Source organism: Salarias fasciatus, chromosome 17 (genome assembly GCF_902148845.1).
Source record: "Salarias fasciatus chromosome 17, fSalaFa1.1, whole genome shotgun sequence".
In the NCBI taxonomy this organism is placed as follows: domain Eukaryota; kingdom Metazoa; phylum Chordata; class Actinopteri; order Blenniiformes; family Blenniidae; genus Salarias; species Salarias fasciatus.
In genome coordinates, this window is record NC_043761.1 from 14,825,130 (window position 1) to 14,896,517 (window position 71,388).

General features: G+C 44.8%; 3 protein-coding genes across 3 annotated transcripts in view; 1 reads left to right on the forward strand and 2 right to left on the reverse strand.

Moving 5' to 3' along the window:
• The first annotated feature begins 760 nt into the window (after positions 1-760).
• On the forward strand, positions 761-37,075 carry ano2b (anoctamin 2b). The gene is made up of 26 exons (XM_030114073.1): positions 761-952; positions 2,756-2,797; positions 4,841-5,227; positions 13,088-13,186; positions 13,753-13,904; positions 13,998-14,052; positions 14,129-14,180; positions 16,107-16,162; positions 16,242-16,289; positions 17,063-17,127; positions 17,390-17,524; positions 18,106-18,266; positions 18,685-18,767; positions 18,978-19,064; positions 19,716-19,799; positions 23,868-23,942; positions 24,095-24,296; positions 24,651-24,762; positions 24,840-24,897; positions 25,014-25,114; positions 25,562-25,704; positions 28,407-28,559; positions 29,304-29,356; positions 29,880-30,058; positions 35,669-35,774; positions 36,663-37,075. The coding sequence occupies exons 1-26, from the start codon at positions 761-763 to the stop codon at positions 37,047-37,049; spliced, it is 3,267 nt and encodes a 1,088-aa protein (XP_029969933.1). The 3' UTR covers positions 37,050-37,075.
• A 9,325-nt stretch (positions 37,076-46,400) lies between these two features.
• On the reverse strand, positions 46,401-51,183 carry LOC115404134 (stress response protein nst1). Its single transcript, XM_030113340.1, has 5 exons — positions 51,142-51,183; positions 49,904-50,029; positions 49,746-49,814; positions 46,608-46,703; positions 46,401-46,525 (listed from the first exon to the last, which is right to left on the reverse strand). Exons 1-5 carry the CDS (start codon positions 51,181-51,183, stop codon positions 46,436-46,438), a joined length of 423 nt encoding a protein of 140 aa, XP_029969200.1. The 3' UTR covers positions 46,401-46,435.
• Positions 51,184-69,326: 18,143 nt separating this feature from the next.
• The window catches only part of ntf3 (neurotrophin 3), a 29,617-nt gene continuing 27,555 nt past the window's right edge, over positions 69,327-71,388 (reverse strand). Inside the window, exon 2 of the mRNA XM_030113337.1 lies at positions 69,327-71,026. Within this exon, the coding sequence (XP_029969197.1) occupies positions 70,142-71,026 (885 nt within the window). The 3' untranslated portion in view covers positions 69,327-70,141. The remainder of the gene's footprint in view (positions 71,027-71,388) is intronic.

Genomic DNA, 71,388 nt, shown 5'->3' on the forward strand with positions numbered 1-71,388 from the left:
AGAGCATCATTTGGGCGTCTTAGCAAGGCTGTTAGTGGTATACTTGCTCAATTACTAGTTTAAGACATTTGACAGGCTGTTTACCCTACAATATAGAAAAAAGTCTGATCTGCATGTATTTTATGCTGTCCATGCTAGTCTGATATTGATCTATGTTTATCTCCGCTGGCCTGGTATTGGTCTGTCCTGATCTAATATTGGCATAAGTTGGTCTGTGCTGGTCTGATTTTGGTATTTGCTGGGCGGATACTGTTGAATCAGTTCAGGTCACCACCGCCTGCTATAACCCGATGCTGCTGTGACAGCTTTTCATCGTAACCCATAACAATCGCCCGTTGCTTTAGTCGTGCTGTTGCTTCACACGCTGAACGCTAAACGTCTTTTTACATGGTCTTAAACTCCTCCGATGCGAATCAGTCTCTGCCAGTTGAAACTGCCTGACTTGGTCTGGATCAGCAAACCAAAGCAGCACAGGAGACGATGTGAAAATACACCTGAATCGATAGGGCTGAGTCATTCGAGGAGCTCAAACTTCTCCATGTTTCAGTTCTCATTTTGCTGTCTGGAGGGAGTTTCTCAAAGTAAACTGGGCTCCCTGCTGGTGGATGAATCAGTTTACTCCCTCCAACACCGAGAAGGAGACTCACACTTTCTAAGCAAGATTTACAGTGAAGCAAGAAATCTGCTGTAATATAATGTAATTTCAATATATATCTGACATGAATGTCTTCCAGAGCCATGGACCAACGGCGCAGGCTTCATGCGAGTGGCCACGGCCCTCAGCGAGTCGTCCTCCATCCACAGCGACAACCTGTACCACCTGACCAGGGACATGTCCGGGATGGGCCTGGACCCCATGTCCTACAGCATCCTGCAGCCCGAACCCTTCAGAGAGGAGCCGTGGGCGGAGGAGTGTGAGAGTCTGCTGCAGGTGCCTCCAGAACCGCAGAAAGTAGGTTTCAAAAAAAAAAAAAAAGAAAAGAAAAACCATCCCCACATCCCCCTCGTGTGCCGGTTTGCTCGTAACTAGTTTCCACTTGCAGACGTTTGTACTATTCTGGTGACTGCTAATGCAAAAATGAGCGACTTGTTGAAGCTAAGTTAATTGTGTAATATTTCCAGTGCGCGTGCAACGTGTTTCATGGCGTTGCGTCACCTTATGAGTTTGCAGAAAGTCTCATTAAAAAAAAAGCTGTGAATGTGAGTCTGTGAATAACAATGAGGAGAAGGACAGATGTTTATCGTGAATGTTTTTCAAAATAAAAGCCTTGAGCTTGTCTAAAAAAAACACTAGTTTCAAAATGTGAAGCAGAGCTTATCTGAGACGAAAACACAAAAGCTTTGCATTTTCTCTTGAAACACTGTTGTGAAAATGGAGCCTCGATGTTCACCTCCGAACTCTCATCAAGCACATAATTCTTCTCACACCAAAGTTTAAATGTCACATGTTTGTTTCTACTATTGCTCTTAGATATACAGTATATTTTTTAATATTTGGTCCTGCCATTAATCTGCAGTTATCGTTTCTGATCATTTTTACTGGTCTTAATCACATTAATGCATTTAAAGTCATGAATTCGTGCTGGGAAAAGGCAGCCCCCTGACCCTGCTGCAGCTCCGCCCACTTCTGAAGCTGGTGTTTGACATGGTGATAAATGTATATTTGAATCATATATGTTGGAATGTAGGTTAATATTTTTGTATGTATATTGGCAAATACAGTAGTGGTAATTCATTGCATTTGTACGTTCTTGTTTAATATGTATGTACAGGCAAATATGATGGTGCTGTTCTCAGTAAATACAGTATGTTGGTGCATATATTGATACATTTGTTAATGTTTTTGTCTATTTATCTATTTATCAATCTAAATTTTGTGATGTGGATCTTTTTCCATTTCCAAATTGTTTCTCTATGAAACGAAAAATTGACCTTTGCTCAAAAACTCACCAGCATTTACAGAAGAAAAGGACAGAGATGGATGTGATGGACGGAATCTATTCCTTCCAATAGATTTTTTTTTATATTAGTATTAGCTTCAATTATGTTTTGTGTGTGTGTGTGTGTGTGTGTGTGTGTGTGTGTGGAAGCACTCTGTGCAGGCTGCACCAGTGGACTGCTCCACACTGTAAAAAATAAACACACCTTGCCTGAATCCTACTGGAAATGATCAAATGAGCATCTATTGAAGTATTGCTGATGGATTTACATATTTATTTCTTTTTTTTTTTTTACAGGAAATTTATGTTTTTGCTTTAGCTTCTCAAATCAAACTTGACTTCTCATCACTTGATCAACCTGGTGCTGCTTTTATTTATTTATTATTACTACATTTGTTGGAGGTAGAAATCGAGCAGCATATTGCGCGCGGTCATTTTTTACAGCGTGGCAGCAGCCTCCACACTGAGAGAGAGAGGGAGAGAGAGGGAGAGAGAGAGAGGAGAGAGAGAGAGAGAGAGAGAGAGAGAGAGAGAGAGAGAGAGAGAGAGAGAAGGGGGATCTCCAGCATGTGATCGGGCTCCTCCATCACTCCCGACATCCACAGACATGCAACCTGCCGCTGAGCCCTCCCCGGACCGAGCGGACTGACCTCAGGGCTCCGTTATATATTTTTTAATTTTTAATTTTTTATTTTTATTTTTTTCTGGATGATGGGGATCAATGCCGCGATGCTGATCACTCCGGCTCCCCGCATAAAGCGCCAACTTTCACTCCTGCTCTCTGTCTTTCTCTCCCTCCGCGCGGGTCTGTGAAGCGCACCAGCATGCAGCTCTCCCCCAGCGAGGACAAGATCCCGGTGAGTACCGGCCCCGGTGGCCCCGGCGGTCCCGCTCCGCTCCATCACTCAGCCACACGCTCACGCTGCCGGGAACTTTCAGACTGACTGCCTCACAAGTGATTTCATAATAGCAATAGATCCATTTTTAGCACGCTCCTCCTGAAGCTTCCAAGGAATTATAAATAAACATGATTACCAACATCTTTCATCTTTAATCTGATCTGATGACTTTATAAATGCACCACTTGGTGATATAGATGTGGCTACAGCCAAATAAAGAAAATCCTCACAAGGAAATTGAGATTAATTCATTTTATCTGATTCCTTATGTTTCTATATGTGTGTCAAAACTAAATTACATCTTTGAGAAGGACTTAAGATGAAACTGCCAAAAAAAACAAAACAAAACAGGATATGCATCCACAGAAACTTGTATTAACTATTCTCAGTTATCCAAACTGTATTCTACCAGGAACCCTCCTCTTTGAAACTCAGAAAAAGCTCCAGGAAACACAAACCCCTCAGAGAAAGCTCCAGTTCCTTCTCGGCAGCAGCCACAGAGCTCGGCACTGTGGGACATATTCGTCTCAGCTGGAGAATTTCACAGCACAAGACTCCAACTTTTACTTCCAAAAATCTTAGGAGGACTTCAGCTTTTCTGATAACTTTGCTTCAGTTATCAAACTGTGTGTGCAAATTCTTTTAATGATGTTATATTTGCACGTGTGCACATATCAGAAACCAGTTCTTTTCTCCAAATAAGTCCCAAAACAGCAGTTTAACCCAAACATCAGTGGATAAATTAATTAGCAGAGCTAATCTGGCCTGCTGATCAACACGCTGTGAGATGTTGATTTAGACTGAACTGACTGCCAGAACCTTTAGTTAAGACGCCTGATTTACATTTTCCAACACTTTCAGTCAGTCTCATCATCCAAACGGCAGGAGATCAGTCTTTAACATTTAGATTTAGAGAAGCAAAGGTCGAGTGTGGAGATTCATTTCACGAACAGATGAATAATCTGCTGACTGAATGTTTCTGTTTACTAATGGAATATCGTCTTTTAATAACTACAGAGAATAATTATTCACACACAGCTGAAACACGCAAGCTTCCATCGATGGAGCTAAAACTATGGACGATTTCACGACGTTTCCAGTTAAAACACTCAGTTTCTGCTTCAGCAAAGTTTCACATTTCAAAATGATGTCTGTTTACACGGAAACAGAAGAAATGTTGAAAACTGTAGTTTTCATCTTGGGCCACTAGTAGGTGCTGTTGGTGGATTTCATAATTAAGCCATTTACACATCTTTACTCCGAGTGTCGTTTCCGTGTAGATGAACGCCCGATATGAAAGCTTTCTTTTTTCTCTGGAGAAAGTTGTCGTGTGAACAGGTTTGTAAAGGCTAGCACTGTTATTCTCTGAAGCTAAAAACGGAGGCTAATATGACTTCTGGAAACATTAAACAACACAGCACCAGTCCCCAAAGATAACAGTTAAAATATCTGCCTTTATGTTAGCATCTGAGAGAAAAGAGAATGTTTTATTTTGAATTTTCAGACTAGAATTCAATATTATATTTTACATAGAGTAGTGACCAGCTAGCTTGTTAGCATGCAGGATTCTGTGTTAAGCTGTGTTTTCATCAATCGGTGACAGCAGTAACAGATATATCAGAGTTGATTTAATACGGAGACACATTGCTGTGTTGTAGAAACCTGCAGTCTTGCCTGGAAAAGTCTCCCATCATGCACCGGGCCTGTAGCTCTCCCTCTTGTGTCCTCTCTGTTTAGTCTCCCGCTCTACTCCGGCTCTGTCTAAATAAAGACTGAAACAGCCAAAGGTGAGCCGACTGCCCACTCTGCTGCTGAAGGTTCTCACTTCGGTGTTTTTTTTGAGAACCTGCCAAAAGCCACTTGTGTTTGCTGACACCGCAGCGGAAGTTTAGGTTCATTCAAACACTGGTTGCGTAACTCCTGCTGCTCTAAGGCGTCGTGGACGGTTTATGTTTCGATGCTGTGGAGAAAGTGTTGATGACGGGAGTGATCTCCCTGCAGGTGGTCGGCCCGGCCTCCAGTCCCCAGACCGGCGGCGAGGGCCTCTACTTCAACGACGGCCGCCGGAAAGTGGACTACGTCCTGGTGTTCCATCAGCGGCGCCACGGCTCCATCCGGTCCCCCGCCAGCACCTCGGCGTCCCACGACCGGCTGTCCATCGTGTCCAACGGCAACTTCCCTCCAACGACGGCCCCGGACGCGGCGGCCGGGAGGGGAGGCGGCAGCGGCGGCGGCGACGCGGCGAGCGTGGGCGAGGTCTTCATGGAGCTGGGGAGCGCCGCCGGGAGCGAGTCCATGGAGCCCGCCGACCACGAGATGCGCCTGATCCGGCAGGAGTTCGAGGCCAGCCTGATGGAGGCCGGTCTGGAGATAGAGCGAGATCTGGAGGTGAGCGTTCGGTTTCCGCTTCCTCTTCTTCAGGTTTGAGGAATTCTTCAAACGTCAAGCGGGCCAACTCCTTCACAAGCATGAGTTTACTCTACTCGGCTCCAGTCTCCATCCCATTTATTGAAACAGACACTTCACTCCCGGTTCACCTGTTTCATCCCTTCACGCGTGCGGTTCAGGAGAAACTGTAGCACTGCCGACTTTCTGAAGACGAACCGTGACACAGGATCTGACGCAACGAGCGGCCGTGTGCAGCTATTTATGGCGAGCGCCTACATAGGAGAAGGCTCAGATGTTAGAGGAAGGAGGTGGGACAGACTGTGGTGCAGAAGATTTCTTTCCCAACAGCAAAAAAAATAACACGTTACAGAGGTTTGTGATGAATCCTGAACTGAATCTTTTCCCTTTTCGATGTACTTTGCCTGAGTGGCAAGATATCAGTGTCAGGCTTCATTCCGTTAAACGTAGTTCTTATTTTTTGGCAATTTGATTCTGGCGTCATCTCAGATTGATGTCTTGAAGGAAGGGTCAGACAAGACGTGACCCCCAGACGTTTGGATGTGAAGGTGGAGCGGAGACGTTTATGGGAATGGATGATGATTTAAGAATTGTTCGGCAGAATGAGCAGTTTAGCTTCAGCTTGAAGAGCAGGACGTCTGGATGTGGAAGGAAGGAAGTAAAATGGACCAAATCAGATCAGAAACCAGAAGTCATGAAAATAAATGAGCAGTCTTATTTATTTTATTTTGTAGATAAATGGATTTTTAATTTGTAGAGATTTGTCTTCCTTTCTGAACTTAGGCATTATTCTATAATAAAGCGTTTCATCAAATGATCTTGATTTTTTTTTCTACCATGAATTAAAGTAAAATGAATCCAGTACTGTTCAGAAAGATGCTTCACTGACAAGAAATCTAAAACGTGAACACACAGCGTCACTGAAACCAGAAATGAAAGTGTTAGAAAATAAAAAAATACTGAACAACTCAACCAAAAAAGACGATTCAAGCCTCTTTAAACGGAAAATTCTTCTAAAAGCGCTATTCAAATGGCACCGTTGTGTGCCAGAAACGGCTTGTATCCAAGGGCAACACACACACACACACACACACACACACACACGCACACACTCAAAATGCACAACTTGGTGGAAGCTGCACCAAACCTGCAAACCTGAACAATGAGGGGAAAAAAAGTCAAGTCTGATGAGTCATTGAGCCTCGTTCCTTCATCCAGAGACGCCTGCAGGAAGGAAACCTTCCACTGACAGAGTTTACTGCCAATATGGACGGATCTGCCTTGGACTGGAAAAACACAAACACTGGGGATTTTTTGGCACAGTCAGACAATTGTTCAGGACTAGGATCAATGTTTTTTAAGGTGCGTGGGGACATTTTAGGCAAATCGCACTCCTGTAAGTTTTAAGAAAGGGCTTTGAGAAGCGGTGGAACTTGTGCAATGCTTCCTCCGTCACCATCGACTGCAGACTCTCCATCTTAATGACTTAAAAGCTCAGGGTATGTGAATTAAACTCAGAATAGCTCATAAATTCATCTTCTCACTTATTATAATTACTTTTCTTCCCTTCTTCCTCCCTCCTGTTCTTCTTACTTTGGAAAATGTAGAGCTCAGTCTGTTAAATAAGACTCACTTTGGCTCCCGGTTCTGAACAACAGTTCATTTATCTGCAACTGAAACTTCATTTTGTTTAGTAAATCTAAAAAAAAAAAAGCACATTTTGCTTGAAGCTTTTCGAAACACCGCAGAAGTCTTTATTCCATCCTCTGATTCACCCGCTGCCTGCCAATGCACCTGACTGATGCATTCAATATTTATTGTGACACCCTGCTCCATCACACTGTGAAGATAATCCAAGTGCACAGCGGTCCTCAGTCTTCCTGTGTGAGCAGTTCATTCAGTCGGCGACTGTTTTATGGTTATGGCAGTAAAACTCAGAGACGTAACGGCGGTTCTGAGAACTTGATCTGATTTTGAAGGGTCTTGAATCAATACTTTCAACATTTATGTAGCTCACTGGCCGTGTGATGGTGCAGTGGTTGGTGCTCCCACCTCACAGTGAGAAGATCAGGGTTCAGGTACCAGGCGGGCCTTTCTGTTTGGAGTTTGCATGTTCTCCCTGTGTGTGCATGTGTTTCCACCTACAGTCTAAAAACAGACAGGTGATGCTAAGTGGCTTTCAGTTTCAGGTATTTAAATTCAGTTCTTTAACTTTATTTTAATCCCAAATTGAAAAACAGCTGTTTTTCATCAACCTTTATACAGAAAGGCTGTTTCTTCCTGAAGTTAGTTTCCCATTGGCTGTGATGCCATGCTTTCACAGCACACCTTACATATGAATGACAAACTAGCTTCAAAGCCTAGGTTACATAATGTAAATGATGTGCTTCACAATTTTTGACTCACATTTATTTTGTGCATGTATTAATATGCACTTTATTGGACAAATGCTGCAGCGAAATTCCACTTCAAGCCATAATTCTTATCAGAATGTGGATAGTGTAAGATTGTGTGGATTCTGGAGTGTGTGAATATCTTCTCCTGCCATTTATTTCAACTGCCTTTAAAAAAAAAAAAATCACTGAGTTAAAACTCAAAATAACACTGGGTTGAAAAATCCACTTTTTTTTTTAAAGCATTTCAGTGATCCCGCAGATAAAAGAGTAAATTCTATTGGCCGCAGCCGGCACAGCTGCTGGGCTGACCTCTGTATCGATTTACTGATTTAGCCTGAAACGGGTAATTTTGTTTTGACATGTACAAATTGCATTCCCTCTGATTGTGTGTTACATAGCAACCAGTTTGTGCCTTTGTGTGTCTGTGTGTGTGTGTGTGTGTGAAGCACTTGGCAGAACACACAGTCTGTGTTCTCCGTGTTGTTTCAGTGACGCTGCAGGCTCGCCGCCACGGAGTCCGACCCATTGTGGTTATTGTTAAAGTTGTCACAGAAGAAGAGGACGGTTTGGGCGAATTCAGTTGCTCACCTCAGCTGGTGCGGCTTTTTGTGAATCGTGTGTGTGTGTGTGTGTGTGTGTGTGTGTGCCAAAACAACACACAGCAGTGTGTGGTCTCATATGTTGAGAGAATAGTCTCCAGCTCATATGCAATGATGAGAATTATAGAGTAAATACTAAAAATAAATAAATAAATAATGATATATGTGCGTGTGTGTGTGTGTGTGTGTGTACGCGCCGTGGCTGGCAGCCAGCTGGCAGTACGTTCAGTCTGCAGGCCAGTATTAATCAGATTGTTGACAGTGTGGCCATGGAGCCTAAGCCAGGATGAGATTAGCTGACTGACTGATCGCTCCTTATCTCATGCGGCGGATCGAGGGGCGGATCGAGTCGTCCGCTCCCCGGCGGAGGAATACCTACATTCCAATATCCTCCGTTTGAATATGGTGGCAGGTACTGTTGCAAAATGACTGACAAGCGTAATTACACTCTGGATGCGGCTGTGGGAGGTGGGAACGCTGCTGATAATATCTGCAGGTTTTGCCGCTCACTTAATCGCTCACGTAAAACCCCACAACTAAAACTGATCTGTTTTCTGAAGTGGTTTCAGTGCAGGTGACAAAAGCAGGTGGAAATGTCTGCATGTTTGGCGATGAATGAAGTGCTGTACAAACCCTCGCGAGTGACCCAGCAAGCGGCTGATCCTCTAATTTGAAATAGATGCAATTCCATCACGGGGATGGAGCTTTAATTCGTGGGATTAAAACAAGCACCAGAAGGTGCTTTTTATACAATTAGGTGGAGAACGAACGCTTCTGACATGATGCGTCTCTTTAAATTCTGAAATATTTAACACATCGGAGTGAGATTTATCCTCTTTACTGCACGTTCACCCTAAATACTGGCTTTTAAATAGCCGTAAACATCCTTCCATCACGTAGTATTTGCATATGAACGTATTGATTCATGTGGCTGAGCGTCACCTCTCATCATTTGCATCACTGCTGCTTTAAATCTTCACATATTTCACTTGCATTCACGTGTAAAACTGTCAAATCATAACGGCGCCGGGATAAAAGCACCTGTTGGAGGAACGTAAGAGTGCTGCAACTCTTACACGCCGGCTCCAGTCGGCGTTTCTTGTGAAAGCGGGGCAGGACGGCCTCGGCTGCCCCGCGCTAACCCAACCTGTTTGCCTTCGCTTTAATTGGATGCCGGAGCGAGGCAGCGGCTTCGATGTCGTACTTGTTGACGGCGTCTGAGGATTACGCAGCTGACCTCTGATCTCTGAGGGACATCCTCTTACCGAGCACTTTTAATTAAATCAGAGCACAAGATGGTAATTCAAAAAAAAAAAAAAAAAGAAAGAAGTGGAGCTGGGACTTGAGAGGACGTCTCTCGGAGGGGACTTTAAAAACAGAATGAGTGGGATTAAGTGTTTGATTAGGTGGAGAGCGACTCTCTCTCTTAATGACTTTTAATCAGCGACGGCCAGAGGAGGCTCGCTGTTACTGCGCCTGCTTTAGAGAGTCGAACCAACACAATACTGTACCTTACAGAAAAGTGAGAAATGCCTGCGAGGCAGAAGTGTGAAGTTAAATGTCAGAGTGATTGAACATATGACCCTCGGTGCCTCATCCCTCACATTCCTTTTATTCTCAGCCCCTTTTCTTAAATACCTACTTTAGCCTCTAAGCGGAGGAAGATCCTGAATGTTCTGTAAGTATCACCGGAGGAACACGATTAAAGCTCAGTCTGCGTCCCGCCATCCATCTCCTCACACCGTGGAGTCCGGTCTGAACTGCACCGGGGTCTCTCCGCTCCTCTCGTCTGATGAAACGGCGGCGCTTCTTTTGCAATCGATCGATCTCGCCTGCGCAGGCCAAAAGCACTAAGTGAGGCGTTTCACAAATCCGCCGCCGTCATACCGCCGCTGCCATGTCACCCTGCCGATCGCCCTCTCGTGCTCGATAAGCGCCCCACCCTCCCACCCGAAGACGCCCCCGGCGGCGGCCTAGTTACCCCCCCCTACTGAGATAAAGAGCTAATTGGAAATCCCTCTACTAATTAACCTTCTCCAGGCAAAAAAGGTATTTATATCCTCGGCGTTTTGATGGAGGAATGAGGGGAGGAAGAGAGGGAGGCAGGAAGAGGGCGGGGGAGCTGATTAATGGTGATGAAGCAGGTGAAATTGGGGATGGGGGTGCAGAAAATGGGTACAGAAAAAGCATGCGAGGAGACAAAGGTGCTGTACAACGTTGATCCATGGCTCCTTTAAATTTTTAATCCAGTAGGAGATGATTTAGAGTCACAAATGAGCCTGTTGAAGAATTAAGAACGAAGTTTTTCATCTTAAAAGTTCTCGTTTTGATTGATCAGGTCCCGTCAGGACTGAGACCTGCTGGTGTGGTGAATGTGTTGAATGCATGACAGCTTCTGCTTCTTGGTGAAAAAAAACTTCATCGGTTTCCAACGTTTCTTTTCGTGTTTCAGATTGGGCAAAGCGGCTGACTGTAGTCAAATTGTATCTTGCGATGCACGGACATGCATGTCAGGCTGGATTTGTATATAAGAGCAGGATTGACAGACTCTCTGAGTCCGATCTGCGACAGATTACAGGCCTGTCCGCGGTGTAATGTGCGTGTCGGCCGGGAAACGTCCCGACTCGTCACCGTGAAGCTGATGGAAAACGACCCGGTGTGAAATGAACTGACGCCTTCATGAAAACATCTGTTTCCATTGTTCTTCAACGATGACCGTTAAAGCAAGTATTTGGATTGATTAGTTTAATGTGAGGTGACCCCCGAGTGTGTCGGCTCCATTAATCACCAAGAGAACAGAATATAATCTCAATTTACTGGCTGGATTGGGGGAAACGCACCATGTGTAAAACTTGCATTTTATTGAATTTTATTGTTTTTCCATTTCCTCTGTAGAAAGATTATTCTGATAGTTAATTCAGTGAGATTATAAAGCATGTTGAGTAATCTCTGAGCTTTTCTGAATTCGTTTTATATTTTAACTAACTCAACCAATTGTCTATACATGGGAGATATTTTGAATATAAGTAAGTAAGTAGGTATGTAGGTAAGTATACGGAAGTAAGTAGATTACAGATCTGATTGTAAAATTTCCCAACGAGTGCATTTCTAGAATTATAAACCGGCTTGAGTCTCTAGAACTAATAAACAACCAAGACAAACAGAACTAGTCACAGTTTAATTTTAGATATATTGTTCCAGTTTCCCTCTGTTGTCCCATTTCTTTTTTTTTCCTTTTTAAATCTGGTTCCGTTGAAAGCGTTTCAAGGTGACTTCCACACACTTTAAGAGAGGTGAGGAGCAGTTTACACTCCGGGTCTCTGCGGGACAAAAGGGCCGTGTTGGACGCGAGCGAGGGAGACGAGAGTGAAATCCAAGAGGAGTAAGACTGACAGTGGGTGAGTCAGCCAGTCAGTCAATCAGTCAGTGAGACAGTGTATCGCCGGCAGCAGAAGGTACAGTAATATATGGGCGGCGAGGGGGAGTGAAAGATCTCAGGAGAGTAGGAGTCGAGAGAGGAGAAAGGGAACGGTTTCAGGTTTCCGCCATTTGCCGTGCCACCTTTCTCTCCTGGCTCCCCCTCCGCTCCTCCCCGGGCCGATGGGGGTCTGAGGAGGCTAAGGTTACCTGGCTGTCGTCCCCCGCTGCCTCGGCTGTCTTTCACTTCTGCTTACACTCCGGCTCACAGCGGCGTCGTGGATTTTTTTCTTTTTTTAAATTTTTTTTTTGGAAGGACAGCTTTCACTGCGGTTAAATTTTTATTTCTCTTCCATTTTTTATTCATTTTCTGCCACAGAACGGAGTTTCAGCGCTCAGATTCCAATCACGAACCCGCGAAATGCTATTAAAGCCAGCAATCATCAAAAACCGCTAATGCACCTTAATATTAATGTAATAATTACAGTGTGGGCACCGGACCGTGATTCATTAGCAGGACAAGCTCCATGAGTCAGACTCTCTTCTTACATATGATAAATACATTAAGTCTGATTGGTGAAATTGTTGAACCAAAAAAAAAAAAAAAAAAAAAAAAAAAAAGGAAAACAACCCAACACTCGGTTTGACAGGAACAGGCTGCACCAGCAGCAACACAGCGAGGAGAAAACAGCTCCAGGCTTCGCTTCAGGAACAGAGGACACATTCATCTTTTATAAACACCAGATTCCTGCTTCGCCAAAGTGTTTCAGTGGGCCACAGTCAAGGCAGGGATCGGCTGCACCTGGATCGCATTCACACACAAATATCCAGTTTTCAGGTCTGAGTTGAGGTCAAGAGGCCAAAGACAGTTGAAGAGAAGCAGCTAAATGTTCTGGAAAGGGATTTTTAAACAGCGGGTAGTTTCAGCCAACTGATCTGGATTTAGATTTCTTTAAAGATGAACGTTTAAGGCATGAAGCAGAAAACAAACACAACTAAAAACATGGTTCACAAAATACTGGGAGGAGTTTATGTGAGTAGATTAAAGTATTTCTGTGGATCTGAAAAACTGAAACAAAGCAGCTCTGCTAAAACAGAGGTGCTGCTGTTATTTTGGTGAGCTGCGTTTCCTCAGCTGGCCCACCGCGACTTTTGCTTGTGGACTTTATTTTAAGATATTTTCTGTATTTTACCTCCGGTTTTATTTAGGCCGTATTTCCCTGACATGGAAGCTAAAGTACTGATATAGCTACTGTTGCTTCTGTTTATTTTACTCATGTTGTTATTCTTAATACATTTTACCTGTGAAACACAAACAAAAAAAGCACAATCTGAGAAGTGAATCTTTATGAATCGTACACTCAATTCTTTTTTTTTTTTTAAACGGATCTTACCATTTAACATAACTCTACCTCCTGTTTTGTTTTCAGTTAAAGACCCACGGGCCCAGCTTCACCCGGCTCCACGCGCCCTGGCCGGTTCTGTGCCGAGAGGCCGAGTTCCTCAAGATCAAAGTCCCGACGAAGACGGTGAGACCTCAGGAACCTTTTATGATCAAATAATCCAGATCCAGCAGCGTTTGGTAACATCAGCTAATTGTAGAAATATTTCTAGATTAAATTCATAATTTTGACCTGTTTAGATCATTTTTAAGGAGGAAATAATTGTTTATTTCTCAGTTTAGTGCAGTGTAACTTACCTTATTCCAAAAGATGTTTTTTTTTAATACTTTATTTAAAAGAATTTCAGTTTCTGCGTTTCTTCCATTGAAACTCTTAAGACTCATTAATTCATTGTTCTGTCAGTCATTTGGAAAGGTGCTGCTGCTGATTTCCTCTAACAAAGCCTCTTTCCTTCCAGTCAGCTCACCTGATTGATGAATTAATTAAAGCAAATCCGACTCAGGTTTAATTTTTAGGATGTAATTATCACAGCTTTTACAGAAATGCAATGTAGTTTTGACAATTTTCATATGACGTGTAAATGGTACTTAAGGGGTTTTAAACTGACTCTAAAGTGCTGAAGCATCTTTAAAGGGTTAATGCGTCAACACTGAGATGCACTGTGTGTATTGCTGCTGTTTTGGTTGTTCCAGAGTTACGAGCTGAAGGAGGAGCGTGGTTTCGGGTCCAGTATGAGCACCGTGTGGAGGAAACTGAACCAGCCGTTCCAGCCGAAAGTCTCGAACCAGGACCACGGGAGCACCAAGCTGCTCTCACACTGCTTCTCCAGGGACAAACTCCACCTGTGAGACACTCACACACACTCTCTCTGGATTACCCATAATGCACATGTTCTCCTTCTGCAGCCAACCTGCTTGCTCAATTCTGTGTCTTTCAGGTACAACATCACATCTAAAGACACTTTCTTTGACAACGCAACACGAGGAAGAATTGTAAGGCCTGTTTTTTTTCTCTCTTCCAGTCTGTTTTTAGTTTATTTTCAGCCTCACACGTCTGAATCTCTCACAGGTGTACGAGATCCTGAGGCGGACGGTGTGTGTGCGGACCTGTCAGACCATAGGTGAGCGACGTAACAAGGAGCTTGACTCAGTCAGTGGTTAAAGGAATCAAAGTGAGCGAACTAAATCACGATCTAACACTCTGGCTGACGGAAGTCGATGGTTTTTCTCTAAGAATGTTGCGCGAGATAGATGATGGCGGGCAGCCGAAACTGCGGCAGCACTTCTTCTCCGCTTCCCACCGTCTTAAAATATGATCGGCTTTGTCATCGATTTTCAGAACACACTTCAAATTACTAAAAAAAAAAGTATTGACAGGACGTCCGCAGTGTGATGCATGCTGGGATAAACACCCTCAGCCGTTGCCCGTATTGGCTTCTTGTCACGGCTTTACGGCTTCTTGTCGTGGATGAACTGTGATATTGATCACGTGGCTCGGCTGCAGTTGGTCACAAACAGACGTTTTCCTAAAGAAACAATTGATGAAAAGGCTGTTTTATAGCTACAAGTTACTGTTTAATTTCCTTGAGGACTGCATCCAAATAGAAAGTAGAAATATGTGAGACAGTAAAGTAATATAAACTGTAAATCCACATGCGAAGTGAGGTGTGATGTGGTGTGTTGTCTGCTAGGTTTCATGCTTCATGTTGCTCCAACCAGCTTACAGAGTTCTTACTTTCACTCTCTTCATTTGGAAACTTTTTACACTCACGTTTCCAGTGAAAACGCATCGTTTTTGCATTCTAATTTGGGAAAAGTTTCACATGGCAGAATGAAAGCTTTGAGTTTTCACTTGGAAACATCCCGAAAAACCACAAATATCTAGACTTTCTCCTCCTTGCATCCATCTAGTTCTTTGTTTTATCCTCCATGGCAGCAGTGGATCGAACAGAAACTGAGTGAAATCAAAGTGGTTGAAAATGGTAAATATATCTTTTTAATTAATTTTAAGGATGGCAGCTTCGTTTTCCTCACGTCTGAGTGCTGTTAGGCGTCTTTCCTGCGTAGGAGAAAATGTAGGATAAGAACTGGCGGTGGCGTCCCGTGTTCTCAGGTTAATGGAGCTGTTTGCCGGTGAGGGTTTATCGATATGCAGACGACACCCGCCTCTCGGTTCGGGATCGCCCGGTAGAAATGCTCTGACGCTGGTTTGGTTTCCAGTGTCCGCCATATGTCTGCTTGGCTGCGAGCTGACAGCAGAAGGTCTCAGCCAGCGGGTTCTGACGGAGCTGCAGGGGAGGAAGGAGAGCGGGAAGACAGAGCTTTACCCTCTATTCCTTATTTTCTCTTTATTCTTAGTGAACACACACACACACACACACACACACACACACGTTCCTCCGCTCTGTTGCTCTCCTCTACAAGTGGGTCATTCATCCTGGGTCAGGCTGAGATGGAAGCAGGGGCCTCTGGGAGATGGGGTTGTTCCGAGCTGGTTGAGCGAGCGTTTGGTGTGTGTGTGTCTGCGTGTGTGTGTGTTGGTGCGTTCATTAATAGCACTGCCAATCAAAGCACAGCCCACTTTGAGTCACTGATATTTCATTGATTGATGACTCTGACGGAGGATCCACTTATCTCCCCACACTGGAAAACTGCAAACCAGTTTTTTTTTCAGAAAGAAGGACAAACTTCTCAGTCAGGATCAAATCAGAGCTCCGAAGTGGCGTGCTCGTGGCGAGATAAATACCAGAAGGTGCTCTTTCACAACAGTGAGCACTTTACTTCACACCACATCCTGGAAGCGCTGGCTGTGAACTCGGCTCTGACTTGCCTCGGTGCGTTCGCAGTTGTCTGTAAATGCCAGTCTCCCCGAACACCACCAGCTGTTTGCGCCTTTGGTTTCAAACTCACTTTCAGACAAAAAAGAAAAAAAAAAAAAAAAAAAAGACCAACTCTGTGTGTGCTGTCTAATCAAAAACGCTCGGCGAGGATTCGGCTGAATTCTGCCTCGCGCCCTGACTGCTCTGCTCTCTCCCTCCCACCTGCAGGCATCAGCACCCTGATCGCCAAAGGCGTGTACGACGCCGCCTTCCCGCTGCATGACGTGAGTGTCTTCACTGTCGGTGTGTGTCTCTCCAGAAGAGTGTGTGTCCTTGTGAACTCGCTCTGCTCTCGCTCCTCAGGGCGACTACAGGGTCATCGGACACCTCGAGGAGAGGAACGACAGACAGGTACGGCCGCTCCTCTCCGTCTGTCAGCCTCCCGAGAAACGTTACAGTTCAGACCCGATGCTGCAGACGGTGACCTTTAATGACACCGAGACGCGAACGCCTCCCGGCCGACCCCGACGGTTTAACTTCCAGCAAGTGGGAAACAACGCGGCCTGGTTATTCTGAACACCGGAGGTTTCAGCTCTTCTTCCTGCTCTCCAGACTCTTCCATCCTCCCATCTGTCACCGTCACAGATTGGAGTTAAACTTCAGTAAACATTTCTCACAGGCGGATCTGCTCTGAGGGCGGAGAACAAACAAACAAACAAACTAACATCGTCATTGATTGGTTCATTTTTTTAAAGAATGCGGCAAACAGACTAAAACTGCAGAAACCCTGGATGAAGAAAATCTGTTTCGATATGAAGGAAAAGTGTGAAAATCTTTTTTAATTTTTTTATTTCTATTTTTTCTAGACATACACACGTATATATTAGATAAATATAGAAATCTATGATTTCCTCACGATGTTCCCAGTGATTTTTCAGGTGATCAGAAATGTGTGTGAGTGTGTGGCGGCCAGGCGACCTGCCCTCCCCCCCTTCCCCCTCTCTCCCCCGTGTGGCGCCTGCACTCAGGGTGTCGCCGACGCGGCTTCGGTCCGACCGGACCGGCGCACATCCCTCCGCCTCCACGCCGGCTCCTGCCTGCGAGAATCGCTTTCGCAACCCGGTGACTTCCTCCCACGCTGACCGCCCGGGCGCCGTCTCCCTCTGTGTGTGATCTGCCGTCAGGTGCTGCACGAAGAGTGGGCCCGATACTCCGCGTTCTACAAGTACCAGCCCATTGATCTGGTCAGGTAACGTGACGGTTACTGACGAGACCCGCTGTACGCACACCGCAGCTTCATTTGAATATATCTGCTTAGAGTCAGAATTTACACACAAATCAGTCAGAGGCTGAATGGAAGCACTAAATAAAGCATTAACGCTCTTAATCTATTCCGGGAGGTGAGGGATTCTCACACCTGTGTTGCGTGCTGCTTAATTCTGCCGGCGCTCTGGCGCCGCGGTCGCTTTTCACCCCCTCTAATTCCCGACCTCTGACCCCCCCCCTTACAGGAAGTACTTTGGGGAGAAGATCGGCCTGTACTTCGCCTGGCTCGGCGTCTACACCCAGCTGCTCATACCCGCCTCCATCGTGGGGATCATTGTGTTCGGCTACGGCGTGGCGACGGTGGACACCAACATACCGAGGTACCGATCATTATGAAACCGAAGTCTGGATACGATGCTGCAGGCAGGATCAGCTCAGGTGACGAGGAGAAGTGCAGATGATGAGGAATTTCTCTCCACCCACACAGTCTTAATGTATGCATACTGTAAATGGCCACACACACACACACACACACACAAACACACTCACACACACCCACACGAGACAGGGATTGCCCAGATACCTGCTGTAACTGGCTGCAGTCGGGGCTGTGTAGGAGGAACGCAGAAGGCACGGCTGGCAGCGTGTGTGTGTGTGTGTGTGTGTGTGTGTGTGTGTGTGTGTCACGAAGGAGAGGGTTGATAATTCAGCCCACGCCGAGTGCGAATCGGGTCGGAGTTAGACGAGCGTGTGCTGCGGCTGAAAGTTTCATTCATTCGTTTCTCAGGTTTAAGTGTAACTGACACGAGGAGCTCTGGGACCGTTTCCCCCCCCCCCGAGGCCGAATCCTCGGAGAAAAACACACCGTCTCTGTTCGTTTTAAATCTTTTTTTTTTTTCCCAGGCACAGGATTAATGTTTCATACCTCTGACGCTGTGCGCTCCGTGACTTGGTTTTCCAGTCTGGAGATGTGCGACGAGCGCTTCAACTTCACCATGTGTCCCCTGTGCGACGGCGCCTGCGACTTCTGGCGCCTGAGCACCGCCTGCGGCACGGCACGGGCCTCGCACCTCTTCGACAACCCCGCCACCGTCTTCTTCGCCATCTTCATGTCGCTCTGGGGTGAGATTTACACGCGTGTGTGTGTGTGTGTGGGCTGGATGTGAAGTTGCTCATTAATTTCCTATGAGCTCCATCGCTTCACGCCGCGCCGAGAGCAACAGGCGGAAGCCGCATTAAAGGCGGCCACATGTGGAAAAGTCCATTAAAAATGAACACCGACTAATATGTGATCTAAACAGACGTACAGGGGACGAAGAGGACACAACCAGGGTGCGATGTTTGATGAAACACAGCCCGATTCGTGAAATTCATGCACACACAGAGAGAGATATCAACCAGATATCATGATAGTCATGTTTAAAAAAGTCTGGGGATTGTAATATTTACCTTTCCCACTCTCAACCTTGAATGTATGAAGATTTTCAGGAGAAGTGTAATGAAGTTGCTGGATTTTGTGTGTGTGTGTGTGTGTGTGTAGCCGTGCTGTTCCTGGAGCACTGGAAGCGCCGTCAGATCAGCCTGAGCTTCAGCTGGGACCTGACGGGAATCGAGGAAGACGAGGTCCGTACTGAACACAGAAACACACTTCGTCTGTGCATTTCCATATAGATGCTTCAACCAAACTGGACAAATCCAACGATGTATTCATGCCTCCGACACACACACACACACACACACACACACACACACGCTTCACTCAGGCCTTTAATGAAAACCAGGCATTTTGGACTGAAATAAAATTCACATTATCACCTCTTCTTTTCCCTTCAGGAGCATCCCAGACCAAAATACGAGACCATCCTCCTTCAGAAAAGACAGAGGAAGCAGAAGAACAAGAAAAAGAAGAAAAAGAACAAGGTAGGACAGATGAGGGAGCCGCCGTTTGAGAAGCCAGGAAGGTTTTTCTGAGACGGTTCTGATAATCCGGATGCTGCGGTTCGTCGCGTTAAACGTCACCCAGCGACGGGGACTGATCTAGATTCCGGGAGTAAATTGGGTCAATCATATCTGGTCCTGCTGGCCCACACGCACATGCAGCGGCGACAGATGGCCTCCTGCCACCGAGAGGCAGCACCCGGTTCACGTCGCACGGGATCAAAGTGTCACGATCCCCCAGACCCGATCCGGCAGAAATCCCGCCCTCATCTGCAGTCTGAGCTCGTCTGGTGGAAGATTCGAGCGCAACACGTTTTCTTTGAGGCAGCCCGGCCCGCCAAGCAAATGGTGAACATTTCAGAGAAAACATCTTCCTTTTTTTTTTTTTTTTACTTTTCTTACCAGGAAATTCAAGTGAAATAGTTTTTATGTTGAGATTAAAGTCTATTCCTGCAGTAATTATTTTACTGGTCTGGCGTTTTACCATCTGATGGAAACCAAATGGTTGGTTTGTAATTGGCCACCATGTGTTTCTGCATGAATGTGTGTGTCTGCCCGTGCGTGTGTGTGTGAGTGTGTGTGTGTGTGTGTGTGTGTGTGTGTGTGTGTGTAATCTGCCCCTCTGTGTTGCAGCCAGAGAAGCAGGAGGACGGGACAGTGACAGGGAAGGACAGATGGAGGCAAAAACTGCTGTCTGCCATGGCTGCAGGAATACCGGTAACCCCTCCTCACCCCCACCTCCGCCTCCACCTCCGCCTCCGCCCTCGCTCCTCCTCCACCTCCCGCTCCCTCTCCTCTCCTCCCCTCTCCTGCAGGCTGCTGTCTGTCTGTTCTTCTCTTCCTGTCCCATCCTCTGGCTTCTCCAGCCTCGACTCCTCAGGTATTTCTTGGTGCATTTTTTTTAATTCCCAAACATCTGAGTGACAAAAACTCACAGCTTTCCTACTTCAGTCTTTAAGCTGACAAAGATTACTTCATTTCTCGCTGTCCTGTGCAGCCTTGCATGCATTTTCCTATATCCAAAGGCCTGAACTATACTGAAAATCAAGATGGAGCGAGCTTTCTCCCTTCTTTTGCTGCTCAGCTTAATGTTCTCCGCGGTGCTTAAGAGGCGCTATCAGTCTCTGCTTTCCCGTCATGTGTTCATGTGGGACACAAAAACAGACATAATCAGAGTAAAAGCAGCAGCTAAAAGCATCCTCCGTGCTGCTTTGTATTGAAATGTGATTGGATGCAGCTGGCGGCAGCGTGGCTGCGGGTGACATGTCTTTTCATTACTGCGGGCTATTTTCATTCAATCCCACTTACTGTAAATACTCCCAGCATTAATCCAGGGATGGAAATAGTCCTGAACCTGAACACTCTTTTACTCACGGCGGCTCTGCTCATTCAGCTAATTAATCTTAGGAAGAGCATCCAGGGTTTAGTTTGGTTGAAAAGAAAAAGGAATCTTTCGAATTACTAATCAAATGGTGTGACTTCGCCGCCGCACCTGTTGCTTTGGCAGTTTCCCGTCGCAACTTTCAACTTTGTGCATGAAAATGTACAAAAAAAAAAAAAAAAGAGAGAGAAAAAAAGCAACGTGTGAGACAAGAAAACTGAAAAGCCGTCGGACAAGGAGAGACAGACGGCGCAAATAAAGAGGAGCGGAGGGATGGAGGCTGACGGAGGGAGGGAGGGAGGGAGGGAGGGAGGGAGGGCGGCTGAGTGGGAGTGATGCATGCTGGGCAGGAAGCCAGGGGTAAGATTAGTGACCGTCTCTATGGCGACACCGAACTCTCCCGCTCGCAGGCGTTTGATTCGTTACCTGAGACGCTGGAGTGCAGGATCGAATCATGGCGTCGTGTTGCAACGACTCTCTCAAGTGGTCGTTTTTTTCGTTTTTTTGTGTTTATTCATGGAGCGAAGTTGATGTACAGCTGGGGTGTCAAACATAAGGCCCGAGGAGCAAAATTGGACCGCAACAGGCTCCAATTCGGCCGACAAAAAAACCCCCCAAAACTTTGTTTTAAGCACATTTTAAGCACCCTCTGAATCTCCGGTTCATGTGTGAGGCTCACTGACAGCCGCGACGCTTTTGAGTTTCCTAACTAGGCCGTGTCAATCCCAACCACAGGGGACGCTCCGGAGCACATCGGTGGGATTTCACTTCTTGCTCTTTTGAAAAAAAACTCACACTGGCATCAAACCTGACGCAGGAAGCCAGGCGGAGCGCGAGACGCGAGCGTCGGAACGTCCCTCCCGTCTGTAAGAGGTCCTCACGTGGGAGTGCAGACGCACACACAACACTCATTTTTGCATTTGTGAAATGCCACAGGCGGGACGGCGGGATTGCGGGGTCCGTGACGCCGGTACCTTTTGTTCTGCGGTGGGATGTGTGTGTGTGTGTGTGTGTGTGTGTGTGTGTGTGTGTGTGTGTGGGCAGAAATGTCACCCTCGAAACGCCGTCGCTCAAAGAAAATGGCACGGTTCAAATATAGAGCGCTCCACGCAAATTAGGAGGGACCGCTTTTTGGACGCGGCCTTTTCTCTGAGTGTGAGTGAGTGTGTGTGTGTGTGTGGTGTGTGTGTGTGTGTGTGTGTGTGTGTGTGGTGTGTGTGTGTGTGTGTGTGTGGTGTGTGTGCCTATGTTTGTGTGTGGTCTTCTGTTTGTCAACTGGAAACACGACAGTTTAACATCCACACTGCAGGTAATTCATTATATAAATGGGAAAGCTCCACTTGACACACACACACACACACGCACACACACACAGAGGGAGTTTCCTCCGTGCACGTGCTGCAGTTTGTGTATCTCCGTGCACGTCGCGTGTCGAGCGGCTCGCAGGAGAGCGCGGCGGAGCTGGAGGTGGTGATTTAGCGGCGATGGAGGCTGCGACGGCGGCCGTCCTCGGAGCCTCGCCGGGCTTCCCTCGGCGGACGGTAACACGCCAAATATAACAGCTGACCCATTTACCACCTCCCTCTGAAGGCTGTCCCCACCACACACACACACACACACACACACACACACACAAACTTTCACTCTGAAGGTCTTTCCGTCTTTCACAGTCGGAGTATTTCTCTGCATACTTTTAGTTTTCATGCTCTTTTTTCATGATATATATGAAGCTAAATGGACGGACAGGGACTGTGCAGCAGCAATGATCAGAATGAAATTCATAGCATTTTATAAGGAGTATTGGAAGATAAACTACTCAATAAGGAATTTAGTGAAAAAGTGTCTTCAGGAGCAGCTTGCAAGTCATGAACATTTACAGTTTTATTTCAGATTTTGCATCCACAGACATTTTTTTTTTTTACTTTGTTTACACACAACTTCCTTGGATTTGTGTGGATTTATTCTGGTTGTGCCAGACGCTGCTGTTCACTAGATGGTGCTGCTGCACTGACAGTGAGGTGGAGATTAGAGCGGCCCACTCTTACACACGTACACACACTCAGACATACACACACACTGTGTGTGTGTGTGAGTGTGAGTGTGAGTGTGAGTGTGTGTTAAATTCCTCCCTGCCTCTGCCTGAGCCTGTCCATGTAAGTATACGTGCATGTGCGCCTGTGATTGTTAATGATGGGGTGAAGGGGGTCACATTCCTCAGGATCCACGCCGATCAAACCGCATTTGACGAGAAACAGTTTGATTTTTTTTTTTTTCCCTTTTAGACACATGATGTAGGTCGTCTTCTCCTCCTGAATCCAGAATTATGTCACACACACACACACACACACACACACACACACACACACACACACACACACACACACACACACACACACACACACACTCAGCAAAAAGGCTTAGTTTTAAAGATTACTTCAAAACCTGTTCGCTTTAATTGAAACTTTAAGTTATTGTTTGTTTGTTGCTTCATGTCAGAACATAAAAATGAGCTGCTGACTGTCAAACATCAATCACATGATTCTTATTTTTCCAACATTTAGTTGAATTCACGTCAAACTTTCAAGAACTGGGTTGAGAAGCTCCAGGCTGCCCCAACACTCCAGTGATGATTGATATCTGATAGAAACATGCTGTGCTCCTCCTAACAGATTACACATGTCCATGATTCATCTCTCTCAAATACTTTTATGATTTTGTGATTGCTGGGAGTTTCTTTTAAAGAAGACTCTTTGAGCTCTTAGTATTTTATTTATACTCTGCGTTCCAGCGGGTCGATTTCATTGTATATGTGGTTAAAGGATGTAAAACCTTTTGTTTTGTCTCAGTTTTGCCTAAAAAAATAAGAAATACTTGTACAGTCTCTATTTTCAGGCCGGAATACTTGTGAAGGAGGCAGCATAAAGCTGTCCAAATACTGAGGCCTCCGTTCGCATGTCCCAGTCCATAGGTTGTGCTGCTGTTTCTTTTCTTAGAAAGGGGAGACAAGACAAAATGTTCCCATGTTGGTGCCTGGGAAAAGAGATTAATCGCGTTAGCTGTGGGTCGTCTGCGTTTTTCAGATTCTATGGAATGAAAACATTTGTTCCGAGACGGCCTCCAAAACGAGGCTGTGAAGCGAGCTATTGAGCGGCGGTATCTCCCTCCATGCGTCCCGCGGATGCAGAGGATTTCAGGAGGAAAAGGAAAGTGTCCAGTGCTTCTTTTTTTTTTTTCTTTTTTTTTTTTTTTGATCCAACAAGCGAAGCGTCGCTCTTTTCTTCCCCCGCTCGTCTTTTGTGGCGCCTCCGCGGGGACGCCCTCCGCTCTCCAGAGTTAAAAAAGCATTTCCCATTGTACGAGTGACTGGCGGCGTTCCCTCTCTCTCCCCTTCCTCTCTCTGGCAGGCCGCCATCGAGAAGCTGACCTGGAAAGACCGTCTTCCTGGATACTGCATCAACGTTTCCTCCATCCTCTTCATGGCGAGTATATAAACTCATCAATCACCCGGGAGGACGTGGGGCGTGTTTGACCTACATCCGTAAATTATTGATGGTCGGCCATTACGCTGTCGCGTTCCGACGGATGTGGCTGAGTAACGACCGACTCCTCCCCGCTCTCGCCGCCGCTGCAGTTCGGCCTGACGTTCTCCGCCGTCTTCGGCGTCATCGTCTACCGCATCACGGTGTCGGCGCTGATGGCCATGAGCCCCGACCCGGAGACCAAGTCCAACGTCCGGGTGACGGTGACGGCCACGGCGGTCATCATCAACCTGGTGGTCATCCTCATCCTGGACGAGATCTACGGCGCCGTGGCGCTCTGGCTGACCGAGCTGGGTAGAGGACACACAGCAGTGTGTGTGTGTGTGTGTTTGTTTTGAGTGTGTGAGAGAGCCTGGAAGACTCGGTGGACGGTTTGATGAAAGTTTGATGGCTTCATGCTCCAGCCGTCCCATCAGTCCGTCCCCGGAGGTTTTACCCACATCTGCATTCATATTCACAACCTCTAAAACGAAAATCTGAGACAGTGTGTGAAGTGTGTGTGTGTGTGTGCAGAGAGAGAAGCAGGGAGATGACGTGAAAAGCTTTTTAACCTACTTCCAGGACAGTTATTGGTGAAAAGACTCCATGTATGAAGCTTCTGTGGAAACATTTAAACTCCCTCCTCCCTCCACGTCTCCTGCTTCTCAGAGATTCCCAAAACCGAGACCAACTTTGAGGAGCGCCTCATCCTGAAGGCCTTCCTGCTGAAGTTCATGAACGCCTACGCCCCCATCTTCTACGTGGCTTTCTTCAAGGGCAGGTAGGCCACGGAGAGCGAAAGGCGTCAGTTTACCTTTATCTCACGTATGAATTCACACGTTCTTCATGTCTCTGCAGGTTTGCAGGTCGGCCTGGAAACTATGTGTACGTCTTCAACGACTACCGAATGGAAGAGGTCTGTCGATCTTCTTTAGAGCCGCTCTAAGTTCCGTGTTGAAGTTATTGATCATGTGTGTGTGTGTGTTTGTGTGTGTGTGTGTGTGTGTGTGTGTGTGTGCGTGCGCCCCTCAGTGCGCTCCCGGGGGCTGCCTCATCGAGCTCTGCATCCAGCTCAGCATCATCATGCTCGGCAAGCAGCTGATCCAGAACAACATCTTCGAGATCGGAATCCCGTAAGTGGCGAAAGTTAAAAACTTCACAGCGAATGCCATGAGTCTCCTACCCTGACACCCAACACACACACACACACACACACACACACACACGCACCTCCTCACAAGCTCCTGCAGCTCTCTCCCTTCCCTTTTCCTGCCCTGATGACATTCTTCCCGTGTCCGTACAGTGGTTTTCTGTCTTGTGTTAATAACTCAGCAAATCCCAAGAGGTCAGAGGTCGGCGGTGTTTATCACAGCTGTCACACATCAGAGGGGCCTTCTGGCCTCATGCCGCTCTCTTACCAATGCTGCGGGTGCAGTTTGACCCCCACCCCCCACCCGACCGGCTTGGTGATTCTCATCAAACCCTCTGGTTTCTATTAGAGGTTTTGGCCCACGGGCCTCATGTTTGACACCCCTGCCCCAAGTGAGAGGTATTTATACTGTTTTCGCTCGTCCCAACAGGAAGTTGAAGAAGCTGGTGCGTGCCATCAAGGACAAAGGGTCGGCGCAGAAGGAGAGCGAGGAGGAGCGACCCCCCCAGCAGTGGAACCTGGACTACGCCCTGGCCCCCTTCGACGGCCTCACGCCCGAATACATGGAGATGAGTGAGTCTGCAGGCGCCCGGCTCACGCTCAAGGCCTTTTTTTTGTTTCCGTTCTGGCGCGCACGGTAACTGATTTACTTTCACGTCCATCGCGAGCGACAGGACGTAAACAGTGCCGCCGCAGATTAAAGCTCCGGCCTCCGTCGTGTTTAACCACGCTCAGCTGCGTAATCACAGCCAGACGGCCCGAAAGTGACGCTCCGGTTTGATTTCGCTGTTTCCGCCGCGGCCTTCAACTCAATCGGATGCCAGAAAATACACTTTTTGGAGTTGCTGGTTCACGACGTGATGTTTGTAGAAGTCCTGACATCTGCGTGAAATGAACTTTGTAGGAACAGTCGGCCTTGGTGGGAACTGACAGGTTTTACAACGTCCAGTAAGTCGGTGCAGCGTTTAGTTTTTGTTGCATTTTCATGAGTTTGATGAGTTCATAGAGGTGAAAACTACTGGATTGATTAAATTTGACAGTGTTACTTGTAAACACTACACCAAAAATACCGTTAAAAACCTAAACACCCCAAGCAATAGAGGGCCATTGTGCAAAGCTGCAAATTATAAAAATAAATCATTGAATAAGACAACTCTAAAACACAAAAACCATTTCAGAGTCTGAAAAAAAAAATATCCTGAATCCAGATATTGTGTCAGAAGATCTTTTTTTTTTTTTCTTTTTTTTCTTTTTTGCAGTTATTTTGACCTTTCAGATTATATAATAACATTTTCCCCAATAGCCAAACCAAATTCGGAGGTCTGGTAGTACTGGGTGTTTTCCAGCGTTGTAGAATAGGTCTTTATACTTTCACCCAGCCAACAATCGAGGCTTTCTGAACGCATGATGTAAGAGCTGGAGTTATCGTGGCGTCCAGAAGAGCACAGGGTTTTACATCCCGGGGACAAAAAAACGAGCAAAACAGCTCAACAAAAGCACATTAATGGACAGAATTGTTGTTCTTGTCCATCTACTGAGCGCGTGCAGAAGAGCTATTTACTACAGCCGTCCATGAAGACGGAGTCTGAGGGTTTTCAAAAAGTTCCACCTTGGTAGCTGCATGTGAGCCCCGCGTTAAGAGGCGTTCGACACCTTTGATCTGACGGACGCGACGTGCAGATAAACGCCGGCCAGGGAGAAAAAAAATGGAGCGCAGCCCCGTCTCATAAACAAGACAGGTGATATAATACAGCTGATTATTTCCAGGTGGCTGATGGGAATCAAAGAGCAGCAGCAGCAATTCGGCAAACATGCAGCAGCAGGCTTGTCTTTGGAGACTCGAACCTGAAAAATAGCATCTGATGCATGTGATGTTTGCAAACCAGTGGAGCAGAAACAAGTCTCGTTCTGACGTCAGAACTGGGTGAAAACCAGCTGCGGTAAAAATATCGATTTTTGAACAAGATGGTCCAGAAATCTCTCTGTAGCCCGTCGACTCACCAGTAGATTTTGAGAACGTGTAAACATGAAGTTGCCCTAGAAATGACGGCCGAGTGAATTCTCCAGGGAGAGAGGACGGAGGGAGGTGGCAGGAAGATCACAGCCACATCGAGGGAGAGTTGAAAAAAAGAAAAAAGAAAAAAGAAATGGAGCAAACGGATATCGCTGCAGGGCACGGAGAGGAATGCTAGAAATGTTTGAGCTCTGCATGCAAATACACACACACACAAACACACACACGTGCACACCAAGAGTTTAGCATGTGAGCAGTTATCTGTAGGTTTGTTAATACATTTACTATTGATTTCATGCTCGTCGGCACCTGTTCAGTGCATTTGTGAACTCTAGTTCTTGCACTCGTGTGTGTGTGTGTGTGTGTGTGTGTGTGTGTGTGTGTGTGTGTGTGTTTTTCTTTGTGCGCCTGAGCCGAACCCGTCAACCTCAGCAGCTCAGGTAGATATCCGGGTTATTGTAAGCCTGCCCTCTAGCGCTCGCTGCCCCCGCCGTGGTGTTCTCTTCCTGGCCGCTCATTGTCTCCGGGTGGCGTCCTGAGGTGAAGCCGTCAGTCTCCCGCTCGCTGGAAACCCCCGTTCCCACACTGCTAAAGTTCCCCGGTCGCAGCCGAGCATCGGACCCCGTCTGGCTCAGGTTGCCTTTTCACATTCCTCCCGAAGAAGCAATGATTAATTAGACGAACACGAGACGAATTTATTGCGTCTTGTGTTTCTCATCACTGTTTGAATTACCGAGGTTAAAAACTTCAGTCAATAGTTAAGAAGATGCAGATTTTGTTGGACTTTGCCCAGGTGAGCACAGAATAAAATCCCCTCAATCTTGAGTGAAAGATGCTGAATTGTTGGCTTCTATAGTAGATCTCCACAGAACACACACACGCTCACACACACAGAAAAAGTCCCAGTTTAGCTGCTGCAGCGCAGTGTTTATCCTTAAAAGGCATCGTGCGGGCCCGAAGCGAGGCCGGACAGACGGCGCGGCCCCTGACCACGCCGACGGCCGTTCCACAAGCATCAATCCAGCGGCGGCCCGCTTCGGCGTCTCACACGGTTCTGGCTCACCGCCGTTGTTGACCAACGCTATCGGAACCGGGCAGGTCCACGGTGTTCCCGCTCGGAGCGGCGAGTGACAACTGGCGACATGAGCTCGAGCTTCAGACGCATCTGATCCGTTTTACAGAAAATCCAAAGAAGGAAAACATGTCTTGAAATGGAAACAGTGTGATAGCTGTCGCCCGCCCCCCCCCTCTCTCTCCGCAGTCATCCAGTTCGGTTTCGTCTCTCTGTTCGTGGCCTCCTTCCCTCTGGCGCCGCTCTTCGCCCTCTTGAACAACGTCATCGAGATCCGACTGGACGCCAAGAAGTTCGTGACGGAGCTCCGCAGGCCCGTCGCCGTGCGGGCTAAAGACATCGGTGAGCAGGCCGCCCCCGCCGAGAGCCGCAAACGCTCAAACGTGACTCATTATTGTGGTTAGATTTATGTTACAGAACACTAAACCTGATCATTTTTTCCATTTTAGATAAACAAATATCACCCACTTTCTAGTCTCATTATGATGAAGCGAGTAAATCTGACTCAACGCTATCGTGCCATCAAAACTCTGCGCTGATCAGAGTCTCTCGTGGCTTCAGGCAGTTCATTCGCCATGTTGTTGCTGTTGGCTGAAAGCTCTCCTCTCACCAGTGTTTGCGTTTGACTGGAAGACGTCTTTCATTTCAGCCTGACCTCTCCGGGTTTCTTGAGTTCACCCGCAGACGTCCGAAAGGCTTTAGGGGGGTTCAGGGGTCTCACTGCGAGCGAGACGAACGATAACATGCCGAAAAGTTCAGACCCCCACGTCAAAACTCGCCTGGGTAATGTCAGGAAGAGGTTTTTCTCAACTCGTCACTGTTTCAGCTGAATCCAGCGCTGTGGCTGAAGCTGCGGAAACCTCTTCAAGTGTCAAACATGAGGCGTATTTATTCTGAAGAGATTTTATTACAACAGGATATTCTGAAATCAGACAAAACTGAGTCACTACTTCATGTCTTGAAGCAGAAATCCAGAAATCCAAAAGTGGATTCCTTATATTTTCAACACCCTCATGCAATTGATGGTAATTCTGATCCTTCTCTTTCTGTATTCTTCTTCTCTCCTTCTTGCTCTTTGCTCTGCAGGAATATGGTACAACATCCTGAGCGGAATGGGCAAGTTCTCCGTCATTATCAATGTAAGTGTTCACACAAGCTTTTATTTGTTAGACTTTCTCACATTAAAGTTACAAACAGGAATATATCGAGGAAAAATTTGGTTTATTGATTTCACACCTTCAGATTTAAAATTATTTCAGCTGTTTCAACCTCTTCCACACCGATCCATGGAGGTCGGTGGCTGTGCGCTGAGTCCGGAAAGCTCTGCTCAGGATTTGTACTTGGCGAACAAACCAAATCCCACTCCGTTTACTTTTAATACTAACCAGATTTGTGGAGGATTCGAAAACAAGCAGGAGCAGTTTTTATTTATTTTAGAATTATTGCATGGGGATTGGACTTAGAGACACACTGTAACAGCACTGGAAGCTTCACAGCGATGGAAAATGAGGGCAGAAGTCACCCTTTTATGTCTGTACTTGCTGAGCGAGTACATTCAGGTGTATTTATATGAGCCGTTTAGCAGAACTAGTTAACCAGAGCTCTCTGATCTCTTTCAAATGGACCACCTGTGTTTATCTCTCTCTCTCTCTCTCTCCGGAGGCCTTCGTGATCTCCTTCACCTCAGACTTCATCCCCCGGCTCGTCTACCAGTACATTTACAGCCAGACGGGCACCATGCACGGCTTCATTGACCACACGCTCTCCTACTTCAACGTGTCCAACTTCAAACCTGGCACGGCGCCGCACAGCTCGGAGCACGGAGAGATCACCTTCTGCAGGTAAAACCCCAAACAGACGCACGCATTTAACAGAAATACACATGGCTTTCATAAAAATGGATTGCTACTTCATGCCATCAATCATAGAAACAGAGTAATGGGAGCAAACACTGAATTCACTTTGTCTTATTTTATGAAATGTTTGTCTTTTCACTGCCAATGGTGTACTTGGTAAGAATTCAAGAAAACAGTCTGGCCGATTCATCTATTTTCACAGAAGGGGAATCTGAGTGGATGAAGTTCTCTGCTTGGTTTTGTTGTAGCTTATAACTTTAACCTTTGCAACAGCGTCCACACTCCATTCTAGTCTCTGTATTAACGAGGATAACCACCCACTGTAAAGCCTTTCTCAAAGCTGGTCACTAACTAATCTGGCGTTTCTCTTTCTTTTGTGGCTCATGAAGCTTATGACCTTCTCTCAGTGATTTCTTTATTTGCATATAAACCAATAGCTGTTTTTATATCCCTTTTTTTAACTCCCTGAAATGCTATCAAATACGTCAATTTATTATGACAAGGAAAAGAGGGAAACAAAGGAACCAAGCTGGAATAAAACAGTCATTCAGGTCTACTAAGTTAAACTAATCAGTATTCTTCAGTGATTGTTATTTGTCTTCATAAAGCAGGGTACAGTGACATGCAGAGAGTGTGAGATCATCTGCATAAAGTCTCATTTGGTGAAATGTAGTTTTTACATAATCTGCAAAGAACAGCATGAAGTCACTTATATAATAAAATATCATCTGCAAAAAGGGATGCATAATCAAACAGATGTAGAAGTGAGTCATGATACATAAAACAGCATACTGAGTAGTTTTTTTTATTCTTTTCAGGTGGAAAATGAAGGGAAAATCAATGGTTTGTGTTGAAACCATCTTGAAAGACACAGATTCTGAGAAAACTTTTGAGTGCGTGAGCAGTAATGGAGTTTGAAGGCGAAGAAGCTTCAGCTATTAACTTTCTGCCTCTCAGGAAAGTAGAGATCTAATAAATGTGTTATGCGCTACGCCCGAACACAGTGTGCTACTGTGTCAGTAGTGTTTTTCCTCTCGTGGCAGTGGCAAGTGTCCCTTTCATAACAGCAATGTAAAGCACTGCAGAAGAAAAGGTCGTAGATGCCGGCGCCCACAGACAGCCGAGGCTGCCCTGCTGTTACATAAGACACTGAAGAATTACATCTGCAGAATGCGGCCTTTGTCTCGGCGCTGCGCGATGCGTCAGATCGGAAACACGACGAGATACTGTCCCCCTTGAAAACTCAGAGGCGTGAAATTGGGCGGCAGGATCCCCACTGAGGGTTTCTGTGTGTCTTGGGCGTGTGGCGCTGCCCGTGGGCTCAAGGCGACCGATTCAACTCCGTGTCAAAAAGCACGGATCGGTCATGTCTGTCCTTCTGACCCAGTTGTATGGACAGAAACATGCAACAGCCATGAAAAGAGGTCAAGTCTGAATGAATAGATGGATGATGTTGCCAGGAGAAAGAAAGATGGAGTAGATATCGTTGATTAGATAACGATACGATGGAATGAAGCATCTTTGAACCATCGATGACTTCAGGCAGAATCTGTCTCAATCCATGTCTGTTTCTTTCCTCTGAGATTCCTTTTAGCAATCTCCTTGATTGATTTGAGATTTTTGGTTTTCATTTGACAGAGAAAGTTTGTCTTCATTGAGTGTGCATGATGAAAATCTCAACTTTTTCTTTGGCAAAGCCAAGGAATCATGACTTCTATGTCATATCACCCATGGGTTCACTCTTAGTAAATGGGTTAATTCACCTGTCTGTGACAGACACATGAACGGATGGACAATAGCTCGCTCACAGTCTTAATAGGTATTAAACCATAAGGAAAGGTGGATTTGGTTGGATAAAAGGATGCAGAAATCAAAGTGAGGAACGAGAGAAAGAGGGAGGACGAGCTGTAGTTAGACGGACAAACAGACAGTTGATGAGACAGAATCTAACCAGCCAGCTTGTGAATCTTTGATGACATTTAAAAACGGCAGTGTGAGGAACTTGTCGGCTGTTTCTGCGTCAGTGGGCGCAGCATCACTGTACATCTCTCACTACTGTATGAAAATGTGGAGGAATTCTGCTGGATGGTTAAATTTTAATGTAGTTACCGCTGTTAGAAAATAGTTTCGGACTACAGGGAAGAAGCTTCTTTTCTTTTTTTGGTCTCGTGTGATGCAGACGCTGCCAGTTCTCGCAGTCAGGATCGCTGCTTCCTATTAGAAGTAGAAGTAAATGGCACTAAAACTAAAAACCGGCATTAAATGGGTTTAACGGCCCTGTAATTGCAGCCGTCGTAAGAAGAGACGAGTTTAAACCCGGCTGAAGATTTTCTTGAGGAAATGAATAAATCATCTGATTTTAGACACACTATAATTTGCGTAATCACCCCCGAATGACTCCATTACTCAAATGTTTTTTATGCCTCGACCAGCATTGATTGCTGCAATCTGATGAGACTAACTTAACTATCGCTCTTCATTGAGAAGCAATAAAAGGACCGTGTGGAGGAACTTCACCCCGCTAAAGCCAAAACAAACATTCCTGCTTCGTACTGCTGGTTAATGTTCTCGCCGGGGTTTGTGTGATTTGGAGCAGTGAATGTTTTATGGGGTTCCTAGAGAGCTGTGTCAATTCAAATCAGTCAATTTGAAATATTGAATATGTCAATTAGACTATAGGACTTTATGTGGATTGATTTTCAACAAGAATACGCTGATGCACAGTCAAATTGAACAGTTACAAATCAGATAATGAGATCAATCACACGTTTCACGTCTCCTTCGCATTTATAGCTTAAAGTTTTCATCGGTCCATCCAGCTTGGTTCGGGAGCTTGACAAGAAGCCCGCTGTGCTCACACTTTTATCCCCCCCGACGTCAAGCGCTGACCCCAGAGTTATGCGACGGCCCGTTATGTAATCTGTAATTGTTGCTTTCCTCTCAGAGCATCAATGGAAACACTTCAGTTTCCAATTTGGTGCGGCGAGCGGAACCACAAGTGTCTGAAAAATGCCAGATATGAGAGTGAATGAAACAAACGTCATCCCAGATAAAGCTTCCGTCTGTGTTTTCATTTATTGTATCATGCTTAAACCAAATTTTATATTTTCTTCGTTATTTTTCATGAAGTCTGAAACCCTGAACAGCTGAAATCACTTCAGCTCAGCTAACCGGAGTTTTCCCACAGTGTAAAATTAGCGAGCATTAGTACTAATGCTGTACATCTCTGAGCTGATCGTGAGATAAACCTGCTGAACCTGCAGCAGCTTACCGTCCGAGAGATAGCTGGGTCTTCCTCCTGCAAATAGATCTGCGCAGCATCTCTGCGTCCTTTGAGAATTTTAAGCAAAAAGTAGAGAGTGACACCTGACTGCAGCCTCGATGAGTGATGTGAAGGGAATGATGGGAATGATGTGACCCCTGGGTCCCCAGAGGCACCGCATTGGCAGGAGGGTCTCTCAAGAACACACACACACACACACACACACACACATTAGCTATAATCTCATTGAGAAGTCGTATGAACGAATATTGAGTTAGATGCTCCAGTTGCCGTCGAGCCGCGGCGTTTTAACCAAACATGGAGCGGCTCCAAAATACACTGAATGACGGCTCGGCGTGTGATTCCACCCCAGAGAGCGACCGCTGCACGACAGGAGGGAAGGGTTTTTTTTTTTTTTCAGTCTTATCTTTATCCAACATGACGATGACCCACAACAAAATTACAAAAAAATAGATAAGTAAAAGATGAATAGATGGAGGGAGAAAAAGAGCGCGAGAAGAGAGTCGGCGCTCACAGGCAGCATTCCTCACTCATGACTGTATAAGGAGAAGCAGTCAGACAGCATAAGACCCTGCTGACACACACACACACACACACACACTCATGCACACACACCCTCCCTCTCTGTTGTTTCTATACTGTGCGGGTCAGAGATGCCTCATTCATGCCGTTCCATCTGTTTGAGCATCAGAGGGATTTTTTATCTGTGTTCATGTGAAAGATCCGGTACGCTCTCCGTCATTTCAGTGTAGAACTTTTGATCTCGTCCGTCTCCTTAATGCGGCATGTTTAACATTTTTGACCCCTGTTCACTCGGTATTTCAAGTGAAAATGCATCGATTTTACATTTATGTTTCAGAAAACTTTCACGTTTACATGGTGACCTTTTGAAAACGATGGAAAAGTGTCTTGTTTTTTTGGTTTTCACCTTTAAGTTTGGCCATTTAGCCTCAAATGCATGTTTTTGGACTGGAAACTGTGTAGTAATGCCTCAAAGCCCATAAAAAATGCTCTAATAGAGCAACAGCTGTTTTTGATTTACGGTAACACTTTTGTCTTTTTGTTTTTTTTTTGGGCCATGTACACAAATGAGGGAAAAACAAGTTTACTGTTTTGTTCAGGAGAATGCATTCTCTGTTTACCATGGGGTGACTGATTGAAGATAAAACAACATATCTGACATTTGGTCACAAACAGAACTGTGCTTTTACATTGTCTTCCAACCAACAACCATTTGTTTCTTTCACCTCGCATGTTTTAAACTTGGAATAAAAGCTTGATGAGCATAAACCCATGAATCACCATCAATGGGTGCATCAACATAGACAGATTATGTGACGTCCCATATGTCCCATTCAGTCGGACTGATGATCAACCCGTGTGTTGCTCGTCTCCTCAGATGTGTCCGCAGATGGACGCGCTGCTGTTGATTTTTCCGTCACTTTTTTTTTTTTTTTTTCATAAATCTTCATCCAAAGAGGCTTTCTTTCATTCCCGCTGACTGAATCCTGCCGACCCTCTGAGTTTTTCCATGTGTGAATGACTGACCACATCCAAGCGGTTGGACTATACGTGAACTCAGCGGTGGATCAGGCGGGTCAGGACCTCTTTAGGTTAAGTGGGAAGAAAACAGCTTGTAGTGGATTTGGTTTTACAGCAGGAAGTTCTGGAAATATAAGTTTGCATTTGACCAGGGGAACTCCAGCGCCTCGTGGAGATACGGTATTCATAGAGTCTGTTCGGCCTGCTGGAGTGTGTGTTCTCTAACCAGACAATACATCTCCGCTCCTCCAGTCCGTTTGTCCAACATGTGGTTCAGCTCTCCTCTCCTTGTTTGTTTCTTACAACAGAACGACGAGTGTTTACTACAAAGAAAACAAGGGAAAATAATCCTAATATAGTTTATTGCCATTTGAGCTCAGGCTGAGCGGAGGGAGCAGTACAGCATGTGAAAAACCAAGGCCTCGGCCAGGTAGAGCTTCATGAGACTGGCGAAAAGCTGCTGGAGGAGGGAGGTGAACTGGGTCAGTGTCCGAGCGAACACTGTCCAGTGGAACAGCGTGGGTGGTCCCTTCCATTGAGGATCTTTTCTTGGCGGTTCTAGTTAGTGGAGTAACTTCTTTAATTGAAAATAAAGCCACTTTATCAGTGTTTTCTCCTGATCCGTATTACACCGCGGACGTCGCTCATTCTGTCTCATCTGCCTCGCTGACGTGTGACGCCGTGTCATTTTCAGCAGGTTGAATCAGGAGTCACATCGGTATCCGGCTCACAAACACCTTCACACTGTCCACCTGTGTGTTCTGCTGCAGGTATAAAGACTACAGGGAACCGCCCTGGTCTGGAGAAGCCTACCAGTTCTCCAAACAGTACTGGTGCGTCCTGGCGGCCAGGCTGGCCTTCGTCATCCTCTTCCAGGTAATCAGCTGGGAGCTGTTGCATTCTTCTCCTCTATTATATCTTCTTTTGCGCCTCACATTTGCTTGAAGTGAACCTATGTTACATAAAGACGCAGTGTCCGTGTGTGGCCAAGTCCTTCCACGCCGGATCGTGCCGTACTCCCATTATGTGCAGGAATTTAACCAGATGCTTCGGCTCTCACCAGCATGTGCCATCCAAATGCCCTTCAACTCTGCAGCTGCCGGACCAGTTTCCCCCCTTCGCCAAAAGAAATGAGTCATGTTCTCAGGAAAAATGCAACTTTCCACAGGCCAGAAGGAAAACTTTGTGGTCGTGTACGAGGATGATGATAAACCAAAGGATTTCTTATTTAAACTCTGGATTTCATGGGGTTTTAGCATGCTTTTGTCAAGCCGTTTTCTTGTGGTCTCCATTTCCAGGGTTACCTGACCAATAGCAGCAGCAGTTTATTTAACTAAAACCCACACTTTGGTTTTTGTAGAATTATAATACTACAGTATTTACTCAAATAAAATTCTGAAAATTATAGAAAACCCACCACATTTCCCACTGAGGACCACAATTCAAACTGAAGCCAGAATCCTTAGAAAACAGCTGTGAATGTCTTCATTCTGACCCACTGCTTCTATTTTTAACACTTTCAAAACAGAGTTCATTCACAATTCGCTGAGACATCCGCCGTGCACGGCCACCACCATTCCAGTTCCGATCGAGATTTCACCATCAAAAGCTTTATTCAATTCTGATTATTGTTCTTTTCCTGGTAAAAACCATTTAAACCGCAACCGATATGGGACGATTTTCTTTAATGCTCTCTCTGTTAGTCTCTAAAGAGCACAGAGCTCTGGATTCTGAGACTTGTTTGTTCTGGTCTTGCTCCTGCAGAACCTGGTGATGTTCCTCAGCCTCATGGTGGCCTGGGTGATCCCCGACGTCCCCAAGACCATCGTGGAGCAGCTGAAGCGGGAGAAGAAGCTGCTGGTGGAGGTCTTCCTCCAGGAGGAGAAGGACAAGTTCCAGCTCATCCAGAGCCTGTTCGCCAAGGACCCGGCCCGCCACCCGGGCGGCCAGCCGCTGCCGCCCAGCCAGGGCCTCGCCACGCCGGGCCGCTACAGTACTCTACCGTCCGCCCCCGCGGCGGCGGCGGCGGCGGCGGCGGCGGCGGCGGGCGACGGGGGGACGAGGACACGCTGCAGGGCCGCCAGCTTCAGCCAGTTCGGCAGGAAGATCCCCGGGAGCGAGAACGAGAACTCCAAACACACGGCGGTGTAACTCACCGCCGTACGGCGGCGGCGGCGGCGGCGGCGAGGGGTCGGAAGGGTCTCAGGACTGTGGCGTTGGTCGCTTCCATGTTTGTCTTTTGGTGTGTGTGACACAGTAGTGCTGCGATTAAAACGTCACGGCTCACTTCTGAATCGATCTCAGTCTCACGTCGAATGGCTGTGTGTGTGTGTGTGTGCGTGTGCGAGAGTGTGTGTGTGTGTGTGTGTGTGTGTGTGTGTGTGAGTGTGTGTGTTGTTCCAACTCGCGCTGACTGTTCACCCGATAAAAGCGTTTTCATTTTTACTTTTTTTGTAAAAATAAATAACTTAGTGAGGCGCACGAGCTTCATAGCGTAGAGAAGCAATAATTATCATGTTAGGCTGAAGACAAATCGGACAGGAAGCCGGAGGCGACGACAGGAAGAGGGACAGAGCCGCGGACTGCTGGACGGACTGACGCTGCTGGACGACGCGGCTCGCCTTTAGGGCTGTCCCACTTCCTCCCGCTTTCTGCTCTCTATGTATTTCTTTTTGTTTACATATTTGTAGCAGCTACCACGTTTCACTTTTTCTGTACTTTGTAGGAATCAGGATTTACTTTGAACCACGTTCAGACTGAAGACAGCTGCTGGTCACTGTTTCTCTGCTCTTTGCCCCCGAAAGATAGCTTCAAAATTGGATTTGAAAAGCAAAAAACTGGGTTTTTTTTTGTTTTGCAAATTGCATAATCTGGAAATAATGTCATGAGAATTCATATTTCAGGATATTTCTGCAGGTAAGTGATGGAACCCAAACTACTGAGAAACTCTGATTTCATGTGGATTTAGCGGGACAGCTGCAGCGTGTGAGCGAGCTGACAGTACGGCTTAAAGACAGATTGGTTTAATTAGATTCTGCATGTTCAAAGTCGAGCTAAAATATGGCAAACTCTAGGTGTGGTGATTCTGTAGCTGATGTGCGAACGTCTGGGCGCCGGTGCTCGAACATAGAGAAGCGATAGGTGAGAACAGTCGATGTCTTAGCACAGATTAACTCTGATTTCAGTTCCCTAGATGTTTCCAGTCGCGATGCCGTTGAGCAAACTGGACGCGGTGTTGAACCATCATCTCTTCTTCTTCTTCTTCTCTTCTCTCGTTGCCAATATGCTGTAAACTCAGTGTTGTTTCAGAGGCCTTGTTTCTTCCCTCCATCTCCAGTTCTGCTGCGTCTGTCCGCTCGGCTGCGACTCAGTGACAGACTGTTAACTTTATATGTTTCATATTGACTTTAGCAACTTGTGATAAAGTTATATTTGTTATACAGGCTGTGGTCTAAAGAGACGGATGCTCATCTCTCTTTGATTCTTACCTTACCATGGTGTACAAACTAAAAAATACAGATTTGTTAGGTGGATTATAAAAACATTTTTACGCCTTGTGTGGTCTGTTTTGATTTCCTCTCACTTATATTGTTGATCTTTTAATTTAGTTAGTTGCTTCTACCGAAATGGAAATAAATGCGCAAAGCTGCTAGACTAACTCAGGTACTTGTAGATGCTTGTTGTCTCGTATGTGATGAGATCTGCGTGAGGGCGTGATTTGTTTCACCTGCAGGGTTTTTGGCAACCGGGACAACAAAAGGTCAAGATGTTGATAGATGATTTACTTTCTCTTTCATGTCACTTCTCTGAGGAGGTTTTTCCAAAACATAGATGCACTGCAACGTCAAAGATCGAAAAACATGGTTGCATGTTGGCGAACAGCGTTGTAAAATCCATTTGTATTTCTTCGAACTCATAGAAAATAAGTTATCAGCGTTGTTTTTTTTTTTTTTTTTTTGCTATTCAGTCAATCAGTCAGTCGATCGAACTTTAACTATAAAGCACCTTGCATATTAAAATAAACAAGCTAAAGTACTTTATTCAGTCTTTTCAAGTTCTTACTGCTGTTTGTAAGAATAATGCAATAATAGAATACTTGTTTTGGGCTTTTTCAATGGAATAAAAGCCTCAGTGGACAGAAGCCTCCCTGAGAGCAGAAGGGCAAAAGCTCGCTTGATCTTGATCTTCAGTATGAATCCAGGCCGTGAAAGGCGGGCCTCATGATCCTTCTGACTCTTTGGGTTTTAAGCAGGAGGTGTCATAAAAGTTACCACTGGGATAACCGACTGGTTTTTTGATCCTGGGCATCATTGGGCAGCATTGCCCAGATCTCAACCTACATTGGAGATGTTGAGACGTCTTCATGGTCAGTTGCTCCCCTGTCTCATCGTCCACAACTCGACTCCGCCTGCACCTGATCTCACAATCCCTCCCCTCTTCACCCAAAAGAAACTTCAAGCCCTCCACCTCATGAGAGGTTTCGCAACACTGAAATCATCCAATAAAGGAATGTGTTTTGGAAGAAAACTCTCCATCCCTCCTGTTAATTCCCAGAAATTCCCAAGCTGGATGCCAAGGAGCACGGAGGAAGCTGTAAGTGAACCCGTTAAACTGCAGCAAATTTGACTCAGGATCTGTAAAATGAGAAAGAACATGCACATAATTTAACAATTCTGTTTGTGATGTCGTGTTGGGACATTGTGCTCGTTCCTTCTTCGTAATGAAAAGTCAAACAGCATGAAACCGCAATATTATTGAGTTAAAACTTCGCTGATCGTGTTATGAATTCAAATCTTAAACCCGCTCACTTCATGTTCTCGGTGCTCAATCTCCCAGGAGGTCAAAGTGTTTCTTCTGAGTAACAGTTTCACTTTGCACATATCAGCACCGGACAGTGTGTGTGTGTGAGTGTGTGCGCGCGCGCGCATGTGTGTGTGTGTAATCACAAGCTGCTTACATGATGGCAACATCAAGATTAAGCAGCACCAGATGCTGAGCAGCAGGCGGCGGTTAATGTGTTCGTGCACACCAGACCGCACATTCCTCACATTTAGTTCCCTTCGTGGTGAAACGTGTTAAATTAGCCTTTGACATAACATGCTTACGTGAGAAAACAGGCACTACCTGCTGTCTAGGAAAAATGAAAAGCTCATGTGCTCCGAGGGTGACGTAACAAGAGAACTGTCGAATTTCCTGTCAACTTGGCTAAATCCGGATGTACAGCAGATTTTAACCTTTTTATATTCATCAATCAGATTTGTCTGTCTGATCTGCAGGATATATGGAGGCTTTCAAAGAGGATTACAAAAGCCCGAGGCTTGACAGTCGATGTATATTAAAGCCTGCAGTCAGGTCATTCGAAAAAATCCTGCACTTGGGACCAGCGGCACATAAATATTTGGATTTTTCCCGAGGCTTAACGTGAGATATACTCAGATCATAAGCTGACAGCCGATAACACGGCATCATGCTGTGAACGGCACAAACCTGTTAGATTTTCTCCTGATCTCTTCTCAGGCAGGTGATCATCCGCTTCATCGCTCAGTTTTTACCCGTTTTGATCATGTTGGCGAAGCGAAACGCGCAAAAAACTATGTTCTCTGTTTGCCAAATGCATTTTCGGTGGTAAACAATGTGAATCAGTAGAAGGAGTTGCACAAAGAGTTGGAAAATGTGGAGAAGTGGGGAAATGCAGGCGCTCATTGCTAGATGGTCAGTTGCTTGTAGCTAACTACTAGCTGCTGGCAGGCTAAAGGGGGAGGATTTCTGCTTTTCTTCAGGACAAATTTATCGGTTTCAGTTAGTTTTTTTTAGACATTTGGCTTCCACAGTGGTGCAGCTTCATCGCTGTCAGGAATGTTTCCAGCTGACCAGTTTCCAGCCTCCTTTGTTTTAACGGCATTGTTTGGACGATGACTGAAGACGTGACTCCAGCCGCCTTTTCTCAGGCTGACCTCATGAGCCAGTCATGTACGGCGAAGCTCATTCCAGAAAAGGCCGAGACAGAAGGACCATTCAGATGGAGTAATCTGAAAGGGAATCTGTGCACCGTCCATATTGGAAGAGTATCCAAGCGGCTGAATCACAGTCGCCTCAGATGATATCAGACTGCTCCGTTCCCATGAGTCACTGGATGTTTCTTTAATTTATGTTGCTGGACTGAGATCATCCGTACGTTTTCATGTGTCCGTGCACACATAGACACACAGGGCGAGTATCCCTCACCGAAACAGGTGAATCACACTTTGATAGTAGTCGTTGCTTTCTAAGCATCTTCCACTGTGACAGTGAATCCTGTCAGAGCATCACTTCCAGTGGGGAGAACGCCACGCCAGCTGAGATGCCCCAGCCACCTCGACTTTGACTTGGTTGATTTGGTAGAAAATACTTTTTTTTAAAATCACCAATCTCCTTTTTTTATTCAAGACCACCGGTGGTAATTATCAATTGAATATCATGAATGAAGTTGTGTCTAAAAGAAACTGTGCAACCGCCGGAGAGTGTGTTTAAACAGATTAAACAGATGAGTCCCTCATGCATTTCCTTTTCTTTGTCTCGTGTATGATTTTTTATAGTTCCTGTGGTTTTCTATAGATAGCTGTTGCTATAGGACATGTTGAAAAAACTGCTACTCGTGGCATCATATGGTACAGCTCTGATGTTTACGCGTCTGTGTGTGAGTGTGTGTGTGTGTGTGCCTCTGGCTAATTCCTGGCCTGTCCTGATTTGTCTCAGCACTCTACCCGCTTCTACTTACTCTACCGTTTTCAAAAGGTTCAGATAAACTGAGTGACGGTTCAACACGTCTGAATACAGGAAACCTAAGTGTTGCCGCTGCTGGAAAAACAATACCAGCATCAAATGTAAAAGCACCCGGTTATAAGACCAGTTTAATCGTATTGTGTTGTTGTTTTAGTTTCAGCAAGTCCAGGGAAGCAGATATTGTCGTCTCTCTTGAAGACTGAAGACTTCGGTTGGCTTTTGGAAGCTCACTGCACCACTTTAGAACAGTAAAGACAACAACAGGAATGCCAAATACCTTTCATTCATTGTGAGGTATGAAGACTTGAGTATATTTCAACTGGCAGTACATCAATCCTGAAGCTTCACTGGTTCTCAATCAGAAATTACAGATTGCAGACAGATCTTGTTAGCTTGAGTTTGCGTGATCTGAGTTGGCAGATTACAGATGGACAATACCCGTCGTATCTTTGATTGTGGTCCAAGATCAATGGTCTTACGTCATGCAGTGTGAAGGGTTCATGGACAGCTGTGATCAAGCTCCTGTGGATACTGGCAGCTGGAGATAAATATTCTGACTGCAACTTTCAATAATGAAACTGCCCAGAAAGTCCCAGGAGAATATGAACTGGGAGTCATGTCGCTCCAGAGACCGCCATTGTTGCTACAGTCCATCTACTGGAGCATGTGCAGACGACTGTTCAGCTGCAACTGTTGTACACCTGTACAGTAACAGCATTTTCCATCCACATGAAAATGGAGCCCAGTTTTCAAAAAGTTGCATTTGAATCCAAATTCAAGGAGTCTGAGCCTGAAATACAGCAGAAAATGAAGCATGTTATACAACCGCTGCTTTAATTTCCAAGCCAAGTGAAACCTTTGCTAGCATTGGTGATACTGACATGATATTGATACTTAGAAAGCTGTAAGTGTATGAGGTATGAGGTACCATCTATAGCTGCATTAGCATGACTAAGTATTAGTGCCATCCAGCATGAAAAAGTCCTAAACAGTATATGATGATCTGGTGTAATGATAGGAAGAGCGTGGTATCATCAGCATAGCATGCACATTTCCCTTCATCTCTGTGTAAGTGTTTGTGATAAAAAGCAAAAACCATTCAGCCAAGAAACTAAAGTTTTCTAACTGCGTGTGTGTGTGGAATGGTGAATCTCACGAACGTTTTCAGACTGTGAAAGTAAAGACGTTCAGGCAGATTTTCTACATTTACTTCTGAAAATTGTCAGAGCTTTCACCGTCTCTGAACGGTCGTCTCTGATCTTGGAACTTTCGGCTCGCTCTGTCCGGCAGATGTTATCTCTTTCAAACAAATATCCCATGTGTTTTCTGTTCTTCAAACGAAAGAAGAACAAAACCAGAATATAGAGGCCTTTTTGTTGTTGCTGTTGTACAAATCCAGTGTTTGAGCACAGTTTCACCGCAGATGGTCCACTGAGTGACGATCTTGTGTTTTAAACATGGAGAGGGGTTAATGTTGTTCCGAAGGTGTCAGACAGACTGTAGAGGGAAAGGGGAGACAGTTCAAGGACCCGTATGTCTGTGTCCTCAGGCAGTACTATACCTCGCACTGTAAGTCATATGCATCTCATTTTTCTCCATATGACACACTGGTAAGTCCTGTTCCTCCTCATCTCACCTTCTCTCGTTCCTGCCTTTTAATACACAGCTGAAAGTCTTCTAAAGGACACACTGAAATCCACCCCAGGCCACAGCTGCTCATCCCTCACCCTGCTGTAGACTGTCCGCACAAACTCAAAGCTGTTGACTCTATGGCCCAGTTTACACAATGTTCAAGTGAAAACGCAATATAAATGCATTATCATGAAGCAAAAGCTGCTAAAACCAACATTTGTGAAGCTTGGGCAACATTTTCACCCGTTTCCAAATGAAAATGCGCCATTTTTTTCAAAATGTTTTCACATTTACACACTTGTCCATTTTACATGGAAGCAGCAGAAGCGCTGCAAACGATGCATTTAGCGTCCCAGATAATCGGCTTTTTGTTTTTTTGTAATGAAACCACACAAACAACCAAACTACACCTAAAACTTTTTCCATATTCACTTGAAAAGGTGTAACCCGGGCCTGCATGTGCACTCAAATGCACACACGCGCAGAAACGTGCACACATCTTTGTCCACCTTTGTAAATAAATCCAATTTGAAGTGTGAGAGGAGGATCTGTCTATCTGTGGATCTTTTCTACACTGTGCTTTCTTTCTTTAATTTATAGCCAACATCTGCTTCTCCAACATCTTTTAATGTTGGAGAAGCAGCTCTACAATATGTTAGCCGCTCATAAAGCAGCTTCTCTAGAGTTTAAATAGGAGTTCATCTAAAGGAGATGTTTGGATTCCTCTGTTTTCACAATTATTCTTGCAAACTAGGTCAATTTCCAGTTTTAAAAAAGAGACAACTGTTTGCTGTATCAGGTCAGCAAGAAAAAAAAAGACCTGAACTAAGTTTCATTTATTTCATTTCCTCTTTTGAAGTACAATAAGAGAGAGATGAAAAGAGAGTGATTCCATTAGTTTAATGAAAGGAAATGTGAACTTTAAAGAAGAAGCTGGTCCAAACACAGCAGGAGGTGCAGTGGCTTTTCTGGATCTGTTGCTTTCACTCGAAGAAATTAAATGATCTCCAAATCAAATAAGGTTTTTTTTTTTTTTTTTTTTTTTAATTATTATTAATGTTTTGGGAATTAAATGGGTTACTGTGTGTAAACATAATACAATAAGATGTCAAGACTATAAATGAAAATGAGTTTGAATGACACTGTCTAATATAAATGTACTGAACAAGCTTGGATAAGGTCAAATCCTCCAGTAGTCTCACACAAGCAAGAATATGAAGGAGCAAGAACGAATTCACGGTGTATCAAATAGAGAGGTGATTTATAATACCTTACAGTGTGAGTTTACAGCAGACATTTCACACCATAGAAGAAGACCATGAAAGTTTGTTTACTTGCGCTTGATCGTGGACCACATTGTGTTTGATCGTTAAAATAAGGTCAAACAAAGAGAATGAGGTCTGGATTCATGAAGCGAGGTGTTGACATGGATGGCGCCATGAGAAAATCCCAGCAGAGGTCAATTCATCCCATATTCGTGCATGAAAACATGGCTTCAATCAAAATGCAGCTAACTGAGCGTGGATGAGAATATTTTTATTCTGATCATCTCCATTAACTCCATTATCTTTGAATAAACAGATGATATGCAACAAAGAATTTACGGATCACTGGAGTAAATCAAATATTTTGTACCACCTCAAGACACCTGAGCAATAAAACTTTTACTCATGATTAATCTACAATACACCGTTTTACACATTAGTTTGTTTTTTTTTAAAATAAAAATAAAATAAAGATGTAGAAGAAGTCAATTTATTGATTCATTAATCTACCTAATTCATTTTAAACATATAAATGTTATTGAATCAAGCGCTGCTCCTGCTGTGGCGTGTCACAAAACCTGGACTCTCCAAGTCGCTGACCTACATTCAGCTCGTCTTTGATGGAACTCCAACAATGCAAACGAGGTGTGGTGTGAAGTGTCTTCCAGACCGTCTCCTTGGCTTCCCAGCGCCACTCACCACCTTCTGCTCCCGGCAGACGCTCCCGCTGGTCCGACACAACGGCATAAAGTGTCCGGCGTCACAACAACAAATCCAGAAGCGGCCTGCAGACACGCACGCACTCCGAGGCTCGTCAGCACCAAGCGGCGTGTTCACACATGTTTTATATCGATGCACGGTCGAGACGCTTCACTACTTCAACTCCTGCGCCATAACTCACGGCGGGAGTGAAACATTTAGAGCTCATCTTCCACCGGAAAGTTTAAACGGAGCTTTATGGCCTCAGAATGACTCGCAGGCCTCGTTCCACCCCAGGAGATGAAAACTCCTCAGACAATAGACATAAAATACCTTTTTTTGGCATTTGTCAAACAAAAAAACATACGCTAGGACTGTTAAAATGTTAAATAAGTCAATACGGAAGAAGCTGAACAGAGCAGAGCCGATCTAGCATTAATGCAGGACTGTTTCTCATCTCGTTCAGGAGATTAATCTGATTGATCTGGTTAAAAAGTCGAATCTTTTAATTTCCTGCCTACAAGCCTGCTTCTGAATCCTCCAGTCCGCCTCCGTCCAGACCAGCGGGAGTGGAAGACCTAAAACTTGCAGAAAATCCACAAATTCTGGGCCTGTTGAACGAACCAAACCTCCAGAACTGTTGTCGCTTCAAAGGTTTAATTTCAGATGCATCTGCACAACAGCGGGGTTAAGCAGATGATGACTGTGTCATCCCTGCTGCTGTCGGCCCGCCGGTTGATCAGATCCACTCCCGCACATGTGAGCAGGGAGAACAAATCAGTTTTCAATCATCGCTCCGGCTTTCCTGGAACCGCTGTGACACATTGGAAATGTGGCGGCGTGTTTTGGTAACGCAGACACACACACACACACACACACACACACTCGGGCCGGTACCTCCAAGCGTCCGCATCTTTTCTCCATTTATTTTGGAAAGCTGTTTCATTTTAAGAGGCATCACTGAGCAGTAAATCCTTCAAAACGAAACACGGCAAAAAGGAACCGCATCGTTATGTAATTGCAATCAGTCCCTCGTTACCGTCTCGTACTTTATACTGCCACCGTAAAGCGCGCAGCGGGAAAAACAAGCCGTAAAAATGATCAAAGGGGCGACGGAACATGTCAAGTTTGAGGTATTACAACCTTATAACAATCACTCCAGTGAAGCTCCGCGTTTCTCTAAATCCTGGTGAGAAGCCGGTCGACGGAGTCGCCGTCCGGCGCGCCGTCCGGGCCGGACTCCTCGTTCAGCACCTTCCTCTGGAAAGCCTGCGGGAGAGAGGACGAGGAGGGTCGGCCGCCGGCCGGTATCTTTTTCAGACGCGTGCGCGCGTTGTCCGAACGGCCTCACCCTGAATTGGCGCAGTCGGGTCAGCCGGTCCTGCAGAGCCTTCTCCTGGCCGGACGCCGTCTCGGCGACGTGGCTCCTCCACCGCCGCTCCTTCTCCTGAAAACCCAGAAAAACATGACGGAGGGGAGGCCGCGACGCCGCGCGCGCTCGAGAAATGTCGACCCGGGAGATTCTTCCCGAGACTAAAAACAAACATCAGAGTTTAGGTTTCGCAGCTGCAGCTTTGCACCAGGGGGGAAAGAAAGAAAGAAAGGAAAAAACGGAAGTTGACTCAGAAAACACCCACAATCCTTCACACCTAATCCTCAATAATGTCTTAAAGCTCAGCGGGATCGTTTTGAAGGTTAAAGAGTTTCCCCCGACGCCTCAGCTTAACAGTACGGACATTCTCCGAGGGCCAAGGGGAGGCGTGTGCACGTGTGAGCGTGCACGTGTGGGAGGAAAGTGCTAAATTGGACTTTCTTGTATCCAGTTTCCTCCCTCGTGTTTGTGTGTTTTTCAAGTGTAATTTTCATGCGTGTGTGTGTGTGTGTTGGAGATTTTTGAGTATGAGTATGTAGCAGCGCCTGTCATCAATTAACATGTCTGTCACAATGTGTGTGTGTGTGTGTGTGTGTGTGTGTGTGTAGCTGTAATATGTTGAGGAAGTCGAGGCATTTCCTTTAAAGTCAGTCACTTTAAAGAGGAAGACTTGCTGACACATATGGAGAGAAGGTCAAAGCATTTAAACTATTATCTCAATCACACACACACACACACACACACACACACACACACACACACACACACACACACACAGTTTCAGTGAAATTCTTCCCAAAAAGGCTCTGAGTCGGGTGTTTGTGTCTCCCTGACTGATTGCGCTCGTCCTGGCAGTAAACACGCTCGCGGTCTGATTGCCAGGAGTTGGTCATCGTTGACAAATTGATCGATCGGGCTAATTGCTCTCTGTCTGTTAGCCGCTCTCACTTCATGTCTCCCATCTGGAAACGCCGCGGCGGCGGCTGGGGAGGATCCGGAGCTGCAGAAGTTACCCGATCAGACACATTTAACATTCACTCAGCGAGGAACACGTGACCACCATTTTCCCTGTTAAAGATATTTTAATTTCAATCTATTATTATCACCAAGGACAAAATGACTTCAATAGAAATAAAATAAATGGAGCCAATGTCTAAAAAATTATGAAAACTTCCATCACCTGTCATTTAACAATAACTTCATTCTGACTGAGTATTTTTTTTTTCGGCTAAATCCGCACTTCTTCCTCACAGATAACACCCAGACCAGTTCTGTAAGAGTTTACACAGAAAACGATGTTGGCAAGATTTCTCCCTGAGGTTTTAGAGGTAAAACAAAACACCAGGCTGAAAAGCTTTGAGGGCATTCCAGCGGTTACCTGGTCGATTTTCTGTGCATATAATTACACTCGCTAGGATTTTAGGGAAAGACATGACATGTCCTGAGGAGCTTTGCTTTAGCAGCGAGGCGAATCAAGCTGCGAGAATAATTTGGAACACATCTCAGTGGGAATTCGAGGTTGGGCATGTTTCAAAAAAAAAAAAAACAAAAAGAAAGGAAGAAGAAATATTGCCTGAAAAAATTACCCATAGGCTGTCAATGCAAAGCGCTCCTGCCAGGTAATTATAGTCTCTGAAGCCAGTAATCTGAAACATTTGCAGGAGCTTGTTTGCCGGTAAACCGAGCAGGAGTCGAGCACGTTGAAAGAATTTCACCACATCCAGCAGCATGGCTGCTCTGATGACTCTGATGCACAAAACTGAGACAATCGATACGCAGATGATGTGCTGACAATACAAACCTCACAGTTTTGTTTTTTTGCAATATATATTACATATCATTGGGTCCCACATAGTGGCAATGTTAACTATGAAACCGATGAATCACAGGCTGCGAAAACATGAGAACTGGCCATTTTATTAAAGATGTTTTTAAGCAGAAAAATAAAGCCTTGCTTTACCCGTTAAACTTTTTCAGTTTTAGTCATCTGTAGTTTTTTTTTCATAATCAGGCCGCAAACATATGGTTTGGTCCAACAAAGACAACATCAAGGAATAAGATTAACTACCTGAAACAGTAGTCTTCAAATTCCCTGAAAAATAAATCAGTTAATAAATAAATGAATAATACAACGTATAAAATATTAAGAAATGCAGATCAGCGTCTCTTGGCTCAGCTGCATTTATAAAAGACTCCAAGAATGCTTTCAGGTCTTGCCTTGGCAGTGTTATTGCCAATAATGTGAATTTAATCCAGCCTAAATCATTCCATTTACCCTTAAAGTCATTTTTTGAAACCGCCAAAGCATTCCTCACCTTTTATTAATACTTTGAACTTGTCAGGCGCCATCTTTGAAAGGCGCCTCGGTCACGTCTTGAGCATTTTTTTGTAATTTGACGTGTGAAAACCGAGCAGGAAAGAAAAAAAAAAAAAAAAGGAGGTGTTTTTGGCTTCCGTGTGAGCGTCTGAGTGGTGAGTGAGTGTGTGATGGAGACAAGTTGAGTTGAATGTGCATTCCTGGTGTCAGGGTTTATTCCACACCCAGGCGAGGACGGTCCTGCCCTCCTCCCCATGAGGGCCGAGTCTCATCATCAGCTCCCTGCGTGCTTCCTTTGTTTGTTCTTGTTGTTGTTGTGCGGAAACACTGAAAACAGCGGCAACTTGTGTCCCTTGTTGACCTCGCACACTCCTGTCAGGAAAGGGGCGGCAGCTTGAAGCGCTTCAAGCCGCGATGTGTGTGTTTGTGTGTGTGTGTGTGTGTGTGTGTGTGTGTGTGTGTTTATCACTCTGGTGGCGACCTTCATCAATCTGCCGTCAAAGTGCTGCTTAGAGACCAAATCAGCTTCAACCAGATCCAAAACAATCTGTCATCACACCAATAAGATTCAGTTAGTGAGGCTGTTCCTCATGCCGCTAGGCCAGTGTGTGTGTGTGTGTGTGTGTGTGTGGCATGCGATGTCAACGAAAAAAGCACGATCTGTTGAGATTGAGCTGGTGTCATGATGTAAACTTCAAAGCTGTGCCAAGCACTGGAAGTAAAGAGGCTGTTGATTTACAGATGTACAGACTTGCACATTTCGTTTGCGTGTGTGTGCGTGTGTGTGTGTGTGTGTTCACCTTCTTGCACTCCTCTATCTCTCTCAGCCGCTCTCTCTCCTGCTGCTCCCTCTCCAATCGCCGGCGGTTCTGAGACGACACACGACACGCACAGTGAGACCGGAGACGTCGCGCCGCGGAGGGAGATACTGTCGCTCGCCGGCTCCTCCTTCTCTTACTCTCTCCTCCTTTCTGTCCCTCCAGTCGTCCTCCGGAGCTGCAGCTTCTTCTGTCCTTCCCTCTGTCGCTTTTTCTGAACCCCCCAGAAACGCATAGTCTTCCTCTTTACACAGATTTCTCATTGACTGAGAACGGAAAATGATATGATGATCAGATCAGGCGGAGGCGGTTGAGTACATGTTTAGAGCTCCTCGATCTTGGATTCATTGGTGCAGCTCTGCTCTGATTGTAAAGATATGCACTCTGCCGTTGTGATAAGAACCGGCTGCGTCTCCATCGGTGATAAAATGTGGGCTTTCCTGGAGATTTCTCTCTGCTTCCACCACTCTGCTCTCGGCTCTGGATTCGTGGAAGCAATCAGTGGCCCACCTGTGTTCTACACCTCTTCCAGATAATCTCTCTCTCTCATGAAATGCTTCATTTCAGACGGTTAAAAGAGGTTTTTAAATCTTTTTGCCAGACTCCAAGATGTTTACGGCCTTCTTAGATCCTGACATAACGACACAAAATTCACAAGTTCAGCAGAGCCAGACAGGCTTGAACGGGACGGAGTTATTTCCTAACCAGGTCCTGGTTATTTATAGCCGATGTTACGACTTTATTTGGGTCAACTTTGACTATTCTGTTTACACCATTTCCTCCAATGATTTATGTTATAATGTCACCGTTTTTGTTTACACGTCTTCGGGTATACGTCTTTTTTCACATGACCAAACTCCTCTCGTGACTTTGGGCTTTTCCCCAAAAGTTTTACTGCGATTCGTGCTGGTTGAGAAAGGAAAACATCTTCTTTTATGCCGCTCCCCCCCTTAAGCGTTCAGTACTATTTCTTGTTTTTTCCGCATGCTGATTTTCGGGGGACGATTCAGTCGGAAGGCCGCAAAAAAAGGGAGAACCTGTTCGAAAAGCGGTCTGAAACGCCGGCGGCGGGGCAGCTCGGGCGGCCGTCGAACAGTTCGACGATTTTGGAAAATGACACGCGTTTTACTGTGTGGCCTCGAAAGTCACCAGATCTGCTTCCAAAATACAAATTACAGATGTGGAACCAATCCGCCGTGGAAATCGAAGCCGACTTCTGCAGCCTTTCGACTGGTTCATCTCAGGAAAACAATTTAGTTCCGGGCCACGATATTCTCAGGCAATCATATGCCAGGTCAAATCTGCGGCGAGGAATGAACGAGGCGGTTTCACCGGCGGCGCTTTCGTGTGTTGAACCTTTTCTCAGCGTCTGACGCACCTTCGACATGGGAATTCCCTGAAACTTCTTCACATGAGCCATCGTGATTGAGGACTTGTTTTCTGTCCGTAACACAGAGACATTGATAATTCAGGTCACGATGTTTTCGAAGTCTTTAAAACTCAAATTGAAACATTGGTCGTATTTACTAAACAGGCTAAACAAAAAGAGAAAGAAGTGAAATCTTTACCTGGAGGTCTTGTAAAATTCTGACGGATCAATACCTGTATCCTCTTTCTGGTCGCTTCATAATTCTTCCCGCTGCATATGTACCCGACTGAGAGTCCGACACGAAGCTTCTGATCACCGTTATAGAAGCTCTGGCGAGGTGACGGCACGCAGCGACCGCGCAAGTCATTTCCACAGCGCAGTGACAGAAGTGTCGCCGTTCTGCTAATAAAATGTCAATCAGCCAGAAGAGATGTTACCATGACTCCATCTGGATCACCTGGGTAAAATTCTGGATTGATAATGGATTAATCTTCCAGAAAATCCAAGAAGAAATGCCTAAAGTGTAAATGCAGTTGTCACTCAGTTTTGACACTTTGGTATGAGCATTGTGAAGATTCTTCAGTTTTATCTACAACAGTCTTCTGCTGCTGTTTTCCCATCTGGAATCAATGAAGTCCATCATGTCCTCTCAGTTTAATTAATAGTGCTGTCAGCTGGCTGCTAATAGGAAGCCTGTCAGCCACAGCAGCTGCCGGGTGATAGATATCCACGGCAGATGCTCCGTCTCCGTTGAGCTCACTCTATCACCATGTTGCTACATTGCTTCTGTAACTGATTCGAATATATCTGACCGAGACAAGTCAGGGCAGAGTGTACCCTCTGCCTGCAGAGGCAGCTCATTTTAACTCTTATTATATTATCCATCTATTCATCCTGTGCAGGGTTTGGGCTTCGCTGAGCCAATCCCAGCTGAGTATCAGCGAGGACATCTCTTTGGACAGGTCTGCAGTCCATCAGAGGACAAACTGAGACAGACAACACACGCCCACATTCACACTGAAGGACAAAATAGAGTCACAAGTTAACCTCACATGCATGTTCATGATCATTTTTATTATACTTTAATAACGCATATTTACAAATGTACATGAAAGGATGTCCCAAGAAATTTCAAAAACACAACATGAACATTCAGAAGTTTCAAAAAGTTCACTGACATTCAGCATGAGCAGAGTTGTTAAAGGTCTTGAAGTGGGATTTAAGAGAATTCCAGAGACGGCAGGGTCTGATAGAGGAAGCAGATCTGAGCTCGTGGCTGGGTGAGTTGATGAGGAGGTCAGTGAAGGAATGAGTGAGGTTATGGATAAAGCTGATGTGTGATTGTTGGCCGGCGTTCTGGTGATGATCTGGGTGGGCGGCAGCCTCTTGAACCTTGGTGGAGAGAAGAGCGGGGTGTCATCTGCATAGCGATGAAACTGCATGTTGTTTTAATGGAGAATGTAGCCAAGCGTGAGAAAATATAGGATGAACGGAACGGGACCAAAAGTAGAGCCCTGAGGAACACCAGGGTAGAGAGGGTCTGGCTGAAATCTAAAGATGTTCAAACGAATTAACTGTATGCTGCCAGAAAGATATAATTGGATAATTCTGATGCTGATTGATGGTTATTATGGTGCATGTGTTCTTGATCTGCTAAAGTTCATATTCTGAGAATTTCAAAGTGACAGAGAAGATTGAGAAAAATAACACGAGATAAAATAATGTCAAGTGAGTAGTGAGTTTTACGATCAAGTCATTTTAATTGGCTGCCTTTGGTTTTTGAGTAGGTTTAGAAGAAATCAAAACCAGGTTCAGATCCAGTAAAAAAAAAAATACATTCTGGGTTTTCAGAGGGTCACGTGAGTCCACCAAAGAGTGAAACATATTTTTATGGTGAAACATAAGTTCAGTTCCAAACCTGAAGTGACAACAGGTAGACAAATGTGTTTTATATTGTAATATGAGATGAACCAGAACTCCCTGAACTGCGAAAATTTCCATTAAAGTAGGTCTACAACACTGCTGACAACCTCAAGTGTTCCTGTACCAACAACCAGAGAAGACAGAACTTGTGGACAGTTTGTGATTGCTATGAGGTGCAAGATTTTCACATGGTCACTAGAATGTGGCTGTGAGTCTATTTATATAAGCAGTTAGTCTAAGAATAATCTCATAATGAAACATTACACATCTACAGGCATGGAAAACATATGAATCATTGGTGAACTGTGAGTGTGTGCACACTCGTGTTTGGACACTACACACATGTTGCAGAAATGAAAGCCAGGAGAAGACATTTAAGAAGTCACAGTCATAACATCTGATTTTTAAATTCTTCTCTTTTGTATTGTTTCACTCAAACGCAAAACAGAACAAATGAAATGGAAATAAGCTTGTCGTTACAGGAAACACTGTATCTGCTTTAAGTTTCATCTGGATACAATGAGCGTCAAGACAAAACAATCATGATTACAACGTCAAAGTAACTTTAAATGTAAAATAAACTCTTAAAAACAGAAAGAGAACTTATGGCGTCCACATGTGCAGAAGGATACACATGGGAGCCTGCACACACTCACACTCGTTTTGGTATCCCACAACACGCATAACACACAACCTCTGTTCGCTTTGCACCCTGGGAACCAGCAACAAGCGCTGCCCTTTGCCCCTCAGTCCCTGACCATCTCCAACACCCTGTTATCACTCATCACGTCCCTCCTAACAGGAAACAGCTTCCACCTTCAAACGCTTCCTCCTGTGACACGCAGGGAATATGTGAAAACACACTTCGGCCCACTGTAAGGAGACATTACACACATTGTATGCGATGATTAATGAGGGTTCCTCATCATCCCACAACTTCACCACACTCGAGTCAATGAGGAAAAGAACCATATATGGCTTCTGAACCCGGTCACTGTCATTAATGGACCGTCGGACGCATTCATGCCACAGTAATCCACTTTTAATAGCGCTTCTTATTACATGCTCTTATTTGGGCATGTGCACAACAACAATGCTCCATCTCCAAACTTCAACTTTCTGCAACACAAACGTCAGGATCGACACGTTTTTCAACCACACTTAAAGTGACAGCAATTTACTTCTTCCAGTTACTTTCCATTCCTGGTTAGTGTCTCTTACTGCAGTGGCAACGGGATGATGCTCCATCTGTACATTTGTACTCCATTGTAATTATTTTGAGAACAGGTCAACATATTGAGTCTATTTTTAGTTGTTGGTAAAATCTAAAGTACCATAACTCAACATAAACCATCCAATGTTGACATCCCCTTGAAGATATTTCTCCGTCCACATTTACGAAGATGCAACACTGGTGTGAAAATATTTCGGGGCACTTGTCTTATTTATGTGCAGGTGAAGGTTATAGGAAGTTGCAGGAACTGAGCTTATCTTATGTAAAGGTCATTGATCTGCATGTTTGTTATCATCTATAAACAGCATTTATAATCACAGGTACAAAGTTACCTAACTTGGTATGACTGAGGTTTCCCCCTGAAAAGCCAGATGTATTTCCACTGAGTCACATCCTGTAGCTTATCCCTCCGGGATCATGAAAGATTTGGAACTATCCATCCAAGAAATATCAGCCAGTAATCTCAGTATGAACCCAAAGAGAAGATATGTTGATCATCAACAGATAAGTTAGAGGTGTCCTGCAAAATATGGCAAGATCAGGTTTTCTTATCTTTTTCAATATTGCATTCAGGGTGCATTGGTGCATTTAATGTCTTCAACCTCTTCCAGGTTGTCTTGAGTTAGAAAAAATCTGATGAAATACATCATAAATTATACAGGGGTTATGGTAATGTACTCATACTCATTTGGTAAAAATAAAAACACTCTCACTCAATGGAAACAGAAAAAAGCAGCTTTGCTGTAATGCTGCTACTGTGATGGACAATAACAAAAATGGCCGCCTGCTGCACGTGTGTGGTTTCAATACAAAACCAAACCACAGCTCCCACTAGTGGCCATACATCAGCAGATGCACAGCTGCAGAAAACCCTGAGAGCAGCGTAACTAAACTTCCCCGAGAGGTAAAGGCCAGTTGAAGTAGAAATAAATCAGTGTAACATAAAGTACAGTCGGGTCACACTCTCACTCTACCGTCACATTTCTTTTCTCTTCCATCTGCAGCTGCAATCTGAGTGGAATCAGATGTGCTGGGTCTCGCTGACCTCGAGTGACTCTGATCAGAAGTTCCTGTTGCGAAGAAATCCCAACATGCCGTGTGCACTTATCAGCACTTATCCTTTCATCAATAACTCACGTTTTCCTAAAGGTTGAACTGCTCTTAATCACCGGTTGCTCAGTGAGGCACAAGGGCTTCAAGGCGTTCCGATTCATCCTGCAAACTCACTGTAAGCTACACCTGTGATGACAAATTAAGGGACGTGGATATCTTTTTCAAAACATCAGTGTGTGTTAACATGTGTGTGTACTGTGCCAGCTGTTGGCAATGAGCTGCTCGGACTGTTCAATGGCCTCCGACTGTCTATCGGAGCAGGATGTGTGTTTGTTACATGTGTGTTGAAAATCATCCTGATGCCTGCAGATAAATAAACTTGCGCCAAACATACGTATGTGTTTCGTGGGCTGTTTTACTTCGTGCAAGATCTGTAAAACCTTGAAAAACTCTGCCTTGTGCTTCAAGGCGTTTTCACCAAAGCGCAGTGAAAGATGGTCAGGTGTGTTCAGGCTTGTGCTCACTGCATATTTGAACACGTCTAATTTGTTTGCCGAGAAAGCGATATTTCCAGGAGGCTAGTTTTTAAGAAGAAACCCTTAAGCAATGAAAACCTTAAGATGATTAATGAAATCGGTGTTCAAGAGATGAATGATTTATGCCGTATAGCATGCAAGTAAGTGGAATATGATTAGGATGAGCAATACTGGAGATATGTTTTGTGTATGATTAAAAAAAGATAAACTGAATATGCATTATCTAATGACAGTGGCCACTGTCTTACTGCCAAAAGTAACATGAAACAATCCTGTGACATTGTCGGAAATGTAAAGATTGTCTCACTCCACCTCATATAAGCACCTACAGCTACTCAACCTACTGACAACCAACTGAAATGTTGCTGGAAATACTGGAAAATAGCATCACTGAGGCAACATCAAAACAATAGTATTATTAGCTCCGGCAGCCTTTTTTCCCCTGAACATAAATGAACAGCAGCATAAATTGAACAGCAGTTCAATTCTGCCTCAGCTTTATTGATTCATTTCATGAGGTCTGCAGTGGCGTGTCTTCACGACTTGCCTGGAGACTGTGATCAGTAATAGACAATTGCTGTTGTTAACTGCTGAGGCCCCATTTATATGATGATATTTAAAATGGAAATTCATCATTTTGATCTTTTTTTTTCATGTATGTTTTACATTTGTATGGCCATGTTTAGAAAAAAAAAGTTTGAAAAAACAAATTTTGGAAAAAAAAAAAAAAGTTGGTTCGCCAGGAGTTGGTGCTTTTGGTTGTTTTTGTAATGAAATCAAGCACATGCATACAGAAAACAAGACACTACAAGCATTAACAACAGCGAGGACACGATCAGAGTGTTTTCAAAATGTTCCACCTTGGAACAATGTCTGACACAGCAGTATATTGAGTAAAACATAGAAACATTACTGTGATCATCACTGTCAAGAACTTTGATTTTCACAACTTCGATCATCACATTGGTAAACACTTTATTCAGCGTGGAAGTTGTTTGCATCTCTCAATGTAATCTTGATGCAGCAGTTCAGATACTGTAAATACATGCACATGCATGGAGGTTTAACTTTAATTCCTTTTCTTATATAAATTCCATTTTGATTGCTTTTAATTAAAACAAATAAATGGTTAACAACAAAAATATTAAAAGATTCATAACAATAAGCCTGCTCAACTTGGCAGGAAGGTTGAAATAGAGGCCATGGAGACGAACAGCACAAGGTCAAAGGAGGCCACAGATGGAGATTTAGCCTTGAGGGCCAGATAGACCAAGGAGCTGCAGATGGGAATTCAATGGGGTGTATCGCCTTCCTTCTAAATATAAACATCCATTTTTAAACTCTATCTCTTATTATAGCATTGTTAAGAACAATTCACAGCATTTAACATTCAGACAAAACACAGAAAAAGAAAAAAAAATAGCCAACAATAGCACATGATCAAGCAAAGGCCGCTGTGGAGAGGAAACGCTGGTTTAACCCTTTGGGGGGGAAATATTCATGTATATATACATTAAAGATAGTAGTGGACCAAGGAATGAATTATCATCAGACAAGATAAAATAAAAACTCAGCTGTTTATTATTTTTCTTGAAATTAAAGGCAAAAACACAACTATTTGATTCAGATTTCATTTGAAAGTGAGATGACATCCAGAGTACAGGACTTCACCACTGCGTTTCATTGAAAATATAGTCATAGAGATTGTAATGTCAAGCTAAAGATAAAGCTGTTTAAATCAACACAACAATCAAGTTAATCAGACTGAATTAAATATAATCGACAGTCTGTGGCCACTCCAGTAAAAATAGTGATTTTTTTTTAAAATAGTTTTGCCTCACATAGGCAAGAATTGAACTGCAACTATGACTTGCAGCTGTTTCCACAAAAACCAAGATGATCTGCGTACGTACAACCACTGGAAGTGAACCTATCCACAGTGGCGTATGCCTGAAGAAAGCAGCTTCCTCAGAACATAAATCATCCCGATTTATGTTTGTTTGGTCGTCAAGCTCGGTGAATAATGAGAGAATCCCTGCATGAACTGCTGTTAAAGCCAAAACTGGTTCCGCCATTTTTTTTTCTTCTTACTTTAGATAAACAAAGTGTTTTTTATGGCCAAAACTGGGGCACTCAAGCTGTGAGAGAGTCCAGCGAGGTAGTATTTAGAGTTCCTGGGTTGTGACTCCACTTGGAGACGGACTAAAATAACAATATGTCAAGGAGTTATGGGAACAGGGGTGCTGCGGAGAAGATCTCGGCCTGTCTGCTGAAGGCCAAGGCTCCTGATTCCCACCTTGTTCTTGTGTGCGAGTGTGGGGCGACATGGGAACGACGCCGGCGAGTGAAGGGTTTTTTTTATGACGATTTTAAAATAACAAGCTCAAAAAAAAAAAAAAGTTCTGAATCCACAGAGAGTTAAAAATAGCAAAACATGATTAGAAACATAAAGAAAAGACCCCCGCAAAAATAAGTTATAGTATGTAATGTCATTTTCCACAGCAATTTGAGAGCAAGAGCTCAGCTGGCAGGAATGTCCTGAAAACAGATTTGATCCCTTTTGAGTCTTTATTTAAGTATATGAGAAACATTTCTTAATCCGTTGACTTTGTTTTGGGGATCGGATCTTTAAATTAACCCTTTGGCTATTATTGTCATGTGTACATTGACCCAATATCCTCACCCGATTAACTCCCATTTGTCAAGGGCCTCAAAATGCACTAGCGTATGCTGATGACACTGTTTTATTTATAACTAACCCAAAAACACTTTAATTAGCTGGATATCTGTTTGTCAAGCCAAAAAAAAAAAAAAAAACCAAAACCTGCGTCACGGAAAACAGAGGCTCGCTTACAAGAAGAACCTTATAAACGGTCGGCCTCGTGTTTTAATTTGGAATCCTGTTGTTCATGCCTACGGCGCCTGTCCTTTTATAATAAGATTAACTAAATCAAATGATAAAAATATGACATCTGGCTTATTTTTCATCCTATAAACGAGGAGTCTCCTGATGTCCGCATACGACACGCCAAGGTTCTGTAAGTTTTGTTTTTAAAGTCTTTTCTCAAGAGCAGACCTTCAAAGTTATCGCTTGACGAATAAAAATGTGAATAAATACTTGAATATGAGAGCACTTTAGTGCATTTTTTAAGTAATATAAATTCAAATGTAACTACTTCAGTACAAATTTGCATGAAACTTTGTTAAATAGTTAGAAAATATGATTAATACACATTGAATCTGGTACCAAAGTCACTATTAATCAAATTTGCATGAAACTTTATTAAATAGTTAGAAAATATGATTAATACACAGTGAATCTGGTACCAAGGTCACTATTAATCATTACCCAGCATGCATTTCAGATTCTTGATATAAATTTTGATATTTTTCCAGGAAATGTTGCAGCCACATATTTGTAATAAGATTAAGAATATCGTGAGTAATTAAAATTCATTTGAAACTGAGAAAATCCAAACTTCTACCAGGTTCAAACGTAACCCGTCGGGTCGTATTTTAGCTTAAATTGCACTTTTTTTTTTTTTTATCGGGCCCAACTCCACCCGAAGCGCCGTGCTAAAGGAAAACAAGAACGGACAGTCTCTGGATTCCCACCCGAAACATGACCCTGAAACATGACACTCATGTTGTACCAGACATGAGGATTTAGGTGGATGTGAATCAGCAGCTGGCGGCCTACAAAAACACACAAACATCGTTTCAGATTTACAGCACATGGACCGAAACCTTTTACTAAAATAGAAACCTGTCAAATGGATTTCTTTCTCAGGAAGGGCTGAATGGCTCAGGGGAGTAAGGGAGACAAACACACAATGACTCTTTCTTTTGATTTCTTCTTAATCATTAGTTAGGACAGTCAGAATCAGAGCCAAACATGTTTGGCATGGGCGAAGCAGTAGACATCTATTCATCGCTGTGGAGTCAGATCCGGTGGTGTGACTGATCACTTGTCTGCAGAGAAAAACAGTCCTGCGGCGACCGTTCGGAGACACCGCAGGCTGGAAGCAAATCTGCTTTCAACATTCAAACAGCGATGACCTTTGTGAACTGCTGCATCAACCTGGCTTTTACTTGAGTGAGGACAAAGCTGGGAACAATCACTACGTTTACATGCAGCCAATAACCCTTTTCAAACCCTTTTCAAACTCGAATGTTGGCAATAACCCAGTAGCGCGTGGCCATGTAAACACCCGCCAAAACCCGGAAAAGCTCATTTTCGAGATTTGTAAAACCCGATAAAGACCGCTGGGTTACTCCTTTTCAAACTCGAAAGTGCCGCCATGTAAACAGATATCGAGTTAAGGGACATTGTTTGTGGCCCTGCGCATGCTCCCATCCGCAATGAATCATGGTCTTTTGAGTCCAGCAACGAGTAGGCGCGAAACTCACCACACTTTCGTCCGTGTCAGGCTTCCGTAACACACGATATGAACTGTTATTCTGAGCGCGCACATCGCACATGCTTCCTTCTGAAAGTCGGCGATTTGTACGGCCTGCAGAAAAATCATGAGCAACAGAACAACCGTTCTGTCTGCGTTCCGTCTACAGAACAGAGTCTGCCTCTGCAGTCCAGTGGAGGAGGTTGCCAGATCTGTCGATCGAGGCCGTAAAAAAATCTGAAACTCGTAGAAAGCAGCCCGAACCTCCTCCTCGGTTGAAAATGCACGTTAAAACCGTATTTGTATGATAAATAAAACACGTCATAAACACAATCATTTAAATCAACCCATCCAACATGTTCAAAAAAGAAGCTTGTTTTTGCGGAAATCCCACCCAATCTGGCAACACAAAGCCGCTCCGGTCAGAGCTGTTTTGTTTTGAGAACAGCGTGACGTGCGCTGTGGTTTGGAAAGGGATATCCCGATTGAATGCGCTGACTTGTAAACGGGGTAACTCTCTGTCTTAAAGCATGTAAACGGGGTTTTCCTAATGTTTCAGAAACCCAGATATTGACCTGAACCCGAATTTTAGCTGCATGTAAACGTAGTCATTAACGTTCACCTCAGCAGCCGCTGTAACCTTATCTAGACAGTTTTGGACATAGTTCTCGGGGACTTTAGTTGTCCTTCTTAATAAATATGCTAGTTTACTAAAAATGACTTGCATTGAAATGCATTTCTGGACATGCGCATAAAAAATATTAAAGAAGTGAGAGAAAGAGGTGGCCATCCAGAGGACAGCAAAGATGTCAGTCAAGATGCAGCATTGTGCCGTCTGCAGGAGCATTATGCTTTAGAGTTAAGTTTTAAGACTGACTTAAGTTTCAAGCCGTCCCCTCACAGCATTTATTACACCATGGGGACTGTACGAGTGGGTCAGAATCCCTCTTGGCTTAACATCCGCCCCTGCTGAGTTTCAGAGGTCAATAGAAGAATGCCTGACTGGACGGAGAGATTGTACTTACCCTACTCAGACAACGATCTTGGTCACTCTCAGACTTTTGAGCACCACTTAAATAATCTCGGTCCTGCGGCACCATGGAGTGAAGTTTACCCCCAGAAAGTGTGAACTTTTTAAAAACCAGTGAGGTTCCTGGTGTGGGCGACACCATGGACCCTGCTGGCATCTCCTCCAGTCCAAGCTGTAAAACAAAAGAATCCATCCACCACTGGAAGGATCCCGTAAGTGAAGTGTGTACGTCTGCCACCACAAACCACTGGCCAAAAGGAGGAAAACAGACCCGCAATAAGGGGATAGATGTATTGGTAAGAGAAAAACAAAAACTGCATCTGGATAAGGATGGTTTACTGTTTAGAAAAACATCCAGCCGATCACAGCTACTCCTGCCTTACATGTTTCACAAGCTTATTTATAAAGAACTGCATGAAGACGTGGGTCATTTAGGAGTCAGGAGACTGGACATCCAGCACCGCTTTTACTGGCCTCATGTGCAGAGAGACATTCAGCACTATGTCACAGAAGAGTGCAGCCTCCCCACCTCTTACCAATCCCTATAGATTTCTAACAGTATATTTGTAAAGTTGAAAGGGACGATATGGAGTCAGTTCCTCCAGGATTTTGCAATTTTGCAACTTCACAATCAATGAAATGAAACAATCTGCAGATTCTCCACATTCTCTCTCCATTTCTACTGTTGGTTTAACTGTTTACTTTTCAAAATTGGTGTAATGAAACATCGAAGCAGGTTCTTACATGAGATCTGTGAACTGGTTGTTCGGTGTATCCTTTAAAGCCAAGTCATCTTCTCCGTTTTCCGCATTAACCTCTTTCTCCCTGTTTCCTTCTATATAATTGGTTGAGTAGGTTTAGCTCTTGGTAAATTGTGAAAATGCACCTAAAGTTTTCTGTTTTCACTCAGAAACGTCACTTAAACAGGGCCTTAATTTATTCTTATCAAGATTTATGAAAGAGAGGATCCTGTTGATTGTTCGGGGATGTTGTTTCACAGTATTGCTGCACGTCTGCTTGAATTCGACCCGACAGCTCAGAATGGCGGCACAAAGGCAGGGTCTGTGGTGTAAACCTGAGGGATTGGGCTACAATGTGAAACGGCTCAGAGGAAACGCCACTCGTATTTTCTCATAACACAGACATGCTTTTTCGCCCCTGACATCCTCGTCTACACACACACACTCACATGTGTCGACCCGGTGGGTGGTCAGCGCTGCGTTTAGCTCCAGATGTTCCTACTGCAGGTCAGCTAACCCACACATCAGGAAATTTTACCTGCCAATCATCTCGGTTAACTGCATCTCCTCATTTCCTCCATTTCCTCTGCTCCTGATGCGTGTGTGTGTGCACACACAGCGGCGTGTGTTTGCTCTCCGGCGCCCCGTGGTCACCAAATTATGTGTCTCCGTGTGGGGCGTCTCCTCTCAACCACGGCCAACGTCAATCCTGAGCGTAGCGAGGCTTGAAAATCCCCCAAGACTTTAAGTGTTTTTGAACTTGCCTTTGATCACCGGTTTTTTCTTTTGTCTTTTCCAGTGTGGGTTTTAGTGCCAACACTTGTTCCCCATCACCACGGGGTGAGACACTTTGACGTACATCTGCTGGTGCTGCTAATGGGGGGGCTTCTGTTTCCTCGTCCTCCGATGGCTTTCGTTGTAAAGCTTGCTGAAGTAGGTCAAATACTCTATGTTTATCCACAGCGGGAACAAAACAAACGGCTGAAACTTACAGTAAAAGTCACGTTAGATCTCCTGCCGTACAGCCCAAGTAATCTAATTGTGTCCTTGACTTCAATTGTGGTCAATTCTGCAGCCTCGATTTGACCTCAAGCCAAATCTAATTTGCTGTTTTTAAGCGATGTGGTGCCATCATCTAACATGTCAAGGACGGCTCATATTTCCAGTTTTTCACAGAACATACCTATTTTTGGCCATGCAGCGAGCGGGCCTCCCCGAGGACCATATTAGGACTTGCATCTTGAGTTTGAAAACACGGTATTAGAGGATCCTTCAAAGCCGTCTTGTGGAATGCCCGGTGTTGGAGCGAGCGCCCGCTCCGGGCACGACCTGGCCCTCTAAAGCGCAGCCTAATCCCCCGAGAGGCAGAGCTTATGGCATGAGAGGACGTAATATATGTTTGACGGAGCTCCCACACTTTGCGGAAATCCCTGATCCTCCGAAGCTTTGAGAAATGGGATTAGTTGAAAATGGGTGGGCGCTTCAACTTTTCTGGGTTAACCTGATGATCACATCGTGTCTGGATTAAACAGAACGTAGAGTCAAAGAGGTCAATAAGTACTTTTAAATTGTATTGTGTGTAACCGATTATCGTCAGAATGAGCATTGAAGCACAATACTTAGCTCATCTTCTAAATTAGGATTTATAATAGTAAATGGCAGCACTAATTGATAAAGACTTCTTCTGATGCTGGAACATCATTTATAAGAATTAAAGTGACTTTGTGCAGGATTTAAAACCTGATCTGTCTCTAAAGAATCACAAGACGAACCATAGGAGACATATTAGGGTTGTTTCAGGCTCTAACTTCAGGACACGTGTCATGCCTTGGGCTTTGCATCGTGTTTTTCTTGGGGGGGGGGAGAGGGGTCATTTTATACAGAATTAGAACACCACAGCATCCCCTGCATGAGCTGTTCGCAAGTCACACTCTAATTGTCTCTGGAAAAGAGAAACTTTGTCCTCGACAATGGAGAACCAGTCAACATCTGTCCAGTGACCGGCCACAGCTGGAGATATGAGGAGCTGGAGATCTGAAGTCTTCACGGTGGGGTAAGTGAAACTTTTTGACTCAGGTCAAATCTCAGGTCAATCTGTCAATCTTATGTCTGGCACATTTTCTTTTTCTTCAGTTTTTTTACTTGTTTTGGACCACGTGTTACCTTTTGACTCGTCTCTTTATCTCCAAGTGTACTTCAGTTGCCTTTTTGTGATGAACCTGCCCCTGGATTTGTCTCTACTCTGCTCGAATATCCTGACAGTGGTCAAGTTTGCTAATTTCCCCAAACTGAATTCACCCAACGATTAATAAATTCATAGAAAGACGTTGCCTCTTGCGGTATTTCTCCTCTTTTACAGTTTATTTCACTTCCTCGACATGCGCCGTTTCCGACCAGGGGGAAGAGCATCATAAATAAACAAAGGAGCATTTATTCTATATCTTTCGTATATAATTCCACAGATTTCAGCGTGAATAGAAAACAAGCTGCTCTTTTGTAAATGTCTTGTTTTACATTTGTTTCAACCTGATTCAACCAAAAGTAGTTATGGTATAAAAGAAAGCTCTGTTTTGGAAACTGTTTCCCATTTTTATATTCTTGTAAAATTTTGAATCTCACTTTATTCCTCCGAGGCTACATTTGAAAACAGCTTTAGCAGCTATTTCTCCTTGTGATAGAATTAAAGCAATATTTTGGGTTCTGTCTGATAAGAAACATTAGCTTGGAGCCACAGTTTATCCAGGAGAAGCAACAATTTGTCAAATTATGTGATGCATTTTTAAAGATCACGGTCGTAACTCTGATCCATCTGTTCCTGCTGATTCATCCACCACACATCCATAAGCTCGGTAAAGGATGTTAGCAGCTTATGGCGCACCTCCAGTCGAGTCTGCGATGATCCTTCAACTCAGATCTGGTTCAGTTAGTGAAGTGATCTTAAAAGATTAACTCTTTTAGTTTGAGTTCATTCAGGAACTCCAACCACGACGTCTGCTGGAAATAATGTGAGAAGAGAGAAGTCAGTAGAGGATTCACTTTTATGCCAACTGTTTCCTGAGTAAGCAACTTTTTCAACTGTCGTCCTTCATGAAATGTAATAATAACAAACTTAAATACTAGAAAAATACAATTTTAAGGTGAGAATCAATAACATCTACTGACAACATGAACAAGACCAACAATCCAAACTCAAAGCTTTTCTTTAGACTTAGACTGACAGTTGTCAAAGCTCATCATCTCCTCTTCTCCACTGTTGTTGTGACGATGACATCTGCAAATACTGATGACCTCTGACCTTCAGGCCCTGAGCAGGCTGGAGGACTGTAAGACCCCCCCCCCCCCCCCCCCTCCAATAGCTTTGAGTGTCTTAGTGCGAGACTGCAATCTCATGCGCGACTCGACGCGAACAGACTGGTCCTGGATACAGGATACAACTCCCTGCAAATCCCCCCAGTACACACACACACACACACACACACACACACACACACACACACACATATCAATGCGGGACACTGAAAGCCGTCTTTACACCCTCGTCTGTCAGGTCTGTGACATGTGACGCTGGAGGAATCCTGTTTCCTGCCCTAACCCAGCATCTTTTCTCACATGTCCGTCACGCAGCAGAGACAGAGGTTCAGACCCAGACCTGCATACCGAAGCCGTCATGCTACCTGGAGGCACACTGGAAGCTAGAGGTTTACGAACACTCACAGCCCATCTTGATGAGGACGGGGATCATAGTTGGCTGAGTTTTGAAGAAAATGTTTATTTAAGTAAAAGTCCTAGCACAATGCCAAATGTTCGCTGCAGTAGTCCACGAGGATTTCTTAAATCCACGAAAGTCCATTTTGCCGTGTCTGTTTCCTGTATTTTATCATGATAAAACCTCTTTTTGCCTGCTGCCCGGTTGCGTAACTCCACATCCGAGGAAAGCGTTTCCTCTCATTCTCTGAAATGTGCCCTCTACCTTCAAGTTGCCCCCAGAGCCCTTCAGATATAAGCAAACATTCGGTCGGCACATTGGAGGTGTTGTTGATCTGCTCTCCTGTGCAGCCTGACAACTGGTAAGCTCCTCACAGAATAGGAGATTACCACCTCAGATCCCAGCTCTGCATGTATGTACATCTCCTTAAGGCTGCTTTGGCCCCCTGTAAAACCCCTGGGTCATTAGAAGCGACACACTCTGCGCCTCGCGCCCGCCGCTCGCGCCGCCTGCTAAAAAAAGACGGCGCTAAAGACGGCTTCTTCGCACCTGCAGGCGGGATGGAGGGAGCTCAGTCCTGTCCGAGGACCCCGGGGTTACTGGGACTCAGAAAGGTGATGGATAATCGCCGGAGAGCTAATTCATGCTGTCACCTTTTGTTACAGGCTGTGGAGGGAGATAATCGGGCGGGGAAGACCCGGTGGCTTCCACCGGTTGGACTGTTTCAGGTTTACTGAGGCGCCACTCCCTTTCAGTGGAAACCACTTCTAACGCTGCTGTGGAATCAGACACATGGAAATGAGAAAAACTATACCCTTTTGTTTTTCTCTGTGTTAACGGCTGCTTGGTACTGCTGGAATGTAAGATAGCTTCTCATATAACCAATTCTGCGCAGCGAGGCGTGAAGAACACTTTACTCAGCTGACACAGCCAGAGCATCCTCACACCAGGAGGACGGCACTCCCTGTTCCACCAGTGAACCGAATACAAGTACTTTATTAATCCCAGAATTTAGAATTCACAAAACAAGACAAGCTGTATTTGTCTTTCCTGCGTGACTTGTCTGCTTTACCGCAGTTTGATAGGTTGTAATTTAGAAAGCAACTCCACTAAATTTACTGCAGGAAGAGCAAATGACTAAAGCCGATCAAATGCATATCTTTAAATCTGAGGCCGTGTTTACAGAACACACACCGCTGTCACCAGGTTTTGACTTGAACAAGCACAACTGTCCCCTCTTACGTAATTAAGTCACATTTTTTACCTTCAATCTACTTATCTACATTTTTTACAGACCCACAAAGAAGAATTCCGTTCTGGTTAAAATGACTGCTGAGTTCAGGTTCTAGAGATTTTAATTAAAGGATTAAATCAACACTGTACTTCAGGTCTGAGGTAAAGTAATGCCAAATACAAACCTACATCTACAAATGTGATCAGATCTGAGATGCAGCAAAAAAATCTATTGAACAAGAAAAGACAGTGTCGTCTGCATCCAGAGCTGCTGGTTTGGTTTTAATCAGGTTAATAACGGCGCCTGGGTTCAGTTCGCTGCAGAAAGCACAGTTCACAAGGTTCATTGTCATAATATCGAAGGCAGGGGTCGGACATATATAGAGCTCATAAAAGTTTCATGGGGGCTTTATATAGACTGCACAGCATCTGTATGTTATGGTACAGGCATCGCAGGCGAACCAAGATGCATCTGGCAGAACCTGCTGAGGAAGTGAAGCTCCTCTGGGGTTTATGCAGTCCTGAACCGTTACCTACTACTGGAAGGGCAGTTTTAGCTTTTAGCATTACGATTCTTCCCGCTGTCCTCTGGGTTTTCATATCACTTGAAATATTGGATAATTCACTGTATATATGAACCATAAATACATTATGGTTTCTTAACCAGTCTTTAATTTCTTACTATCCTTCTTGGTGTATTGATTTCCTGTTTTGAGCCATCACCGCTCATCCTGCAGGTTGCTGTAATAAATCCCTCTAAATTGAATTAAATCAAATCACCCGCGTAATAAAACTATTTCGATCTATTTTTTTGCAAAACAATTACAACTTTATGACCCAGAATTAAGAGTCTGACTTTGCTTCAAAAAATCCAATCGCCACGTTGGCTTGTAAAACTGGCCCCCCCCACCACCACCACCACCACTCAAAGTGCTGTAACTAACATCCGATATTAAGTGTGCCGTGGCGATCGCCATCAGGGAGATTCGACTCCCAGTTTATCCTGCATGAGCGCCGCGCACACTGAGGCCCTTTGTCGGAGTCGCTTCCCGCCGCCGTCGTGCTTCTGCCCTGCAGATAATTAATTAATGTCATCGGATTGGAACAATAGTTTGTTCTTAGCGAGTGAGAGGATGAGCGGGGAGCTCAAGAAGCAGCATGTTTTCTCTGTCAGCAACACACCTGAGCAACACTCCTGTCACGTCTTGTTCTCTGTCTTATACAACGTCTGACCTCTGATCTCACCTGATGCAGCTGATGAAAAACAGATCTGATCAAAGGACTATTGATCAGAGCTCCTATCAGGCAGCCCTCGCACTGAATCCTGAGAAAGATTGACAATTTCAATTAAAAACGGGAAACTTTCATTGCATTTGGGTGTTTCTTGGGTGCATAAATGTTCAAGGATCACGTGATTGCTTAATGTCCCTCAAAGCAAAAATGTTCAAACTTGGACCTCCTGGCTATAAACTTCTTTTTTTGTGCAGGTAACCTTCTTTCTAACTTACTCTAATCTTCACCCTCAAACTTTCAGGATTGCAGATTTCCTTCCAGTACCTGGAGGCTGCACAGTGGTTTTGCCGCTTCACAAAGGTTCAAGCCTGGATTAACCTTCTTGTCCTTTCTGTGTGGAGTCACTCTGCAGGGTTTTCTCTTTGTCCTCCGTTGGAACTGTGGACTCTCCTCTTGTAGCCCAAGAACATGCATTTCAGGTCTTTTGGTGACTGTAAATCCTTTTGGTGTGAATGTGAGTGTGTTGGATTCTCTTTTTATTGCATATTGTTTATTTTACCCTCATGCTCTTCATGGTAAATCAAATGCTGAATATCACTTGCAAAATCTGAAGGCATGATGCTAATAAATGTCACTTCAGCTTTATTTCAGTGTGGATGAAACATTCAGAGATGCAGAGGAACCTCTGCAGCTCCTGCTGCTCGAATTGCAAATAAACTGGTTTAATAGCATTAATTTGATATTCCTTGGGTATTATTAGCTTTACAAAGAGATGTTTGTGTTCTCTTATAGATATGTAGGGTTAGACAGAGACATACATGTAAAAAAAAGAGATTACTGAAAAGTGTCAGTGAATTTTAAACTCATTACAACAAAACTAAAAGGAAAAAGGGGTTAAACTACATAACCTTTGAAAAATTGTTTTGTTAATAATTTTTTGGTATTGTTTTTTCAACAACTTAGGCTAAAATTGTAAATACCCCTGCAAATATGATGGAACAAGGTACAGACAACAAGACAGACGTCAAGATATAATCTAAGGAATTGTCACCTTTGGCACTGTTGTTGACTGAAAATGTGAATTCATGAATGAACTGTTTCCAGCATTAAGAAATAAAAGTTTTTATTAAAAGGAAGAAACAAAAACAGCTCACGTGTGAGTAAAACTTGGTGAACAGCGTCAACGTGGTCGGTGGTAAACCAAACATTTCCAGTCACTGGCAGCAGATTCCACGGCAGCAATTTCTACTTCGGGAGGAACCAGTGTGAATGGAAATGTTTGGTCGCAAATGTCGAATCGGTTTTGGTCACAGGAGATCTGCTCGTGTCTGAACTACTTGGATTTTATCAGCAGGACTTCGAGGGTCCTTTCAGCTCGGCGGGTTCTGCTGGACCAAGTCCTGCCGCTCGGCTCTGCAGCCACACAAGTCAAGGCACATGTAAAGTCTTACTGTGAAGCACCTTTTTGCAGCCCAGCTCTGTACGATAGTCTCAAAATGAGTTCATAGCTTGTTTCTTTCCTTTTTATAGACATTTTTTTTTTATCCTTTTGAAGAAGACTTCTTTCAATAAATAACACAAATATATTCATACGTCATATATAGATAGATAAACATGTATAAACTACATGCATTTCATATAATTTAAATAATTTATATGTACACTTCTCCCTCACACATGTGTTCCCTCCCTCCCCGGCCCGTCTGAAGTGAGTTCCTCAGTAACAGCAGTGGTGCCACGGATTCGCAGCACATTCGTGTGAAACCCGGTTTAAATGGATCCAGGATGTCCTCGTGTAGAACGAAGGCGTTCGCCATCGTGTCTTGTAATCCTTTGGAACGCGGCGACCGGGGCATAAAATCCTGTACAGGAGGGAATAATTCCAATCAGGTAGTCCGCAGCAGGGCGTCAGCGCTTTCCTTTACGTCCTGTGACGTTTCCTCGACAACGCGCACACGCAGGACGTGTCGATGCGTATCCACCTCCAGCCCACCGAGTTGCGGACCTGCGTCAGCGCTCGGACGTACGTCTGTGTGGTCTTGCACTGCGAGTTCCAGTTCTTGTCGTCGATGCCCCTGCAGCCCCCCTTGAAGGGCCTCGGGGTCCGACAGCGCGTTTCATAAAAGTACTGCTTGATGTCCTGCGTGGCACTGGTTTTGATTTTGGCCAGAACGGTGACGGGGTCCCCCCTGGTGTCCACCGCCTGGGTTTTGTCCGTCACCCACTGGCTCTCGCTGTCGCACACGGAATATTCCCCCCGGTAGCTCCTGTGCTCGGCGTAGCGCTTCTTCCGCGTCTTGTTTCCCGCCGCCCCTCCGTCCGGCCCGCCGCTGACGAAGTCGTCCGCCAGGTAGAGCGGCGGCGGCTGCAGCGGTAGCCGGTCGCTGAGCAGCACCCGGGGCGAGTTGTACCGCTTGTGCTGCCTGAGAAGGTCCGTGTTCAGCAGCATGACCTGCTGGTCCGCCGCGGCCCCGCTGCTGCTGCTGCCGCCGCCGCGGCCACCGACCCCCCACTGCTCCGCATCGCCCGGCTCCTCCGAAGGCAAGCTGGAGCTGGGTAGAGGCGGTAGCGTGTCCTGCGGCTGTGCGTCCCTGCTCCTGCCCTGCTGGCTCTGGTTCCCCCTGGTCCTCCCCCTCGTCAGGTCGGCCTGAAGCAGCTGGATTATCAGAGAGTTCAACGGGTCGGGACTTTGCTGTTGCTGCTGCCCCTGACGACCGCTGTCCATGTTGGTTGCCTGGATACCATAGAGGTACACGAGGACCATCACATACAGCAGGATGGACATCACTAGATTCACCTGTAAGATCTGCAAAGCAAAGAGAGACAGGCGTCAGACCTCTGGTTTCAGTCGCATACTGTCCCTACGATATGCAGACGACTGCATTGTTATAATCAGCAAACGTTTTCCTCCGGTGCAACACTTAAAGCATCCAGTTAACCTGTGGAAACAGTTGCACAAGTTCACCAACAGGAAGCATTATCAGATACATGAGGGTACAAGTGCAACCGGAACAATGAACATCTATCCAATTACAAACGCCTTAATTTGTAGGAACACTGTCTTCTTTCTCCGTCATAAGTCAGTTAAACACGGGTTCAGACAGGCGTTTTACGAATTTATATCCTTTGATGCTAAATACGACTTTTGGAGAATATTATTAACGCTTG

What these genes read in the sequence shown, in the direction of transcription:
- ano2b (XM_030114073.1), top strand. Translation starts at nt 761, where the DNA reads ATGCGAGTGGCCACGGCCCTCAGCGAGTCGTCCTCCATCCACAGCGAC. An exon ending in ACGCAACACGAGGAAGAATT is followed by an intron (nt 14,053 to 14,128) that starts GTAAGGCCTGTT and finishes AATCTCTCACAG; the next exon opens with GTGTACGAGATCCTGAGGCG. An exon ending in CAGCCCATTGATCTGGTCAG is followed by an intron (nt 17,128 to 17,389) that starts GTAACGTGACGG and finishes CCCCCCTTACAG; the next exon opens with GAAGTACTTTGGGGAGAAGA.
- LOC115404134 (XM_030113340.1), bottom strand. Translation starts at nt 51,183, where the DNA reads ATGGCTCATGTGAAGAAGTTTCAGGGAATTCCCATGTCGAAG. An exon ending in AGGGAATTCCCATGTCGAAG is followed by an intron (nt 50,030 to 51,141) that starts GTGCGTCAGACG and finishes TTCCGTTCTCAG; the next exon opens with TCAATGAGAAATCTGTGTAA. An exon ending in CCCGACTGCGCCAATTCAGG is followed by an intron (nt 46,526 to 46,607) that starts GTGAGGCCGTTC and finishes TCTCTCCCGCAG; the next exon opens with GCTTTCCAGAGGAAGGTGCT.